The sequence below is a fragment of the Balaenoptera borealis genome (assembly GCF_965194805.1).
Source record: "Balaenoptera borealis genome assembly, chromosome: 3".
NCBI classification, from domain to species: Eukaryota; Metazoa; Chordata; class Mammalia; order Artiodactyla; family Balaenopteridae; genus Balaenoptera; species Balaenoptera borealis.
The window spans coordinates 56523971-56596059 of NC_138866.1; the positions used below are offsets into that span (position 1 = coordinate 56523971).

The window sequence follows — 72089 nt, forward strand, 5'->3', positions numbered from 1 at the left end:
AATTTGACTATTTTAGATACCTCACATATGTGGAATCATACAGTGTTTGTTCTTCTGTGACTAGCTTATTTTGCTTAGCATAATATCTTCCTTGTCCACCCATATTGTCACATATTGCAGGATTTCCTTTTTTAAGGGTGAAAAATATTTTAGTATATGCATGTGTGTGTATATAATTTTAAATTTTCCTTATCCATTTATCCACTGATGGAAGCATAGGCTGTTTCCACAACTTGGCTATTTTGAGTAGTGCTGCAATGAACATGGGGCTGTTAATATCTCTGAGAGATCCTGATTAATTCCTTTAGAACCTGAATTGGGATTGCTGTTTCATATGGTAGTTTTATTTTTAATTTTTTAGAGAACCTACATAGTGTTTTTCACAGTGGCTGTATCATTTTGTATTCCCATTAAAGCTTTACAAGTGTTCTAATATCTCCAATTCCTCACCAACTCTTATTATCTTTTTTTTTTTGACAACATTCATCCTAACAGATGAACAGATGAAGTGGTATCACATTGTGGTTCTGACTGCATTTCCCTGAGTAATAGTTGTATTGACCACCTATTGGCCTTTTGTAGGTCTTCTTTGGAAAAATGTCTTTTCAGTTCCTTTGCCCATTTTTAAAATTGGGTTATTAGATTTTTTTCTGCTATTGAGTTGTACAAGTACCTCATATATTTTGCAAATTAACCATTTATTAGATATATGTTTTGCAAATATTTTCTCCCTTTGCTTTGTATTCTGATTTTTTTTCTGTGCAGAAACATTTTTATGTTTGATACAATCACACATATTTTGCTTCAGTTGCCTGCAATTTTGGTGTCATAGACATGAAATTGCCAAGAGCAATGCCATGAAATATTTCCCTTATGTTTTCTTCTAGGAGTTTTACTGTTTCAGGCCTTATGTTTAAGAATTTAATCTATTGTGTTGATTTTGTGTATGGTGTAAGATGAGGGTCCAAAAAAATTTTTTTGCACATGAATATCCAGTTTTCCAACACACTCTGTTGATGAGAATATTCTTTCCCCATTGTGCATTCTTTAGCTAGATTAACTAAGAAAAAAAAAAAAAGAGAGAAGACTCAAAATAAATGATTTTTTTAAAACTGATGTCATAGAAATAGAAGGGATTATAGAAGACTACTCTGAACAACTATGCCAACAAACTGGATAATCTCCTAGAATAAACAAATTCTTAGAAACATGCAACCTACCAAGATTAAATCATGAATAACTAGAAAATTTGAAAGACTTACAACTAGTAAGTAATCCAAAATCTTCCAACAAAGAATATTCCAGGATCTAATGGCTTCGTGGGTAAATTCTGTCAAACATTTAAAAAGGAAATAATGACTATCTTTCTTAAAGTCTTCCAAAAATTTTAAAAGAGCACTTCCAAACTCATTTCATGAGGCCAACATGACCCTGATATCAAAGCCATATAAAGACACCACAGGAAATAAAAACTATAGGTCAATATTCTGAATGAATATAGATCAAAAATTCCTCAACAAAATACCAGTAAACTAAATTCAACAGCACGTTAAAAGGGTCATATACCTTTTAAGTAGAATTTATCCCTGAGATGCAATGTTGATTCAACATACACAAATCAATTTTGTAATATATTAATAGAAAACAGGATAAAAATCACATAATCAACTCAATAGATGCAGAAAAAGCATTTGAAAAAAATATAACAACATTTCATGATAAAAACTCTCAACAACTCGGAATAAAGGGATACTCTCTTGAGATAATAAAAGCCATATATGAAAAGCCTAAAACTAACATCATGCTCAGCAATGTAAAGCTGAAAGCTTTTCCTCCAGTTCTAAGAACATAAGAAAGATAACCACTCCCATCACTTCTATTCAACATAGTACGGGAAATACCAGCCAGAGCAATTAGGCAAGAAAAAGATATAAAAGGCATCCAAATCAGAAAGGAAAGTATAAAACTGTCCTTGTTTGTAGGTGACTTGATCTTATATATAGAAACCCTAAATACTCCCCAACACCCCCCCCAAAAAAAAAACTGTTAGAACTAATAAACAAATTCAGTAATGTAGCAGGATAAAAAAAATTAACATACAAAAATTTGTTGCATTTCTATACACTAACAATGAGCTATCTGAAAAAGAAATTGGGAAAATAATCCCATTTACGGTAGCAACAAAAAGAATAAAATAGGAATAAACTTTATTAAGGAAGTGAAAGACTTGTACACTGAAAACTACAAAATATAGATGAAAGAATTTAAAGAAGATACAAAAAAATGGAAAGACATCCTAGAGTTCCAGTCCAAGATGGTAACATTGGAGAATTCTGAACTCACCTTGTCCCATGTACACACCAAATATACAGCCACACATGGATAAACAACCTCTAAAAGAAATCCAGAAACTACCTGAGCAACTGCTATGCATCAGATAAACAAGAAATACCCACATCCAGTTGGGTAGGAAGGGCGAGACACATTCTTCCAATGAACCCCACCCCTAACCTAGTTGTGAGGGAACTCAAAACTCCAAGCTTCTCCCTGAGGAGCATAGGTTTTAGACCCATAATCTAGTACCACAGCTTTTAAGATTTCCACCTGAGAGATTGGCCCCTAGAACACCTAGCTCTGACAACCAAAGGGGCTTGTGTCCAAGAGGCCCACAAAGCTATAGAAAACAGTGAAATACTTCTTAACAGGCTATCAGGGACTTACTGTAGTTATCAACCCAGGGCTCAGCACAGAGGGAGAAGACAAAAACTCCCACCTGGGCTTCCCTTGTGGCACAGTGGTTAAGAATCCACCTGCCAATGCAGGGGACACGGGTTCAAGCCCTGGTCTGGGAAGATCCCACATGCTGCGGAGCAACTAAGCCCATGTTCCACAACTACTGAGCCTGAGCTCTAGAGCCCGTGAGCCACAACTACTGAGCCCGAGTGCCACAACTACTGAAGCCCGCACACTGAGAGCCCGTGCTCTGCAACAAGAGAAGCCACTGCAATGAGAAGCCCACGTACCACAACAAAGTGTAGCCCCCGCACGCCGCAACTAGAGAAAAGCCTGCACATCAACAAAGACCCAAGGCAGCCAAAAATAAAAATAAATAAATTAATTAAAAAAACAAAAACCATAAAAAAAACTCCCATCTTTCAGTCTTCCCCTAAAAGTGGTCTATCTCTATACTTTAAAAGCTATTACCTGAAGGTGTGGCATCTTATTTTGTACAAATTTAGGGGATGACTACAATCCTCCTCAGAGACTGGAAAGGCCTATGGATGTACTTTTCACATTCTTCCTCTGGCCTGCTCCAGGTGCTTATATCACCCTGGAAGGAGACTGTCCACATCAAGTCTGGCACCCTGACATTTGTGGCTCCTGCCTATAGGATGCACCCCTTAATCATCTGGCTCTAGTGGACAATAGGGCTTGCATTTGCTGGTCCCATGGGACTGTGGCAACAAAGAAAGTTCTAAACCAGCTATCACCTTAGGGTTCAGTGCAGAGGCAGCAGTCAAAATGTTCACCTCCTGGTCTTTTCCTCCTAAAAGAGGCCTCCTTGCATACATTAAAAGCAGCTGCCTGAGGGACAGGCTTCCAATTTTGCGCACACCTAGGTTCTGACTGCCTTCCTCTCCAGAGATGGGAAGCTGGTGCTGTCTCCATGTTCTCCCTCTGGTCTGCTAAATGTTATCAGTGTCCCCATGGAAGAAATCTGTGCACACTTTTGGCACCCCAGCTTTTGTGACTGCCATCTAGAGAATGCACTCCTCAATCACCTGGCTTTGCTGGCCAGAGGGGCTTATGTTCACTGGTACAAGTCTGTAAATACAAACAGTTCTTAACTAGCTATTCCCCCATGGTTCAGCACAGAAGGAACAGACAGAAACTTCCATCTTCCAGTCTTTTCCTGAAAAAGACCTATTTGCATACTTTGAATCCTGTTGCCTGAGGGCCTGGCTTCTAATTTAGTACACATCTAGGGACTGACTATGATTTTCCTTGGTTGCCCGGGAAGCAAGCAGACACTCTCTCCACACTCACCTTGTAGCCTTCTTCAAATCACCTACATTTCCACAGGAGTTTGTGTACGCATCTGTTGCTTATCATTTGCAGCTGCTACCCAAGGGAAATACCCCTGGCTGTAATGGCAGTGAGACTGCATTAGCTGGTCTAACAAGACTTTAGCAAACAAATAAAGAAAAATTCTGAGCAAGCAAAGGCTCATTACAAAAGGGACAGAAACACCCATCTCCCAGTCTTCCCTTGAAAGATTTCTTTGTATACTTTAAAAGCTGCTGCTTAAGGGTCTGGCTTCCAATGTAACTGCAACAAGGGGCTGATGAGAAACTCCCCTTTGGGACACTGACAGGTCTCAGCACACCCTCAACTTCTCAGAGTCACTAAAAACAAAGCAGTGACTTGGACAATCACATAGATTTGAGAGACAACCAAGAGATCAGGCCAGGCTGAACAGTAAGGTATATCTCCTACAAAAAGCCACTCTGTTAAAAAAAGGAGAGTTGCTGTTTTATCTAATGAGCAGAAACCAATACAGAGAATCAAGGAAAATGACGAAATAGAGAACGATGATCCTAACAGATAAGATTAAACTCTAGAAAAAGACCTCACTGAAACAGAAATAAGTAATTTACCTGATAAAGAATTCAAAATAATGGTCATAAAGATGCTCACTGAAATCAGGAGAACACTGCATGAACAAAGTGAGATTTCAACAAAGAAGTAGAAAATAGCAGAAAGTATCTTAATAGTTGAAGAATACAATAACTAAAAAATTCAATAAAGGGGTCCAACATACTAAATTAAGTGGAAGAAAAGATCACCAAACAGACAGGGCAGTGGACTTTATCTGCTCAGAAAAGAAAAACAAATGAATGAAAAAGAGTAAAGATAAAGTAAGGGACTTTGAGATATCAACAAACAGGCCAATACATGCATTACAGATAAAAGAGAAGAAGAGAGATAAAAGGGGGCAAAGATTACTCAAATAAGTAATGGCTGAAAACTTCCCTAGCCTGGAGAAAGAGATATCCAGATCGAGGATAACCAGAGAGTTACAATTAAGATGAATCTAAAGGTACACACACCAAGACACATTACAATGATATTGTCAAAATATAAAGACAAGGAGAGAATCTTAAAAGCAGCAAGAGAAAAACCACTTGTTACATACAAGGGAACCCCACTAAGACTATCCGCAAATTTTTCAACAGAAACTTTGCAGGCCAGAGGGAGTGTCATGATATATTTAAAGGACTGAAATGCAAACAACCAACCAACCAAACAAACAAAATATACCACTGCCAAGCAAGAATACTTTTCCTAGCAAACCTATCTTTCAGCATTAAAACATAGGTAAAGAATTTTCCCAATCACAGTTGAAGGACTTTATCACCATGATGCCAGCCTTACAAGAAATGTTAAAGAGAGGTATTCAAGCTGAAATAAAAGACATGGATTAGTAGCAAGAAAACATATGAAAGTGTAAATCTCACTAATAAAGTAAATACATAGTGAAATTCAGAATACCTCAATTCTGTAATGGTGGTGGGTAAAACACTTATAACTCAACTCTGAAGGTTATAACTCAAAGTATTAAAATAACTATAATTACAACAATTTGTTAATGGATACACAAGGTAAAAATGTAAATTGTGACATTAAAAAAATAAAACATGGGGGAGGATAGTAAAACTGTAGAGTTTTAGTATGTGTTCAAAGCTAAGTCACTAACAGTTAAAAACAGACCATTATAAATATAAGATGTTTTATGTAAGCCCAGTATAATTTAAAACAAAAACCTATAGTAGTTACACAAAAGATAAAGAAATCTAAGCATACTACTACAGAAAATCAAATCAAAAACAGAAAGAACAGAGATGAAGAGATAAGTAACTGCAAAAAAAAACCCAGAAAACAATTACAAAATGGTAAGAGTAAGTCCATATCGATCAATAACTATATGCAAATAGATGAAATTCTCCAATCAAAATACATAGAGTGGAGAGGACCTTCAAGATGGTGGAGGAATAAGATGGGGAGATCACCTTCCTCCCCACAAATAAATAAAACATACACCTACATGTGGAACAACTCTTACAGAACACCTACTGAACGCTGGCAGAAGACCTCAGACTTCCCAAAAGGCAAGAAACTCCCCACGTACCTGGGTAGGAAAAAAGAAAAAAGAAAAAACAGAGACAAAAGAATAGGGATAGGACCTGCACCTCTGGGAGGGAGCTGTGAAGGAGGAAAACTTTCCACACACTAGGAAGCACCTTCACTGGTGGAAACGAGGGGTGGGCGGGGGTGAAGCCTCGGAGCCATGGAGGAGAACATAGCAACAGGGGTGCAGAGGGCAAAGTGGAGAGATTCCCACAGAGAGGATTGGTGCCGACCAGCACTCACCAGCCTGAGAGGCTTGTCTGCCCACCCGCCAGGGTGGTTGGGGGCTGTGAGCTGAGGCTCTGGCTTCAGAGGTCGGATCCCAGGGAGAGGACTGGGGTTGGCTGCATGAACACAGCCTGAAGGGGGCTAGTGCACCACAGCTAACTTGGAGGGAGTCCAGGAAAAAGTCTGGAACTGCCTAAGAGTCAACAGACCATTGTTTCAGGGTGCGCAAGGAGAGGAGATTCAGAGCACTGCCTAAACGAGCTCCAGAGATAAGTGTGAGCCGGGGCTATAAGCATGGACACCAGAGACGGGCATGAAATGCTAAGGCTGCTGTTGCAGCCACCAAGAAGCCTGTGTGCAAGCACAGGTAACTATCAACACCTCCCTTCCCGGGAGCCTGTGCAGTCTGCCACTGCCAGGGTCCCGTGATTCAGAGACAACTTCCCCGGGAGAACACATGACATGCCTCAGGCTGTGGCAAAGTCACGCTGGCCTCTGCCACTGCAGGAGCTCCCTGCAGTCCATACCCCTCCCTCCCCCCAGCCTGAGTGAGCCAGAGACTCCTAATCAGCTATTCCTTTAACCCGCTCCTGTCTGGGCGAAGAACAGATGCCAGAGGGCGACCTACATGCTGAGGCCAGGCCAAATCTAAAGAAAGCTGAACCCCAGGAGCTGTGCAAACAAAGAAGAGAAAGGAAAATTTCTCCATGCAGCTTCAGGAGAAGTGGAGTAAATCTCCACAATCAACTTGATGTACCCTGCACCTGTGGAATACCTGAATAGACAAAGAATCATCCCAAAATTGAGGCAGTGGACGTTGGGAGCAACTGTAGACTTGGGGTTTGCTGTATACGACTGATTAGTTTCTGATTTTTATGTTTATATTAGTATAGTTTTAGCCCTTGTTATCATTGGTGGATTTGGTTATTGGTTTTGTAGCTCTCTTCTTTTTTTTTTATTACTTTTTTATTTTAATAAATTTTTATTTTAATTATTTTATTTTATTTTATTAATTTATTTATTTTTTTCTTTTCATTCTTCTTTTCTACCTTTTCTTCTGAGCTGTGTGACAGACAGGGTCTTGGTGCTCCAACCAGGTGTCAGGCCCGAGACTCTGAGGTGGGAAAGCTGAGTTCAGGACACTGGACCACCAGAGGCGTCCCAGCCCCATGTAATATCAATCGGCGAGAGCTCTCCAAGAGATCTCCATATCAACACTAAGACCCAGCTCAACTCAACAACCGGAAGGCTACAGTGCTGGACACCCCATGCCAAACAACTAGCAAGATAGCAACACAACCCCACCCATTAGCAGAGAGGCTGCCTAAAATCATAATCAGTTCACAGACACCTCAAAACAAACCACCAGACGCAGTACTGCTCACCAGAAAGACAAGATCCACAAGAACACAGGCACTAGTCCCCTCCACCAGGAAGCCTACACAACCCACTAAACCAAACTTACCCACTGGGTGCAGACACCAAAGACAACGGACACTATGAACCTGCAGCCTGCAAAAAGGAGACCCCAAACACAGTAAGTTAAGCAAAATGAGAAGACAGAGAAATACACAGCAGATGAATGAGCAAGGTTAAAAACACACCAGACCAAACAAATGAAGAGGAAGTAGGCAGTCTACCTGAAAAAGAATTCAGAGTAATGATAGTAAAGATGATCCAAATCTTGGAAATAGAATGGAGAAAATACAAGAAACATTTAACAAGGACCTAGAAGAACTAAAGAGCAAAGAAACAATGATGAACAACACAATAAATGAAATTAAAATTTCTCTAGAAGGAATCAATAGCAGAATAACTGAGGCAGAAGAATGGATAAGTGACCTGGAAGATAAAATAATGGAAATAACTACCACAGAGCAGAATAAAGAAAAAAGAATGAAAAAAATGAGGACAGTCTAAGAGACCTCTGGGACAACATTAAACACACCAACATTTGAATTACAGTGGTCCCAGAAAACGAAGAGAAAAAGAAAGGGACTGAGAAAATATTTGAAGAGATTATAGTTGAAATCTTCCCTAATAAGGAAAGGAAAGAGTCAATCAAGTCCAGGAAGCACAGAGAGTCCCATATACTGGATAAATCCAAGGAGAAACACTTGCCAAGACACATATTAATCAAACTATCAAAAATTAAATAAAAAGAAAATTATTAAAAGCAGCAAGGGAAAAGCAACAAGTAATATACAAGGGAATCCCCATAAGGTTAACAGTTGATATTTCAGCATAAATTCTGCAAGCCAGAAGGGAGTGGCAGGACATATTTAAAGTGATGAAAGGGAAAAACCTACAACCAAGATTACTGTACCCAGCAAGGATCTCATTCAAATTCAATGGAGAAATTAAAACCTTTACAGACAAGTGAAAACTAAAAGAATTCAGCACCACCAAACCAGCTTTACAACAAATGCTAAAGGAACTTCTCTAGGCAGGAAACACAAGAGAAGAAAAGACCTACAATAACAAACCCAAAACAATTAAGAAAATGGTAATAGGAACATATATATCAATAATTACCTTAAATGTAAATGGATTAAATGCTCCAACCAAAAGATATAGACAGGCTCAATGGATACAAAAACAAGACCCATATATATGCTGTCTACAAGAGACCCATTTCAGACCTAGGGACACATACAGACTGAAAGTGAGGGGATGGAAAAAGATATTCCATGCAAATGGAAAACAAAAGAAAGCTGAGGTAGCAATTATCATATCAGACAAAATAGACTTTAAAATAAAGACTATTACAAGAGACAAAGAAGGACACTACATAATGATCTATGGATCAATCAAAGAAGAAGATATAACAATTGTAAATATTTATGCGCCCAACATAGGAGCACTTCACCTCAATATATAAGGCAAATGCTAACAGCCATAAAACGGGAAACTGACAGTAACACAAAAATGATAGGAGACTTTAACACCCCACATTCACCAATGGACAAATCATCCAAAATGAAAATAAATAAGGAAACACCAGTTTTAAATGACACGTTAAACAAGATGGACTTAACTGATATTTATAGGACAATCCATCCAAAAACAACAGAATACACTTTCTTCTCAAGTACTCATGGAACATTCTCCAGGATAGATCATGTCTTTGGTCACAAAGCAAGCCTTGGTAAATTTAAGAAAATGGAAGTTGTAACAAGTATCTTTTCCGACCATGACACTATGAGACTAGTATCAATTACAGGGAAATATCTATAAAAAATACAAACACATGGAGGCTAAACAATACACTACTAAATAACCAAGAGATCATTGAGGAAAGCAAAGAGGAAATCAAAAAATACCTAGAAAAAAATGATGATGAAAACACGACGACCCAAAACCTATGGGATGCAGCAAAAACAGTTCGCAGAGGGAAGTTTATAGCAATAAAATCCTACCCCAAGAAAAAAAAAATCTCAAAGAAACAACCTAACCTTACACCTAAAGCAATTAGAGAAAAAACAAAACAAAACAAAAAACCCCAAAGTTAGCAGAAGGAAAGAAATCATAAAGATCTAATCAGAAATAAATGAAAAAGAAATGAAGGAAACAATAGCAAAGATCAATAAAACTAAAAGCTGGTTCTTTGAGAAGATAAACAAAATTGATAAACCATTAGCCAGACTCATCAAGAAAAAAAGGGAGAAGACTCAAATCAACAGAATTAGAAATGAAAAAGGAGAAGTAACAACTGACATTGCAGAAATACAAAGGATCATGAGATTCCTACAAGCACCTATATGCCAATAAAATGGACAACCTGGAAGAAATGGACAAATTCATAGACAAGCTCAACCTTCCGAGTCTGAACCAGGAAGAAATAGAAAATATAAACAGACAAATCACAAGCACTGAAATTGAAACTGTGATGAAAAATCTTACAATGAACAAAAGCCCCAGACCAGATGGCTTCACAGTTGAATTCTATCAAACATTTAGAGAAGAGTTAACACCTATCCATCTCAAACTCTTCCAAAATATAGCAGAGGGGGGAACACTCCCCAATTCATTCTATGAGGCCACTAACACCGTGATACCAAAACCAGACAAAGATATCACAAAAAAAGAAAACTACAGGCCAACATCACTGATGAACATACATGCAAAATCTTCAACAAAATACTAGCAAACAGAATCCAACAGCACAGTAAAGAATCATACACCATGATCAAGTGGGGGTATCCCAGGAATGAAACAGTCTTCAATATATGCAAATCAATCAATGTGATACACCATATTAACAAACTGAAGGGTGAAAACTATGTGATCATCTCAATAGATGCAGAGAAAGTTTTGAACAAAATTCAACACCATTTATGATAAAAACTCTCCAGAAAGTAGGCATAGAGGGAACTTACCTCAACATAATACAGGCCATATATGACAAACCCACAGCCACCATCGTGCTCAATGGTAAAAAACTGAAACCATTTCCTCAAAGATCAGGAAGAAGAAAAGTTTACCCACTCTCAGCACTATTATTCAACATAGTTTTGGAAGTTTTAGCCACAACAATCAGAGAAAAAAAGAAATAAAAGGAATACAAATTGGAAAAGAAGAAGTAAAGCTTCATCTGTTTGCAGATGACATGATACTATACATAGAGAATCCCAAAGATGCTAGAAGAAAACTACTAGAGCTAATCATTAAATCTGGTAAAGTAGCAGGATACAAAGTTAATGCACAGAAATCTCTTGCATTCCTATACACTAATGATGAAAAATCTGGAAGAGAAATTAAGGAAACACTCCCATTTACTATTGCAACAAAAAGAATAAAATACCTAGGAATAAACCTACCTAAGGAGACAAAATACCTGTATACAGAAAACTATAAGACACTGATGAAAGAAATAAAGATGATACAAACAGATGGAGAGACATACCATGTTCTTGGATGGGCAGAATCAACACTGTGAAAATGACTATACTACCCAAAGCAATCTACAGATTCAATGCAATCCCTATGAAACTACTAATGTCATTTTTCACAGAACTAGAACAAAAAATTTCACAATTTGTATGGAAAGACAAAAGCCCTCGAATAGCCAAAGCTATCTTGAGAAAGAAAAACGGAGCTGAAGGAATCAGGCTCCCTGACTTCAGACTACACTACAAAGCTACAGTAATCAAGAGAGTATAGTACTGGCACAAAAACAGAAATACAGAAAAACAGAAATTTAGTTACAACTAAATCTTTAAAAGTATTTTTAAAATATTATAATAAGCTTTGTGAATCACTAATAAAAAAAGGAACAAATGGCCACGTGATGAGTTAAAAAAAGGGATATCACTCTAGAGTCCAAAGAAATTACATTGATAAGAAGAATATCTTTTAAACAATTTTATGCTGATTTAACAACTTTGGTAAAACTCTACTTGCCAAACTGACATGAGACAAATTTAAAACCTGAAGGGCCATTTATGTAATAAAAGTGTGTAGAAAAGTATGGGTTTTATTATGACTTATTATGTGAATCATAATATACTAGTGAATTCTTCAAAGAAGAGAATAGAAAATGAAAGAACACTCCCAGTTAATTTATTAAATCGGTATAAATTTGATCTTAAATGCTGAAAATGGCAATTGGAAAACAATATAACAAAGACTGTAACAAGTTTCTCTATCTCCTGATCATAAATAAAAATAAAAAGCATCCTAAGCCCAATATAAGCAAACTGAATCCAGCAATACATCAAATGCATAACACATCTTGATTCAGTTACATTTTATCTAGGAAGGCTCAATTTATTTAATATTTTAAATTTTGGAAAATTATAATCTCAAATTTGTGCCTACCAGGAAAGTTTCCTAGGTAGAATTTTCCAAATGGAAAATTTACACTTTTTTTAAATTCTTTTTATTCTTATGGCTGTATTTCATACTTAACTCCATGTTTATTTTTTTGGATATACTCAATATTTGTATAGAGTTAGGGAAGCAGTGCATGTAGTCTGACAGACGTACTGAAGAAGTTTGATATGTCAGTCAGTAGTCTGTAGGCTTTGGTTCAGACACTACTGCAGCCATCTTAAACAGAGGAGTAAAAACTGTATTATTTTGTCAAGTCTCAAAGCAATACATTCAAATATCATTAGCACTGGTTACAACAACTACCTGGCATATATTCCCTCGACTCTCGAGAAAAGGCATTCACAACTCAGGTTAGGCATTTAATCTTTTTATAGCAGCTCCAGAGACAGGGAACACTAAAGTGTGTTGCAATATTTTCTAAACCTCAGCCGCAAAAGCTATCAAACCAGCATCCCTATGAGGATTCAGTTTACAGATAATCCTAACATGAATGGCAGATGCGTAGCCTCCCTTTGTGTCTCACTCGTTTAGTCGGGAACAACAGACCACCAATGTGAAAAATCATGAAAGAAAAATTCAAACTCTTATTTTGAACCAATAGATACAGAAAGGTACAATTACTTGAAACTGAAAAATGGGCAGATTTAGATTATGAAAGACAGATTGCTGATCCCTGAGAGAGAGATAAACAAAGGAATGAAGTTCTTAAAGAAGAGAGAGGACAGTGGGGAGAACCAGCGGAACTGGCCTTTGTTAGCAGAAGAGAGATTTCAATAACTAGAGTAAAGAAGCAGATTATAAGAACAGATATATTTAAGACTGTGGAATTAATGGTGCGAAGATAATTTTCCATCTAGTTGCTTTTCTTTCCTCAATGATTTGTGAGGCTGAGAGTAAGACAGATTGATAAAGTACCACAGTGTACAGACTGTTTGCTTCCCCCCCTTCCCACTTCAGTCACTTCTTAATGTATCTCAGAGTAGAGCTGTAACTCTAAGGTTGCAGGATAAAAATGATGGGTGATATTCATATTAGGGTTGTGGGTAGGCTGTGCAGTGGAAAAGGCTTTATACCGCAAAAATCAATACATCAGTAAGTAATAAAAATCAATACATTTTATTCTGTACATTTCACCTAAAAATGCAGAAGAACATTTTAAGACTACAAGTGTTGAGGTAAACTAAAGGCAGGTGGCTTAGGGGTTCTGAAAATTATAGCACAAACTATTGAAAAAACTGAAAGTTTATTTTTACGGGAATTTAGATCAAAAGAGAGTTCAAGAACACTTTCATGAACGAGTATCTTTGTTCTAGCTGCCCTCATAGAGGTAACATTATCAGCCAGTGATGTGCGTTCAGTTGTATCAATTCACTGTTTGTATTGACATATATCTTCTTAAAAGTAGACAGAAATAAAATAACAACTATATTCAACATAAATAATTCATAAGCTTAAATCCAAATTTTTTCACCTAATCATTGGTTTAATCATTGGATTTTAGTTCAGCAAGTGACAGAGGAAATTTAGTCTACCTTCTCATTAAAGAGACAAAGAAACAAGCGTCGAGATGAGTGAATTTTACAGGTGCACAAAAGTAAAAGATGAATTCTGAGGTCTAAGGTTTTTTGAGCCTCACACTCATGTTCATTCCCAAACTACAATATTTAATTCTAAAATGGAAAGAGAGGAAATGTATAGAGTTAAGGCATTTTTATTCAACCTTCACCAGGAATCAAAAGGTCTCGTCTGGTTCTTACTTGTTCTGCTCTAGTTTTGTACGTCTTACAGAAGAGGAGAAACTATTTTTTAAAGTAGTTTTATTGAGGTATACTTGATATACAAAGAAGTACAGCATATATTTAATGTGTACAATTTGATGAGTTTAGATATATGCAAACTCCTGCGATATCATCATCACAATCAAGGTAACACGTAGCAATCATTTCCAAAATTTCCCTGTGTCTCTTTTATATTGTATATGGTAAGAACCCTCTTAATAGATCTTTAAGAACATAATACAGTATTGTTAAATACATGCAAAAGGTTGTACAGCAGATCTCTAGAATTTATTCATCACGATAACTGAAACTGAAACTTTACACCCATTGAACCATGACTCCCTGTTTTCTCCTACCCCAACCCCTTAGTTCAACCCCTCTGCTTCTGAGTCTGACTACTTTAGATACCTCATATAAATGGAATTATGAAATATTTGTCCGTCTGTAACTTGCTTATTTCACTTAGCATAAAGTCCTCCAGGTTCATAATTTGTCCTACTTACTTAACTCTGCTCTTTCAAGTTCAATATAACATATTGTACAAATACGGGTTACATTACACAACTAAATATTTGGATATCTTACATAAGAATAACTGAAAAACTTCTTTAAAATATCCACATTTGTTTTACATCAGAATTGAAGTGTTTCAGATGATAGTATTTCATTTTTGGAAAACGCAATTTAATTTGAATTCTTATATCAATATTTCTAGCTTTTGCATTACATCCAAATACACTTTCAAAAAAATTCCCTAACTTCACGAATTGATACTCTGTACCCTTTTAATATGTTTCTCTTTGCAAGTTTGTACTTATTATTTAGCTTATAAAAGTGAATCAATCATAGAATAAAGACATAAACTATCACACTATTGAGATTTTGGGAAACTTAAATGCTTCACAAACAAGAAGTAATGAACTAAATTTCACAAGAAGTAGCCTCTGCTGGAATTTCATTATCTTTTTGAAAAATACTTTTCCATCTTCAGGGAGGAAAAAAGCATATTAGAAAAAAAGCATTATGCTAAGTGAAATAAGTCAGGTAGACAGACAAATACCTTATGATCTCCCTTATAGTTGGAATCTAAATTTTAAAAAAAGGTCATAGATACAGATTGGTGGATGCGAGAGGGGGGGTGGGGAGTGGGAGGTGGGAGAAATCAGCAAACTGGGTTTTTGGTTATTGTTTATCTCAAATGAATAAAATTTTAAAATATATGTTATTAGTAAGCAGTGTCATAAGAATGACAAGATCAATTATAGAAATGGCAAGTATGGAACGAATTCCAGAACTTCCATTACTTCCAACAAATATTTATTCCCAGCACCTTCAATGTGCCAGGCACTCTATCAGGTTTTGGGGACACAACAGTGAATAAAACAGAAGAAGTTCTTTTTCCATAGTGATTATTATATAGAGGAGGAAGAGAGACAATAATCAAAAATTAACTAAAATATATGGCTCCCCCAAACATATTAAGCATAATAAATTATTTCTTTACTCAATGGACACAGTGCATAGTATTTAATCAGGTAGCATTTGTGGTTAAATCATTGTAACACAATAAAATGCTTGAACCTAGGTAACCTGCAGTTCTGACAAACATAGTTCTGCAGGTTTTCAGCATCCTTCAAATATATCTGGGTCCCGGCTATAGTGTTACATCATCAGGTGGCAATTGTCCACTGCAGTTTAAATACTGATTGGGAAGACTCTGAGTGAGGTTACCTTATAATGTATTCTTAAAGCATGAAAAATTTTTATAATGAAAGGATGAAAAGCGGTACTATTAATAATTTTTTACCAAGACAACTAACATAATCCAGGACTCTATACAAATCTACACTCACTCTAATTTTTTCCTGAGATTGACTAGTATATCTAGAATAGCTGGTGTGATTCCAGAAATCTCTAAATCTCTTCAAGATGGGGAACCTATTTTGAAAGCCCTATCCTAGGAGATTAGGACAGAGGAGTTTGAGGGCTATGGGGACTCAACAGATTTCCAAGGAAAGGTTGCCTGTCATTTTCCAGGTGGGTCTGGTTATCCTATTCATCAGTCCTCTACTTTGAAAATGGGGCTTCCCTGGTGGCACAGTGGTTAAGAATCCGCCTGCCAATGCAGGGGACATGGGTTTGAGCCCTGGTCTGGGAAGATTCCACATGCCGTGGAGCAACTAAGCCTGTGCGCCACGACTACTGAAGCCTGTGCACCTAGAGCCCATGCTCCGCAACAAAGAGAAGCCACTGCAATGAGAAGCCCGCTCACCGCAACCGAGTAGCCCCCGCTCGCTGCAACTAGAGAAAGCCCGCACGCAGCAGCGAAGACCCAATGCAGCCAAAAATAAATAAATAAATAAAAATTTTAAAAACTAAAAAAAACAGAAAACAGACAAAAGTCAGTTGTCAAACTCTAGTCACGCTACTTGAATTCACATTATTATAACATATTATAGTATTATTAAATGTAATGGGAAAATACAGAAAAAGAAATCAATAAAGGAGATAGAGAGTTGTGTGGTCTAATATCAAATATTTTCGCCACACAAGAACTGCAGGAGGTGAGCAGTCCAGTCAGGTATCTGGAGAAGTGTTTTCCAAGAAGATTGAGTAGTATAGGTGTGTGCAAGAAACAGAAAGGAGATTAATGTGCCTGGAGTGGAGGAAATTGGGGGAGAGAGGCAGAAGATAAGGGAAAAGACTTGAGGAAAGCGAGGAATTGGGATTAGACCATGTAGAACACCAGGAGACAGTGTAAGATCTTTTATTTCTACTCTTAATACAATGCAAAGGATTTTCAATAGAAGGGAACTATTTGGCTTTCTATTTAAAAATCATCATTCTAACTGCCATGTTGAAAAGAAACTCTATGGAGGCAAGAGAAGGTGGGAGATCAGTCAGCAGGCTAGAACTCATTAGAGTTTGGATGTATACATGTACTTCAGATTTTAATTATGCATACATATATACTACATTCACAAAACATAATTTTTATTATGTAAATTTTGAAAAATACAAAAGAGTATGGACAATAGAATGATGAACTCCCATGAGCCCATCACTCAGCTTCAATCATTAACAACGTACGGTTTTATTTCTGCCTCTTCAATTCCACATCCCTAGCCTCCATGGGATGATTTTAAAGCAAAGTACATCATATCATGCATCCATAAATACTTCAAAATATACTTCTAAATTTTAACATATCATTATCGCATCTAATTAATACTTATCAATGTCAGTAAATATTGTCAGCACTCAAAGTTTTCTAAAAATCTCATGAGTGTGTTTCTTTTTTTGTACCGGTTTGTTTAAATCCAGATCCAAATAATAAAATTCTGAATGTATTTTTAAGTGCAGTGGTCTAAGAGGCCAGTCAGGTGGTAAAACCATACCTGAAGCCCTTAATCAGAGAAAATTTAGTATGAATAACTCCTAGCTAGACACTGAAAAACCAGAAGGAAAAAAAATGGTTTCTATGGTATCACAGAAATGACACATGATGAGGCAGCTGCCACATATAGACCTGAGGCTACAAAAGGAAGCAGGTTGAAATTATTAAAATTTAGCATGCTGGGGGAAGAGCCTTGTATTAGTCTGTCTGGGCTATGGGCTACCATAACAAAATGCCACAGACTGCATGGCTTAAACACCAGAAATTTGTTTTCTTCTAGTTCTAGAAGCTAAAAGTCTGAGATCAGGGTGCCTACCTAATTGGTTCTGATGAGAGTTTCCCCTTGTCTTGCAGATGTCTGCCTTCTATAGTATGTTCACATTGCCTTTCCATGGAATATGTTCTTGGAAAAAAAGAGAGGGACTGATCTCCCTGGTGTCTCTTCTTACGAGGACTCTAATTCTATCAGATCATGGACCCCCTCCCCTTTATCATCTCATTTATCCTTCATTACTTCTTTAGAGGCTCCAGCTCCCAGTACAGCCACACTGGGGGTTAGGGATTCAACATATGACTTTTGAGGAGACACATAACAAGCCCCATGGAACTGGAATCCAGACATCTGAGAAAGTGCTGCTCCACAATGGTTGCTTGTGTCTTTGAGCGTGAAAGAGGGGTCCCTCTGTACTAAGATCCAGACTTTGAAGGAGAGTGTACTAATCAGTTTGTGCTAGTGTCTCAGGGGGAGTAGGATGAATATAGTTCTGCATGTGTTAGAAAAACTGCAAACTGAAACTAACTACAGTTACTCCAGTGACCTGCCACTGCTGGAGTGAAGTATTACTGACAGAAACAGGAAAGGAACAAGAGCACTCTTCAGAATAGAGGGAACAAATCCCTTCTTTTTCCTTTAGCTTTCCTGTCTCCCTCTAGTTCTTACTATTAACAGAGACTAACAGGGAACAAGTTGGCAAATCAGAAATGTGATTTTCAGAGTTTTAGGCCAGCACCAGAAAGCAGAATATGGAAAATTCTTTAGAGTTTAAGTCAGTATGGATTCAAGTTTCCTTGTGGCTATGTTTCCTAACGTGAGTAACCATATAGCTACTTTGTCAGGGACAGTCCACTTTACACTTGTTGTTAGACTTCACATGCGGTTTGTGTTTCTGTTCACCATGAAACATACCCAAGTTTGAATAAAAGGCTATAAGATCATGCAACCAAACTGACACATGTGACTTCAGGCAATGATTTAATTTACTTCTTCAACACTACTAGCCCAAAAGCAATTACTCAGAAAGAGTCCAAAAATAAAGTGTAATTTCTTTTGTTACATGTCTGCATACAAGTGAATGATGTAATATTTAAGTTGTAGGTTTTGTTTTGTAGTATTAGAAAAATTACAAATTTTACTCAAGTTTCACTTTAAGTAACAAAAATCTTCTAGGTTGCTGTAAGCTACTTCCCCTTCTCCCTTCCTTTTGTATTGTCCTTGAAGTCTATACAATAAGATTTACCTTAAAAAAAATCACAGACCATGATTTATAAGTATGGTTGATGAAAATATCTTCAGACTTATAAAAGGGAGGGACAATTTTCCTTCATGGAAAACTGGGTGAAGGGGAGGTATCACTAAAAGTTTATTTCAAAAACTTGCCACAGACCTTCTGGAGTGTGAGGAAGAGAGGAAATTGTATCCACCTTAAATTAGAAGCCAAATGCCTAAAGCTTGCTGAAGCTGCCTACATGCACTAACAGAAGAGAGAGAGGGCTGTATTGGGAAGGAGTTGCACTTTTCCCTACAATAGGTGAGGATGTTGGTTGTGGTTTACTTAAAAAGGGATTTCTGAGGAGTAACATCAGAAATAAAGGTAAAAACAAGATAAAAACATAGGTTGTTCCTGACTTCCTCCCCATCACAAGAACAACTAACAACTATTCAAGAACAAGGAAACACTGAGAACATTCTAGAACACAGGGATGAGTCTGATGCAACCCCCAGCACCTCAGAGACCAAGACAGAGTGCATTAGAAGGGTAAGAGATATGGCTTCTAATTGACTGAATTGCCCCTCCCTCAGGCAAGCACAGTATCACAGAGAGAGGTCTCCCCTGAGCCTCCAGTTTCTAATGGGAAAAGAGAACCTAGGGGGACAACCAGCCCCTTAACCCAGCATTGTGAATGGCTTTGTGGGACTCCCTACTCTGATCTGGCACTGCAGGGATTGCAGGGGAATCTGTGGGACTCAAGCACTGGGAATATGACTGTGAGAAAGCAGAGGGGAGTGGCTTGTAACAACCAGCACCCAGATCTTGGCGTATTGAGTTCATATCTGCAGTGCCCAAGTAGTAATCTCAACCAGCAGCTTTGCTCATCTGCAGAACCACATTGGGGTGCACTCCAACCAGGGAACTCAGCAGGGTGCAGATCTGCCTGACATAGATCCTCAAGCAAAGAATTTTACGAACCCTAGAGCCCAGTTTGCCTATGTCTTATCAAAGAGCTGAATCACAGCCCCACCCACTGTGGATAGTGTCTTCCAGTCTCATCTGACCAGAGGACTGGAGATAACTCCTAGAAAATGTTCCATTGGCACTCAAGCTGAGAGGAGGGCAAGCAAAGCTGAAGACCCCCAGAGCAAAGTCATTACACTTCCTGATTTCTAGCTACACTATAAAGGTAGAGTCATCAAAACAGTATGGTACTGGCATGAAAATAGAAAAATAGACAAATGGAACAGAATCAAGGGTCCAGAAATAAACCCATGTGTATACAGTCAACTCATATTTGACAAGGGAGCCAAAAATACTCAATGGAGAAAACACAGTCTTTTCAATAAATGGGGTTGGGATAATGGATATTCACATGTAAAAGAATGAAACTGACCCATAACTTATATCACTCACAAAGTTGAACTCAAAATGTATTAAAGACTTAAATGTAAGACCTGAAATCATGAAACTCCTAGAAGAAAAACGTGGGAATAAACTCCTTGACATGGGCCTTAATAGTGATTGTTTTGGGGGTATGACACCTAAAGCACAAGCAACTAAATCAAAAACAAACAAGTGGGACTACAAACTAAAAAGTTTCTGAACAGAAAAGAAACCATCAACAAAATGAAAAATACAACGTTTGGAGTGGGAAAAAATATTTCCGACCATATATCTGAAAAGGGGTTAATTACTCAAAATATATTTATATATACTTTATATTTATACTATTTATTTATATATACCTATTAAAATATTTTATATTATTATATACTTATATATGTATACATATTTTATATGTATATATACTTTAGTATACCTTCATCTCAATAGCAAAGAAACCAGTAACCCAATTAAAAAAAACTTGGGCAAAGGACCTGAATAGACATTTCTCCAAAGAAGAATACCCAAAAACTTAACAGGTATCTGAAAAGATGTTCAATCACTAATCATTAGGGAAATGCAAATTAAAACCACAATGAGATATCATTCATACCCATTAAAATGGCCATCATTAAAAAGACAAGAGATTGCAAATGCTGGTGTGGATGTGGAAAGAAAGAACCCTTGTACACTGTTGGTAAAATTGTAAATTGGTACAGCCACTATGGAAAACAGCATGGAGTAGCCTCAAAAAATTAAATATAGAACTACTTACTATATGATGCAGCAATTTTATTTCTGGGAATATATTCAAAAGAAATGAAAACACTATCTCAAAATGATACATGTACCCCCATATTCATAGCAGCATTATTTATAATAGCCAAAACATAGAAACAATCTAAGTGTCCACCTATGGATTACTGGATAAAAAATTGTGACATATAAAATTCAGCCATACAAAAGAAATGAGGCAATCCTACCAACTGTGACAACATGAAAAACCCTGTAGTCATTATGCTAAGTGAAATAGGTCAGAGAAAGACAAATAATGTGGTATGATCTCACTTATATGTGGAATCTAAAAAAAAAAAAAAAAAAGAGCTCATAGAACAGAAGACAGATTAGTTGTTGCCAGCAGTGGGGGATAGGGGATGGAAAAAATGGGTAAAGTGGTCAAAAGGTACAAACTTCCAATTATAAAATAAGTAAGTCTTGGGGATGTAATGCACAGCATGGAAAGTATAACTAATCATCCTGTATTGCATATCTGAAAGTTGCTAGGAAAGTAGATCTTAAAAGTTCTTATTACAAGAAAAAAAATGTAGCTATGTATTGTGATGGATGAACTAGACTTATTGTGATGATTATTTTTGCAATATATACAAATATCAAATCATGTTGTACACCTGAAACTAATGTAATGTTATATGACAATTATACCTCATTTTTAAAAAGTGAAGGAAAAATAAAGGCTTTCTCAAAAATTGAGAGAATGTGTTGCCACTAGACCTGCCTTGCAAGAAATGTTAAAAGACATTCTTAAAACAGAAGGAGAATAATATAGGTCAGAAAATCCGATCTAAGTAAAGAAAGGAAGAGCATGCATGAAGGAAAAAGAGAAGGTGAAATAAAACCTCTTCTTTTTCTTAATTGATATAAGTTTGTTCACCAAAATAACAGCAGTAACACATTCAAATACATATATGTGTGTGTGTGTGTGTGTGTGTGTATGCTCATATATGCTTATATATAAGTGAAATAAATGTCAGAAATTATACAAGGGGCAGAAGGCAGAAACTAGGATTATTTGGTTGTTATAAGGTATTCATACTACCTGTGAAGGGATTTAGGGATTTAGTATTATTAGAGACTTGGATTAGCTATAAATGTATATTGCAAATTCTAGGGCAAACATTTAAAAAAGTAAAAAAAAAAAAAAAAAAAAGCGTAACTAATATGCCAAGAAAGGGGAGAAAATAAAATAATATAAAATGCCCAATTTAAACCATAAAAAAACAAAAAGAGTGGAAGACAAAAATAGAAACAAAGATCACAGGCAAAAATAATGCATAGAGTAGATATCAATCTAACTACATCAATACTCACTTTGAATGTCAATAGTCTAAATTAAGTCTAAATTAAAAACAGATTCTTAGAGTGGGTCAAAAAACATGCCCCAACTATAAGTTGAAATGCACTTTATATATAAAGACATGTGTGTATATATATATGTATAAAGACAATGTAAGTGGATGGAGAAAAATATACTATGCTAACAATAATCAAAACAAAGAAGAATGTTAATTATGTTAATTTCAGACAGACCAGACTTTAAAGTAAGAAAAATTATCTGGGATAAAAAAGGGCATTACATAATGACAAAGGGACCAGTTCTCCAAGAAGACATTTCTTGATGTGTGTGCACTTAACAACAGATTATCAAACTACCTGAGGCAAAAACTGATAGAAATGCAAGGAGTAATATATTAATCTACTATACATGAGGCTGAAATCAATAAGGACATAGTTGAACTCAACAACACTTTCAGCCAACTGGACATAATTGACTTCTATAAACCTCTTTATCCAACAAAAGCAAAACTAACATTTTTGTCAGACTCACATGGAGCGTTCACCACAATAGGTCACATTCATGAAACACATCTTAACAAATCTGAAAGAATAGAAATCGTGGAATTTCAATTAGAGCACGATAGAATTAAATTAGACATCAATAACAAGAAAGACATCTGGAAAATCTCCAAATATGTAGAGATTAAACACCACACTTCTATGTAACATATGGGACAAAAAGAAATCTCAAAAGAAATTTTAAAATATTTTGAAATGAATAAAAATAAAAAAATACAACTAATTAAAACTTGTGGGATGCAGTGAAAGCAATGCTTAGAGTGAAATGTATAACATTGAATGCATATATTAGAAAAGAAGATCCATCTTAATAATTTAAGTTTCCACCTTAGGAAACTAGCAAAAAAAAAAAACCATATTAACTCCAAAGTAAGCAAAGAGAATGTCTGGTGTGTGACAGTGGACGCACAACATCACTGGAGGAGGAGAGTGAAGCTGATGATGGAGATGATCTAGCAGGCAGTGCAGTACACCAAAGCCATGCAGAGCCATAAGCTGGACCTCCAGGAGTATAAAATTCCTGTCATTGAAAGTCTAGGTGCTACCTTAGACCAATTTGATGCTATTGATTTTTCTGGCAATGTAATCAGGAAACTAGGTGGTTTTTCTTTAGTCAGAAGACTGAAAAAATTATTAGTGAACAACAATAGAATATGCCATATAGGTGATGGACTTGGTCAGGCTCTGCCCTGTCTGACAGAACTTATTCTCACCAGCAATAATCTTGTGGAACTGGATGATCTGGACTCTTTGACATCTCTCAAATACCTGACTTCTCTAAGTACTCTAAGAAATCTTCTAACCAAGAAGTAGTATAACAGACTGTATGTAATTTATAAAGTTCCACAAGTCAGAGTATTGGATTTCCAGAAGGTGGGACTTAAAGAGTGCCAGGAAGCAGAGAAAACGTTCAAGGGCAGACAAAGGGCACAACTTGCAAAGGATATTTCCATGAGAAGCAAAACTTTCAATCCAGGTTATGGTTTGCCAAGTGACAAAAAGAACGGCGGGCCACTTGCAGGGGATGTAGAAGCAGTCAAGAATGCTAATGCATCAACCCTCGCTGCAGTGGAGCGCCTGAAGGGTTTTCTATTGTCTGTCTGATACCTGGCAGAGAATGCAGATCAATCAGGCCCCACTGATGATTGATGGTGAAGAGGAAAGGGAAGAAGACATAGTCACACATGAGTCCTGAGCAATGTGGCCTCTGAGTATCTACAGGATATATAATATGTCCACCTGGAACAAGTCCTGCTTTTTGAATATGGAATAATAGCCTTGCTATGTCAACAAAATGGAGTTCAAAAGCATTGTTGAAATGTCTAAAACTGCTGCTGGTAACTTTGCAATAAAATTTTGAAATCTAAATGCCAGTTTTCTACAAATAGTAAAAATAAGGGACATTCACTGTGCTGTCAAAAAGAATATAAAAAGAGTAAGCAGAAGAAAATATATAATAACACAGCAGAAATCATCAAACTGGTAAGAGTAAATCAGCAGAAAAAAAAAAATCAGTGAAACCAACAGCTGGTTCGTTCTTTGTAAAGATCAATAGAAACAATAAACATCTAGCTAAGCTAATTAAAAAAAAAAAGAAGGAGGATGAAAAATGTTAGTATCAGAAATGAAAAAGAGAATATCACTACAGATCCCATGGAATTTAAAAAGCTAATAAAGGAATACTATGAAAAACTCCATGCCTATAATTTGATAACAGAGATAAAATGGACCAATTCTTTGGAAGATATGATATGAAAAAATTAACACAAAAAGAAATAGATGATCTGAATAGGCCTGTATCTTTTAACAAATTGAATTAATTATTTTCCAAAACAGAAAGCACAAAGTCCAAATGGGTTCACTGGTGAATTCAACTAAACATTTAAGGAGGAAATGGTACCAATTCTCTATAGTCTGTTTCAAAGTATAGAAGCAGAGGGAAAACTTTTTAATTCATTCTATGAGGTCAGCATTACCATAGTACCAAAAACAGTTACAAGAAAAGCAAACTACAGACCAATATATCTCATGAACATAGGTGCAAAAATATGAAACAAAATATTAGCAATTCAAATCCAAAAATGTATAAATATAGTTGTACACCAAAATCAAATGGGATTTATTACAGGACTGCAAGGCTGATTCAATATTTGAAAATCAATTTATGTAATCCATCACATCAACAGGGTGAAAAAGAAAAATCACATGATCATATCAGTAGATGACAAAAAAGTATTTGACAAGATACAATATCGATTCATGACACAAACTTTTAGTAAACTAGGAATAGAGAGGAACTTTCTCCACATGTTAAATGCTAACTACAAAAGGCCTACAACTAACATTATACTCAAAGGTGAGACATTCAAAGCTTTTCCACTAAGATCAGGTACAAGACAAGAACGTACCCTCTGATCACTCCTATTCAACATTGTGCTACAAGTCCCTGCTAATGCAATAAAGCTGGAAAAGAAAATAAAAGGTAAACAGATTGTAAAGGGGAACCTGAAGCTGTTTTTGTTCTCAGATGATATGACAGTCTATAAAGAAAATCTGAAAGAATCAACAAAAAGTTCCTGGAACTAAAAAGTAATTATAGCAGATTGCAGGATGTAAGTTTAATATACAAAAATCAGTTGCTTTCCTGTGTACCAGCAATGAAAGAGTGGAATTTGAAAGTAAACACACAATACCATTTATATTATTATGTTATAATAATATAAATTATTATGTTATATTATTATTATATTATACTCCAAATAAAATACTTAGGTATAACAAAATATTATAAGCTCTAGATGAATAAAACTATAAAAGTGTGATGAATAAAATCAAAGAAGAACTAATAAATGGAGATACATTCATGTTCATGGACAGAAAGACAATATTGTCAAGATGTCAGTTCTTCCCAAATTGATGTATAGATTTAATACAATCCTGATCAAAATCCATCAAGTCACTTTATGAATACTGAAAGAGTGATTCTAAAGTTTATATGGAGAGGAAAAAGACCTCTAATAACCAACACAGTGTTGAAAATGAATAACAAAGTTGAAGGACTGATCCTATTTAACTTCAAGACTTATTATAAAGCTATAGTAATCAAGAGTGTGCTTTAGCAAAAGAACTGACACATAGATCAATGGAGCAGAATAGAGAGTCCTGAAATAGACCTAAAATATGTAGTCAACTGACCTATGATGAAGCAGCAAAGGCTATACAATGAGGCAAAGACAGTTTCTTCAACAAATGGTGCTAGCACAACTGGGCATCCACATGCCAAAAAAATTAATCTAGACACAGACCTCACACTCTTCACATAAGTTAACTTAAAATGGACCTTAAGCCTAAATGTAAAATGCAAAACTATAAAACTCCTAGAAGATAAAATAGGAGAAGATCTAGATGACTTTGGATATAGGGATGACTTTTTAGGTACAACAGTAAAGACACAATACATGAAAGAAATAATTGATAAGCTGGAGTTGATTAAAATTAAAAATTTGTGTTCTGCAAAAGATAATATTAAGGGTATTAGAAGACAAGTCACAGATTTGAAGAAAATATTTGCAAGACACTTCTGATAAAACACTATTATCCAGAATATACAAAGAACACTTAAAACTCAACAATAAAAAAAAAAACCTGAATTAAAAATGGGCCAAACACCTTAACAGACATTTCACCAAAGAAGATTACAGATAATAAATTAAGGCATGAAAAGATGCTCCAAATCATATGTTATCAGGGAAATGCAAATTAAAACCATGAGATACCACTACACACCTATTTAATGTCCAAAATCCAGAATGCTGACAGCACCAAATGATGAAGATGTAGGGCAAGAAGAACTCTCATACACTGTGGGTAGAAATGCAAAATAGTACAGTCACTTTGGAAAACAGTTTGATGGTTCATACAAGACTAAACATATTCTCACCATGTGATCCAGTGATCACACTCCTTGGTATTACCCAGAGGAGCTGAAAACTTATTTCTACACAAAAACTTGTACATAGATGTTTATAGTAACTTTAGTCATAATTGCCAAAACTTGGAAGTAACCAAGATGTCTTTCAGTAAGTAAATGGATAAATAAACTATGGTATATCCAGACAACAGAATAGCACTGAGTACTAAAAAGAAATGAACTATCAAGCCATGAAAAGACATGGAGGAACTTTAAATGCATATTACTAAATGGATGAAGCCAATCTGAGAAGGCTACATACTATATGACTCCAAAGATAGGACATTCTGGAAAAGGCAAAACTGTCAAGATATTAAAAAGTCAGTAGTTTCTAGGTATGGGAGGGATGAGTAGGCAGAGAACAGAGGATATCTAGGGCATTGAAAATACTCTGTATGACATTATAATGATGGATATATGCCATTATACATTTGTTCAAACCCATAAAATGTACAATACCAAGAGTGAACGCTAATGTAAACCATGGACTTTGGGTGATTATAACGTGTCAATGTAGGTTCATCCTGGTAAAAATTGTACCACTTTGGTGATTAACGTTCATAGTGAATGAGGCTATGTACACAAGGGGAAAAGGGGTATATGGGAAATCTCTGTACCTTCCTCTCAATTTTCTGTAAACCTAAAATTGCTCTAAAATATTAAAATCTTAAAAAAAAAAAGAAAGGGATTCCTAGTAACAATGAATTAATGCAACCAAACGGAGACCTGACAAATTCCAAGAGATAAATGAGGGAGTGGAAAGCAACCAATAATATGAGCCTTTAAAAGAGAACTATGGTATGTTGATTCTATATCCTAAAACTTTACTGAATTCACTTATTAGTTCTAATGGTATTTTTGTGGAGTCTTTGAAATATGAGTAGACATATGATATAAACATATCTTCAAAAAGAGATAATTTTACTTTTTCCTTTTTGATTTTGATGTGTTTTGTCTCCTTTTCTTTTTGATGCCTAAATGATCTGCCTAGGACTTCCAGTACTCTACTGAATAGAATTGGTGAAAATGAGCATACCTGCCTATTTTCTGATCTTAAAGGAAAATCTTTTAGTTTTCACCATTGAGTATGATATGAGTTGTGGGATTTTCACATATGGCCTTTATTATATTGAGACAAATTTCTTCTGCACCGATTTGTTGATAGTTTCTGCCGTGGACATGTGTGGAATTTTATCAAATGCTTTACATTGATGTACTGATATGAATGTGTGATTTTTATCCTCTATTCTGCTAATGTGGTATATAATATTTATTGAGTTACATATGGTGGACCATTCTTTCAATATAATAACAATAGATTATCTAAAAAATAATCAAGAAAACAAATTCCATTTACAATAGCAACGAATAATTAAATACTTAAGAATAAACTTAACCAAATGGATGAAGAACTGATACACTGATAACCACATAAAACATTCATGAAAGAAATTTAACAAGACACAAGTAAATGGAAAGACATCCCATATTCCTAGTTTGGAAGAATTAATATTTTTTAAATGCTCATAGTACCCATAGCAGTCTACAGATTCGATGCAATCCTATCAAAATCATAGTAGCATTTTTACACAGTAAAACAATCCTAAAATTCATATAGAACCACTAAATTAAATACTCTAAATAGTCACAGCAATTTTGAGTAAGAAGAACAAAGCTAGAGTCATCACACTTTCACATTTCAAAACATATTACAACCTGCAATAATCAAAACTGTTTGGTACTAGCATAAAAATAGACATATAGACCAATGCAAGAGAATAGAGAGCCCAGAAATAAATCTATGCATACACAGTCAACTGATATTTAACAAGTGGCCAAGAATACACAATGGGGAAAGGATAGTTTCCTCAAATGGTGTTGAAAAAACTAGATATCCACATGCAAAAGAATGAAATTGAGCCCTTTTCTTACACTATACACAAAATTCAATTCAAAATGGATTAAAAACTTGAATATAAGACCTGAAACTCTAAAACTCCAAGAAGAAGAAAACATAGGAAAAAATTTTTCTTGACCTTGACCTTGGTGATGATTTTTTGGATGTAACACCAAAAGCACCAGCAAACAAAATCACAAATAGATGTGTGAAATTACATCAAACTGAAAAGCTTCTGCATAGTGCAATAAACAGTCAACAGAATGAAAAGGTAACCTATGGTTTGGGAGAAAATATTTGAAAACCATAACTAATAAAGAGTTAATATCCAAAATTTATAATTAATTCATACAACTCAATAGCAAAAAATCAAATAACCCTGTCAAAAATGAGCAAAGGACCTCAGAAAATTTTTCCAAGGAGGGTACACAAATGGCCAAGAGTTACAAGAAAATGTTTCAACATTACTAGTCAACAGGTAAATGCAAATTAAAACCACAATGAGTTATCACCTCACACCTCTCAGGATGACTGTTATAAAAAACAAAAGATAACAAGTGCTGGTGAGGATATGGAAGAAAAAGAAAACTTGTACAGTCTTGGTGGAATATAATTTGGTGTAGCCACTATGGAAAACAATATGGAGATTCCTCAAAAAATGAAAAATAGACCTACCATATGATCCAGCAATCCCACTTTTTGGGTATTTATCCAAAGGGACTGAAATCAGAGTCTCAAAGATACACCTGCATTCTTGTGTTCATTTCAGTATTATTCACAATAGCTAAGACATGGAAGCAATGTAAACATTCAAGGAACAATGCATGACGAAAGAAAATGGGTAAAGAAAATACATACAACGGAATATTATTCAGCCATAAAAAAAGGAAATTCTGCCATATGAGACAACATGGATGAACCTGAAAGACATTATGCTAAGTAAAATTAGCCAGACACAGAACAACTACTACATAATCCTACTTATATGAGGAATATAAAATAATCAAACTTATGGATTCAAAGTAGAATGGTGCTTAGCAAGGGGAAGGGGAAAACAGGTAGGTATTACTCAAAGGATACAAAGTTTCAGTTAGGCAAGATGAATACGTTTCAGAGATCTACTGTCTACCATAATATTTATAGTTAAACAATACTATGCTGTTTACTTAGGCATTTGCTAAGAGTGTAGATTTTACATTAACTCTACTTATCACAGAAAAAAATAAAGGCCCGAGGAACCTTTTGGAAGTGATGGATATGTTTATTAGCATTGATCATGATGATTGTTTCTTAGGTGTATATTGTTTCTTAGGTGTATATTTATTTCCAAATTTATCAAGTTGGATTCATTAAATGTACACAGCTTTTGTCTGTCAATCATATCTCAGTGTGGCTTAAAAAAGGGGAACATAAACATATAAATGTTTTAAAAATTAAAGAGAGCTGCATATGACGTCTTCAAGGAGAGAGCAGAGAGTCTCTGAGGAAGGGTGTATCTCAGGAGAGAATGACCAGTAATTGTACGTCTACTATAACCATAGACCTCAATGTAGGATCATTACTGAACCAACCAAGTAAAAGTTCCTCACCATTCCTTCCACTTCTAGAGGCCAGAAATTCAGCTAATATGTGAAGATATCAATATGGAGAGCTAGGAAATCATGAAAAAACCAATCTCTTGCTCCTCCTTCTCCTGAGAAAACTGCTATGTGTGTTACTCCTGCATCAGGAGAAGTGAAAGGCTTTTAAGGTGCTTTGAGTTTTATATTTTAGTGAGATGGTGCTTTTTGATTATAAAAATTATGCTCCTCTTATTAAAATTAAAATTTATGGAGTAATTTTATTAAACCCTTACATACATTTTCTTAATTAATCTTTGCAGTAACCTAGTAGGTTGATTCTATTATGAACTTTGTCTCGTAAATAAACAAACTGAGCCTTTTTCAAGGCTTCATATGAATGGCAGAGTCAGAAACTGAATATTTGTCAAATTTTATACTCTTAATATTTTCCTGATTCCATATTTGTATTCATTTAATTTCTTAAGAAGACAACAGTAACAAATATCTGCATTATCTAATGAATAATTCTATGTATCAAGTTAGTAATATTCTATAATGAAGTACTTGTATCTTATAAAATAATTCCTTGTCTAACAAGAACTCACATCCTGTTTTGTTGCTCTGAATATATTTTTCATATACTGGGGAAAAATGGTTTCAGGTGTTCACATTAGAGACAAACATAAACAAATGTGCTTACTCTTCCTGCAATATTTCCAAAAGAATTCAAAATAAAACTGGTTTGTGAGAAAACATGAAAATGTCTTTATTAATACTTAAAATATATTGGAAATACAAATTATTATATCTCATTCACATAATTTTGATCCAGTAACTCTTATTAAATATGCATTTTTGTAGGACACAATCTTAACCTGGAAGCAATTTTAGAAGATATCTTGACCAGTCTCCCACCCATTGCATGAACTCATTCCTCAAGTTTGATGGATAGGAGGATAATGAAATAATGAATTACCTTTTGTCTAATATTTATGTGTTATAAAAATATTTTTTTACTGATAAAATATTCAATTTCCTTTTAATTCCATCCATTTTTACTGAACCCTGTCCTTGGAACCATACATTCCTTTACTCATCTGATAAATAATTATTGAGCTCATCATCCAGGCAACAAGTTTGATGAAGAGAATACAATGATGACCAAAACCAGAAATACTCCATGCTTAGGTGGAACTCAGAGGCTAGAGGTAAGGCAGATAATCAAATATGATTGCAGTAATGAATGTGGAGTTACAATTTTTAGAATGTACTGCAAAGTACATGATGCTATGAGATTAACTATTATGAGGTTTTCCTGAAAAAGTGAAATTCTTGCAAGTATTGAAAAGAAGCATTACATCTCTGTAGTATTTTCTTCAAATAGTCTGTATCTGCATGATACTGAAATAAATAACTTCAATCTGAATAAAGGGGATTAAGGAGTTTATGAATATGTGTGTATGTGTAATTACATTTGTGGGTATCATTTTGCCAATCAAGGTAGCTTACCCTTTAATTCTCCTTGTCTATGCATAATAGAGAATATGTGGGGAGGGGTGTTGCTAGACAGAATTTACCGGTGAAATAATTTTCATAGCGTACTGAGAAATAAGAATTCATAAAAGTATAAAAGTGACTATTTTATGTACCACAGTTGCAATCGGTTCTTAGTTTAGATCATGTTGTTAAAGTTTCCTGCCTCAGTAATTTGATGTTTATTTCATTTATGCTAGTCTTCTTGCTTTTCGTTATTTTGCTGGAATTTCAAGATTAAAAATCCACATAGTTTCTTTTTGTACTAAGAAATTTGAAAATAACTGAATAGCAGGACGATAAAAAACAATTGAGGAGGCAGAGCATACATATTTCAGTGAAGAGCACAACTACAAGTAAATAAATTACAGTGACCTTAAAAATGGAAAGAATGATGACTTATGTATAGCAAAGGCAATACCAATTATTTTATTTTGTTGTGTGTTAATCTACACATAAGAGATCAACAGAACATAAATGTTAAGAAGTAGCTACTTGAAGCAAAATTGAGAAGTGAAGCACCTGTTACCCTAATTCAGCAAAGTAATATACTATTTTCAAAGAAACTTGCAGATGATTGAGACCACTCTGTACTGAATTATCAGTATATGTACATAAAAATGCATTTAAAAGGATGCTATTTTACCATTGTCTGACAAATTTGATAAATGCAGGACAAAGCTGAACAAATTAGGCATAAAAATAAATTAAAGCAGCAGAATTTTAGATTAAACGAGGCTCTAGAGATCACCTCATCCAACTCCCTTATTTTACAGATGAGGAAGCTGAGCCCAGAAATTTTAGTCTACAGCTTTTGCAATGTTATGGAATTGGAAAAGAGCAAGATGAGAGAAGAAACCAAGTTTTCCCAGCACAGTGTTAGTTCTAGAAATCTAAACAAGTGAATTTGTTTAATTTAAAGGGATTAAGTTATCCAAAGTTATAATCTGCAAAAGCAAAACAGAGTACAAAATAGCACACAAACACACCCATTTGCCACTTGCAGTGTTAAACTGGTTATCAACAATTTTAGGGCTTACAATAAAAGCCAATAAATATTGGCTTTACAAAGTCTTACCATGTCAAGAAATTGCCCAGATGTGGAATCATGCTCTAAAAACTAGATTTCTATAATCTTGTGATATGTCTATTTTTACATGTTGAAAAGAACTAAAGCAAGTTATGGAATATTTAATCAGTAAATATCTGCCCTAATTATCCTAGTAGTAGAGGATATGCATTTTTATGAGCATGATCAATTTATCACCATGATAAATTACATTAAACATTACTTCAGTTATCTCACTTCTTTTTCCATTGAATGTGCTCTGCTATAAAATATGTTTTTAGCAAACTCAGAATATTATATAATGTGGACATTATCAATGTAGACCTAAATGATATGAATCTTTTAATGTAAACTATTTTGATTAAATATCCTTAAGGAATAAACTTGTCAGAGAGGAAGAAATTTTCCTCTACCCTCCTAGGTTCTTCTGGTTAGTCTAAGAATTAAATTGCCATGAGGCAGATTAACAGGGGAAAAACAAACAAAAGTTTAATAACATGTATACACAGGAGAGACCCATGAAAACTGAGTAACTTGCCAGAATGGCTGGAACCCTCACCTTAAAAATCATCTTCAGCTGAAGACAAAAGAGAATGTTGCCATAGTGGTTTGGGACATCAAAGGGGAGGTAGGCAATTGACATGGAAATAGAAAAGCAAATGTTTGGTAAACGAGTGTTTGCTGAGGCATGCAGAGACAATGGGACACAGAGAGGAAGTTTAACAAACAGGCTTTGCTAGGTTCCTCCCTGTCTGCCACACCTAGTTCATTCTGTAGTTATCCAGGGTGGTAGCCCCCTTCCAGGAACAGGTCCTCCGTCTACATTCTTTTAGGCAGTTAGGGATAAGGTCAAAGGTTCCTCTTGAGTCTTTAGGACCTTGATTGTTTTCAGAGCAAAATAATCTGCATGCCAAAGAGAAATTTTGGGGAGGCAAGTTTTGCTCCCCTACAAACTTAACTCCAGCACAGATTCTCTAATACTAGGGACACGGTCAGTTACAACCAGGCCATTGCTTTGTCTACTTGTGTTTCACATTGGTCAAGGAGACCACAATGTTATCTCCATGTTGCTAATGCATATTCTTCCTATAAAGGGACAGCTTTAAACTTTAGTCTTAATTTCCTCTCTTCTCCTCAGAGTGAAAGCAGCTCTTTTGTCCCTTCCCTGTTTGCTTATTTCTGTCCCCCTCTAACCTTTAAAACCTAATTATAGGGATGAGATCACTAGGCGATTTAACCTAACTCCTAATTTATGCTTTCCTGAATGCACACCATGCCTTATCTAACCTGTTGATTCTTTTCCTCGATAAAAGGAAGTAAGAATGATGAATTTAGTAGTTAAAGAACTCTACCCTCAACAGCCCCCTAAGGAATCCTGCAGGCAGATCACGCAGGCAAGATAACATCTGAAGAGAGAGTCAGCCTGTCTGCCTGCAATGGAGAATGATGCGGAACCCAACTTCCTGCCTCGATGATTCACTGTGTTGACTAAAAAAAAAATTCACAACCAAAAAGTTGAGAGTTTTCTTTTATTCAACAGAAATTTTTAGGACTTCAAGCCCGGGAGGGAGCATCTCAAGTAACCCTGAGAGAACTGCTTCGAGGAGGCAAGGTGGGAAACCAGGATATATAGGAGTTTTGCAACAAAGGGCAGGTAGTAGGAAAAAAAGATTACTGTTAATAAAAGAAAACTAGATGACTCAAGTTAAGGAATTTAGCACTTTTCTATATATGGGAAGGTGCAAGGGTCTGGGCTCCCTGAAATCATTCCTTTGATATGCACCTCAGCTATCTGGGGCCAGTATCCTGTGTTCTCACATCCTGATTTTCCTCAAGGCTCAGGTCAGGACTGGCTGCAGTCTGAAGGCTGCTAGATGGCAGGTATTCTTTTTCTTCCTGAGTTCTCTCAAGGCTCACCAGCTCAACATAGGCTAGTGGCTGTAATCACTGATGACTGTGACATCCTTTGTTTACTGATATGGCAGGCGGTATTCCATTTCGCAAATGAAATTCTTCCCCCTCCATTTTTCCCTTTAAAAATTGTTATGGCTGAGCAGAATCTTCAGAGTTGGTCTACCCTCTCTCCAGATTGCCAGCTTTTCTGATTAAAACACCTGTCCTTTCTACTGACATTTGCCTCTCGAATTATTGGCTTTTGAGCAGTGAGCAGCCAAATCTGAGCTCAGTAAAAAGAGCATTTACAACTTGAAACAACATGATTCATGGCATACACCATATTCAAAACATATTCAAATACCAAATAAGAAAGCTATAATTGCCTGTAGTAGTCAGGATTCTCCAGAGAAACAGAAACACTAGGAGATACATAGAGCTATATCTCACTCTATGTATTTTGTATATCTGTGAGAGAGAGAGAGGAAAAGGGAGGGAGAGAGACCTTTATTATAGTCCAAATTTGAAGGCAATCAGGCAGAAGTATTCTCTCATACTCAATGGAGGGAGGGTTTTATTCTTCAGGCCTTCAACTGATTGGATGAGGCCCACCCACATAAAGGACAGCAATCAGTATTGCTCAATCTAGCAATTTAAATGCTAATCTTATCCAAAAAAAAAACACCCATAGAAAATCTAAAAATAATTTTGACCAAAGGTCTGTGTATCCCATGACCCAGACAAGTTGACACATAAAATTAACCATCATGCTGCTTAAAAGCCAAAGGTGGAAAAGGAAGACATGATACTGGAATTCCAACAGACCATAGATACAGGAGACCTTTCCAACATGAGAACTCACCAATGGATTTACACTAAGAAATTATATATGTTCTGAAAAATTATATTATCTATGTAGTGAAGAAAGTCTGAAACATATTTAGGATACATCCTCTTTGAAGGCTCAGGCACAAACACTTTTGCTGACTCTCATTTCCCACCAGGCCTTACCATCCCCAAGCAGACTGAGTTAGATTCACTTTGTATGGGCTTGTAGAACCCTTTGTAATTATCTTTAGTGTAGTATTTAATCACAGTTTTCAATTGTTTTTTTTTGTTCATCTCACCAAGGCAGTGAAAATACTGAGGGATGGAGGTGTGTTTTTCACCTTATATATTCCCAGTACCTAGTACATATAAGCACTCAAATATGGACTCAAGAATGAAACATTAGTAAATGTATGTAAGGCACCATGCTATACTTAAATTATTTAATGATACTTTATTTGACCTAATAGGACTCATAAAAATTAAAAATAGCTCTAAATGCAGCAAGTTTTTGTGGATCAACAATAATTTTGCTGTTCAAAATTTAAATCAGAATTCTGAATATGATCTGGGTGTGAACGAAATCTCCTAAGATAGCTCTAAACTGTCAAAGACCTTACTCCTGTTCTTATCTTTGTAACTCACAATTTCAAGACAGAGTTTGACTTTTATTGTAAACAGCCAAATAGTAACTAATTTAAGCTTTGTGGGCCATACCATGTCTGGTTGTCACAAGTATTAAACTCTGCCATTGTCGTGTGAAAGCAGCTATAGATAATAAATAAACAGAGGCATGTGGCTATGTTGCAGTAAAATTCTGTTTACAAAAACAGGTGGCAGTGGACAATATCTGGCCTATGGGCTGTAGAAACACGACTTATGCTTTAAGTAATCCAAAAGCAACCGAGCATGAAGAAAATTTTACAGTGTCCTTCTGTTTTACAAATTAGAAACTATATTATTAAAAATATCCCAATAGCAAGAATGAGATCACTTTCATTTCTGCAGAAAGTAAACTTTTAGAAACACTGTCACATCACATCCTTTCTTTAACCAGAAAAATTAGTTGCCACCAATCTTGCTCTCATAGCACTTTGCGCAGGCATTTGCAGAAGGTTGATGATGCGGAAAAGGTGACTGAAAGTAATTCGAAACTAAAGATTCTGTCTCAAAGCTAAATTTACTGGTTTAGGGACTTCCTTGGTGGTCCAGTGGTAAAGAATCTGCCTTCCAATGTACCGGACTCAGGTTCAATCCCTGGCCGGGGAACTAAGATCCCACATGCCGCAGGGCAACTAAGCCCGCGCGCCACAACTACTGAGCTCACGCACCTCAACTAGAGAGCCCGTGTGCTGCAAACTAGAGAGCCCAAGCACTCTGGAGCCCGCGCACCACAACTAGAGAAGAGAAAACCTGCACGCCACAACTAGAGAGAAGCCTGTGTGCTGCAACGAAAGATCCCACATGCCACAATGAAGATCCCGTGTGCTGCAACTAAGACCCAAAGCAGCCAAAAAATAAATTAATAAATTAAAATAAATAAATAAATAAATTTACTGGTCTAGTCGTGGTTAATATAAATTTCTTTCCATGAGAGTAAATTAAGATCTTTCTGTAAATTTGTGGCTAAATAGTTCAAAAACACCTAAATGCCAGTTAAACTGTAATCTCAAGGAAGCATGACTATGACAATTACATTTAGTGAGTAAAATGCCAATGAATTGAAATGTACCAGGTTTGGAGACCTAAATGCTAGCAGACAGGGGATCGTTAGTGAGCATACTGGGCAACATTTTCCTGCATCAGGTAAGGGAGAAAATGTTTAGATGCTGTGATTTTTTTTTTTTTTCTATTCAACTGTAAAATCCCCTGTTGATTCATAAAGAAAACATCTTTCTACAACTTCAATTTCCTGTATCATGAAAAAATAAAAACTGATATCTCTAGCAATGGGCATAGCACATAAACAATATTCAATTAATGTTAATGATTAATAGCTTTTATAAATAGAAGAATGAAAAAAGGAAATAACATTTGCTTTTTAGCCTCTAAAATTCTGATATCTAAGATTATTTGAAAAGATTAAAAATGAAATGAAAGCTCCTGTTAAGTTTTAACTTTTCCACGTTAGAATTTACAAAGGAGATTCACAATAAATTATGTGGAGCCACATGAAATCACTGATATTTGTGATCTTAAAAAATGGCAGTACCGTGTGATTCAAGTTATAATCGTTAGAAATTCTCGAGATAACCTTACACGATGGGTACTGATCCCACTTGATAGACAAAGAAATTGATGCTGAATAGAAGGTGACTTGCCTAAGCCTACAGAGAAAGCTAGTGAGAGTACTGAAAAAACCAATATTTTATTACGTTATATGTAACAGATACTGTAAGCTTAGTGTATGCCAGGCACTTTTCTGAGTAGGAGTATATAGGAATAGATAAATTTAGCTCACCACCCTCCCTTATGTGAGATGAGACCATCAACTTGCACATTTTAGGACTTTTTAAATCCCCCATTCCAATCTAGCTCTGAAGAAAGTTTTTTCTAAATTTGTTACATTTGTATCTAAAGATTATCTGATGGAGACATTCTTATCCTTGCCAAACTTCAGTGCCTACACCTTTCAAATGTGAAGGGACATATTTAAAATTTGATTGCAGGATTTATGGTAAAGCAGTCCTTATTCACCTTTTATCACTGACCTACAGTGTACAAAAGTATCAACTTAAGGACTGGCCAAGGAGACGGAAATTAAATCCAAAAATCATTAACATTTTCAACATGAGAAATGTGTTCTTTGTTGTAAGAGTGTATTTGTAAGGTAAGGTAAGAGGTATTTCTTACCTTACCTTACCTTACCTCTAAGGTATTTCTTTGTAAGGTAAGAGTGTATGCCTATAAACTTCTATGGGGATATTTTAGCTCATCTCACCATCCTTCCCCTCCCTGCTGTGTGTCTCAGGAGGCTGACCTCTATAGACTATTTGCCAGTAGACTCTGGCCTGTAGGAGGCTTTAGCAGAAGATGGAGAGAGAGAGAGGTTTTGGTATTTATTGCCTCAGAAACCTCCGCCACAGCCAACAATCATTGGACAGGTGGTTGTCTTACCTGTATCAAACACCACAGCTCTTTTTAGATGTCCCCATGATTTCAGTACCCTCTGAGGTTGCTGTAACAGCTGCCTCCTCTTGCTTTGTCAGGATAGTGGTGGTAATAGCTTTACTCTTGCTAAATCCTGGGAGCATCATCAAAACTTATTAGCTCTCTTAACTCCACCAACACCTCATCACTTCTTAAAATTCTCTTTAATTACTCCTCTGACTATAACATAACGTTTGTTTCTTGTCAGAATCCTATTAAGGAAAAACTTTTATACACACACACGCACGCACACACGCATGTATATAATAGTGAGTTCCCAAATTGACTTAATTTATGGTACTAATTCATCAAACTCAAAAGAAACTGAAATGTATAACCAGAATGAGTGTTTACTAATTTACAGAGGAGGACATTTTCACTTACTGTCAAAAGAATGAGTGGTTATATTTAGGAATTCAACTTTGTCAACATCCAATTTGAAACTCTGATAACTATTGCCAATTCAATCAGCACATGGTTTTCTTTTCAATCTTAAAAAAAATAATCTTCTCTTAAGTTTTTTTCTTTTTTTTAACTTTTTTCATCTGTTTAGTTTTGGTAGGAGTAGGTGCTCAATAATTTGAGAAAGAAAGATAGGGACAAATGAAAATAGGAAATAGTTAAAATGTTGCTCATAGAATTAAGCGAAAAATAAGTGCTTTCATTTCTTGGAGAAGAGCATTTATATTCTTAAATTTTTAAGTGAATATTTTTCTCACATAGATTATTCTGTTCACAGCTATTAAGTAACTTTCTTCTTTATATAGAGACAAAATGATTTCCTAACAGTAATGAACCCAAATGATTGACCTATATCACAGTCATAGCCTCATAAAGAAAAGTCAAGTACTCTGCAAAGAGATACGATTACTTCTGCAACTGGAAGTAGGAATCCTTGCACAAAATTAATCTTGCTGTATAATCACCTAAAACCTGAGAGGATGAGCAAGTACTTCATGTAAAAGAACAGGGAAAAGCAGAAAAGAGATATACAATTATCATTTACCTTGTAGAACTAAAAGGAAGACGAAAAAGGCTATATGTTTAACAAGCACTACTTCATCAAGGTAACATTTTAAAAATAGCGATGAGTATCCACACACCAATATAGTTGGTGTTTGTGCTTGAACTTATTGAAGAGAAAGATTAAAGTGTAGAGTAGTAAAACAGAGATCTTTGTAACTTTCAATGACACACAGGGGCTTTTGAAGTTTCTTATATCTCTGATTTTCGAGATGAAGCTCAAAAGTAGCACAGAAAAATTGAAGGGATACATGAAGAAGATTGTGGTGTTATTTAATTTATTCACCCAAAAGATATTTACTGATCATGTATTGTCAGGCACTACACAAGCACTCACGATACAAAGATTAGTGATATTGCCCTCTTCATGAAGGAAACAAATGTGTAAAGAAGAATTATAATTCAAAATTATAAATACTATCATAAGAAAATGGTCAAAGACTATTAAATTATGGAGAAGGTGACATTAGAGCTGGGACAAAGAGTTTGAGAATTTTCTGAACAATCATAGAAGATGTGTAATTTTGAAGAAATAAAATGGGAGAAGTTTACATTCAGGGTAATGGACGTTTGGGAGCAACAAATGAAAAGAAAGAGGTAGATTAGGTAAGATTATAAAACACCTGAAGGCCATGTTTTTGTTTATATTTTTAAAGCAATTTTTCTTTTTCTGCAGGTCATAGCAATGAAATATTGAAAACAAATAGATGTTATAAACAATGTTCTGATATAGCCTTAAAAGATTCCACCCCCGTATATTTATGAATTTATAAAATATCAAATAGCTGAAAGAGGTCACTGTATTATATATGAGTCAAATCCAAAGTATAAAATACAAGTGCTCCCAGTTATTTTACAGTTTCACTATAACTTAATTTTCATATCTCAAACTCTTCCTGTTTTCTCTCCACTTCTCTAGAAAAAAACATCCTTTCAATGAAATGTATCTTTCTGTAATGGAAACAAACCCATCCTAGTAATTCTTTTAAAGTTTTCCATTTCACATTTCTTATGTGTTTCCCCTTTATCTTCCTGCATAAATATTTTTTCCTCTTCTTATTCCTCTATATTTAGTAATAAATCTTAGATGGTCATTTTAATTATTCATTGGGTAATAAGAATGCATGAAAGATTTTCAGAAGCAAATTAGTTAAGAGTGGGAGAAATGTACTAAGAGCTTCCAGGAATATTATTTTTTTATACATTGAATTACTATTGCACATTCTAAATGCTATGGAAAAAATCAAGTTGACAGTTATTAGTTCTTTTCCTTACATTTTCCTATGTGAACAAACAGAGAAGGGAAAAACTAATAATGTGTATAGATTTCGAAAGAACCAGAAAACTTCCTATGGGAATATCTTGGGAATAACAAGAATGGTTTTGAGTGGACTTCATATATTTTATATATATATATATATATATATATACACACATATATATATATACACACACACACAAACATATATATATATATATACACACACACACACACACACACACACACACACACACACACACATACATACAGCATGTTTAAATCATTTGCTTGATCACATTAGCTTTAGCTGATCTGGCTAGATGATTTTAAGACTGAATTTCCTTAACAATCAATTTAAATATGAGGATTGGGATGGCCTAGAATATACTAGGAATCAGACTTCAAGTAGTATGCCTAAGAGAAAATAGTTAAGAATGCAGCTACATTCTACCTGTTACTTAAATCATTGAAGGTTCTCATTAAGTTATTAGTTTCCCAAATGTTGTTAGTGGATTTTAAATGAGATAAATGTTTTCCACCAACCAACATTCCACCACAGTGAGAGACATGCTAAAAAAAATTAAAAATCCAGAGCTACTACTGAAAATGCACCAAATTATATCTCAGATAAAATATAAATTTTAAATATTTTCTATTTTTACATAGATAAGTATTTAAGTATATTTCTTGACATTTGCTTTCACCCAATCTCACTCATACTCTCAAATCTTGGTAATAACTCAGCAAGTAAACTAAAGAGTTAAAAACATCTTATCATGAATGTTTCATGTGATCTTTTATACAACTTTAGGACAAAGAAAAAGTAGCTAGGAGTTTTCATTGGTAATTCAGTTTTCTGAAGTTGCTATTCATTTTCAGAAGGGATGAAAAGAATAATACTCTTCTCCTACATTCTTTAATCGGTACCTCATCTCCACTATCAATAAGTGATATAAAAATAAACAACAAAAACTAGAACTGGGGAGAACAACCATTTTAATAATCTACAATATTGGCTTCCTGTTGATGATCCTGAAAATTCTAACAGCTATTTTCCCTCCTTGAGATCCAGTAACAGTTGAAATTTTGTTTTGAGTATTATAAATACAAGATACATTAGATTTCCATAATCTCTAAGTATTTGCAGGCAGGGAACAATCAAATTACCTTTGGGAGTCAATATATTTTCAAACAAATGCTTTGCCTATAGTAAGTACAAGCTTCATACTACTTTCCATCACTACTACCAGAAATTTTCCTGTTAACATCTAGGCATGCCGACCTCCTTATGAATCTCCACCCTCCTTTCCCACCTTACTTCATCTCCAACATATTGGCAATCTCATTTTTAGTACCTATGTGTTGTTTTCTTAAATGTCCTTATTATTTAAGTTAATATTCTTTAAAAACATTTTCACATGATGGAAATTAGGTTCCTAGAGCCTCACCTAAATCTTAATGCAATAACATTGCGTAGTTATAAGGTTGATAATTATTCTTATAACTGCATTTCAGTTTCCTCTCATTTACAGATTCGTATTTTTCAAGTACTTAAAATGAAATATTCTTCAACCTCAATGTATTGTTTTATCCCTAATTATATTCTAGACTGAGAAATAATATGTTGAAGATAATCTAATAATAGTTCAATTCTTTTCTCTCCAAATGCCATTTCAGAAAATTGTACAATGTAAAAGTATTCTATTTTCTAACTGCATAAATATTTTTGGTGTAGACATTAACAACAGGTTACAAAAAACTAACTAAAATTGCCAAAGTAATTCATAATGGTATGCAAATTTCTCTAGTACTAAGAGCTTTTCCCTTTATTTTTCATACCAATGTCAGATATTGACATATTTCATGACAATGATGACACAGATTTGAAAGAATAATCAATAATCATAAAATTTAGTTCTAGCAAACATAAAACAAATAACATAAAATATGCTAATACTTTGCACTTTCTTCTGTCAATCAAATATTCTGACATTTTAACCATAGATTATACACATATTTACAACCCCTAACCTTGGGTAAATGACTCTCTCTGCTTTGTTCCTAAAGAGCTGTTAGAGATACTAAAACATCAATGCTGATTTACTGAAAATTAAATCTATATAAATTCATTTCTTTTATGTATTTCTAATCCTAAGGCCACAGGGTACCTCAAAAGTGGGTGTCTTAAAACAGTAGAAATTTATTGTCTCACAGTTCTAGAGGACAGATGTCCAAAATCAAGATGGGAGCTGGCAGGTTAGTTTCTTCTAAGGGCTTTGAGGGATAACATATTCTATGCCTCTCTTATATGGTAGTTCTAAGCATTCTTTGGCTTATAGATGCATCACACCAATCCTTCACCTTTGCATGATGTTCTCCCTGGATCTCTGTCTTCACATGAACATCTTCTTATAAGGACACCAGTTACATTGGATTAGGGGCTCACTCTAATATGACCTCATCTTAAGTAATTATATCAGCAATGACCCTATTTCCAAGTAAATCACATTCTGAAGTACTGGAATTTAGAAGTTCAACATTTTTTAAGGGACAAAATCCAATCCATAAAACTGATTTACTGAATTTTAAATCTATCTTAATTCACTTCTTTTATATGTTTTACTAGAATTCTTATACTCTCGTCAAGTACCAAATCCAACTTGTCTATTCCTGGTTTTTAACAGGAAAATTTACTTGGTTTTATAAAATAGTTAAATGCCATTTATTGCAAATCTCCTAAATTTCTCTATAGCCTACACCTCATTTTCTTCATAGTTAAACAATTGCCACATTGTCGTTCAGAGGAAGAAAACTACTCTTCCCTTCCAGGGATACTTTTTTCACCTGGACATGACTCTATTCTTTCATAAACTCTCCAGGAGTTTAAGTCATCAATGATTTTTCCATATCTTCACCCTTTCTCTCTAAACTTCTACTTAGGCAAAAATCTCAGCTCTCCCAAAGTAATACCCCTTCAATATTTCTATTCTTTTGTAAATTTTAACAGAAAAATTCTACTAAAAAGAATCTGTAACCACTACTCAGCTTCCTCACTCACCAGACTTTGCTCAACAACTTAAAATGCCCACTGACCCCATTACTCTACTTACTGAGAGTTTTCTTTAAAGCATCACCATTCCTTGAAATGAAAAATGCAAAGGTTTTTTCCATATACTTCATCTTCCTGAAAATCTCCCTAGAAATTGTTGTTGAATAGTCCCTTTTCTAGAAGATCTCTTTATCTTGGGCATTATCATTATTCCTTTCTTATTGTTTCTTCTATATCCTTAGTTGACCCCTTTCACCTACCAAATGTTGCTTTTGTTTTTTTTTTTAAGTTTTATCCTTGACCTTTTTCCTTATGTCACTAAACTCACTGCTTTTTTTAAATCATTTTATTTAAGAACTCTACTGTATGTCAAAAAATGTCAAGTTTCTCAAGTTTGGAAACTTGAGACTGACTTCCTCTTTACCAAGATAACACTTCATGTTTTCTCTATTAATCTTCTATTTGCTTGTTTATCTTCACTTATTTTTTCTGTACAGGTCTGCTTCTCTACAAGAATGTAATCTTTTAAGATCTGGGTCTTCATATTATTCTTGTCTATGTACATTTCCAACAAAGAGTTTTACACAGAGTGGATACTTAAAAATATGTGTCCTGAAATCTCTTGATAAAATTGTGTATACTAATCACTGGTCCTAATCCTAACTTCACTTTAATAACATAGTAAAAAGCAAAATGGGATAAATTATATCTAGAACCAGCATATTAATTTTAATATTCTGCTTTTCAGTGAAGAGCCTTCTTTCACTAAGCTGGATAACACTAAAATAGCCTTATCGAAAGGCTATTTTTGAAATTTTAAAACATAGGGTACTGCTCATAAAGTAAATATATGGCATGTAATTTATTTTTCAGCATATTATTATAAACACACAGGAAAATATATTTAACAAATTGTTTTCCATAAATGACAAGTTAATTCAAACCTCATTATGCATTTTTGTATATTTTTAAACATTTTTTTGTTAAATATGTAAGGAAAATATTGTATCTTATTTATACATTTTGAATAATTAAAATAAACCTTATAATTTAAGTTCTGATAAGTTTTTCAGTAAGGGGATGTTTGAAAATTTCTTTTACCCAGCATTTTTTAAATGCCTTTAAACCATGAAATACTATTTTAACTGGTCATCTCATTTATCACAGAAATAATATTTGCTGAAAGATATTGGATATGTTACTTCATATAAAAATCATAATACAATGTGTATTCAACAAAATGGCTATTTCATATATACTGCAATGAATATTCCAGAAATTTATTATATGTTATATACTTACAGCAATATGAATAAACTAATTCTTACAGGGCCAGTGAATTAATTCAATGTATAAGATTCCTTTGAACAACTGTTTTTTTGCCTGGATATATTATCTAATATTTTAAAGTATACTTCATTTCAGAAAAGCATGAGGATTATATTTATGCCTTTATTCTTAGTATACTTTCTGTCAGTTCCTACCTCAATTGTTACCACTTTTTATCCTGGTAACACTCACTCTCACACCCTATATCCAGGCATGATAAATAGTATCCTTAAGGCATATTAAGAGCATGTAGTAGTAACCCTTAAATGGGGCAAGCTCATTCCTTAAGAATTTATATTTAAGGTGGATCTGTAATAAAACTGAGAAATCAGGTCATTTGGAAATGAAGAATATCGCCATAGGAAGTCTTCCCCAAAGTACATTATGCCACATTTTTTATGTTAATGCCACGTTTTTTATGAAGCAAAAATCTTTAATATTCTTGATATGGTTAAAGATGTCAATTAGTCCCCCACACTTCTTTCTTTTCTCTCCCCACCGCCATAGGTATCAATTTGCAAAGAATTCCTAGGCACAGTCCACTAAGTAAAATAAAAGCAAACTTTTGACAAATCCATTTATGTAACAGTGTTACATGACTGAAATCATCCAGGTAACGCATTCAAAAGAAAATGAATCCAGAAGAGTGAACGCTAATGATTGCAAATTAATTCCTTCGATTAAAAACAAACACACTGTAGGAACACAGTAAAATAAATATTAAATCATTTTACAATCTAATTAAATCTCAACAAGATTTGCTGAGGCTATTGATGGTGTTATTAAATTGTCTCTGAAACTCTTATGCAAATTAGAGCTGAACCTGAACACAATATACTAATTCTGAACTGTATCCACATGAAACAGTTGTAATACTCTAATAAAACAGAATTGTACTTTTGTAAGGTCTCTGTTAGGCAAGAGCACCATACTATATAAAATGCATTTGAAAAGATAAAAACTGTTCAGTGTGTGTGTGTGTGTGTGTGTGTGTGTGTGAATAAAAGCTTCTTAAGCACAGAGGCATTCATAAGCATTACATACTCCCATTCATCTCAAATTCTGCTTAAGTAATCCAACAATTAAACATAGAAGTACTATGTCTACTTTGATATAATCCCACTACCATTCTAAATGTAAGAGATTCCAATTATTTGTTAGAATAAAATCAACACACATGGGCTTCCCTGGTGGCGCAGGGGTTGAGAGTCTGCCTGCCAATGCAGGGGACGCGGGTTCGAGCCCTGGTCTGGGAAGATCCCACGTGACGCGGAGCAATTAGGCCCGTGAGCCACAACTACTGAGCTTGCGCGTCTGGAGCCTATGCTCCGCAACAAGAGAGGCCAAGATAATGAGAGGCCCGCGCACCGCGATGAAGAGTGGCCCCCACTTACCACAACTAGAGAAAGCCCTCGCACAGAAACGAAGACCCAACACAGCCATAAATAAATAAATAAATAAAGTCAAAAGTTAAAAAAAAAAAAAAAAAAATCAACACACATACACACACACATACCCTAGTCAATGGTTCATTAATATCATTTAAAATTTTAGTTTTCTAATGGCCTTAAAATTTTATAGTCTTTCCTTACAAAGTCTCTAAGAGAATGACTGGATCATTACCCATTCTGTATGGGCCAGAGAACAAAAAGACAAAGAATAAGTGATTTTCTTTGATTCTTTAAGCAAGGAAAGCAAACTGGGAAATTGTTCATCACTCAGACCTTCATGCCGTTTACCTTTTAATTGGCTGGCACTTCAGGAGATATTCATTTCAAAGCTTACAGTCAATGATTTGGGACTCAAAGCTTAATTTCCAAAGAACTGATTAGTAATCTAATATATTTCTTTTGCTTTTGGCTGATGATTGAGCATTATTTTCTTTCTTTCCTTTTTTTTTTAGGAAACTACAGAAGTAAATCTGACTTAAAATGATTCAACTAACTTATAAAACATGTAGGTACAGTTTATGTGTTTGTAGACAGAAGATTTAGCCTCAAATTTAAAACAATATTAAGTGTTGGGTTTTTTAAAATACTTGTTTTGTTTTTTTAAAGCATTCATCTCCATTAGACCAGAAATATAAAATTGCTTAAATAAGTTTTGGGGCTGAAGCAAAGTATTATCTGCTTGTACCCCAGACTGGCAAGAAAAATAGAGAACCAAGAGGATTATATATAAAAGCATTTAAAATTGTATCTTATCATTTGTTTAAAATCATTTGACTGTGCAAAGTAAAAACAATATATTATGTGTTTATAAGATATGTAAAATATGGAACAACAACAATCTCACAAAGAGTGTGTGGGGTAAAGGAATTACACTTGTTTCTTACATTGTTCATAAAGGAATATAATATTTGCAGATTGATCAGGACAAATTAAATATGCATAATGTATTCTCCACAGACTAAAAATTCCAGGAAAGAGGAAAATGAGTTATTTGTACACATATGTTTTCATATATATAATATAAAAGTGAGGCATATATTTGTGTATATATAATGAATCCATCTAATGTATATACACACATATATACATCGTGTATATATATATATATACACACACATTTATATAAATAAATAAAAATATATACAAATGGAAATGTATACATGCACACATATTTCCACATTAGGATGTAGAAACCTTTAGGGGGGCATTATTTTGCCTACCACACACACATACACATATATACAAATACATAGATATACATATGTACACAGGCAAACATACACGCATAATTGGAGAGAGAAAGATTTGAAAGATACACATCATAACATTAGTAGTAGGTGAATTTTTTATTTTGACGAAAAACCCATAGAAACACCAGGCATCAGGTAGAAATGTAGAAACTGACAAGCTCACCATAGATATTTATGGAAATGTGGTAGACAAGAATGGCTAAAACAATCTTAAAGACTTTAAGAATGTAGGAGGATTTATAATATCATATTTACCAATCTTAAGGCTATAATGTTCAAGATTGTATCATAGTGGCATGGGATAGACAAATAGAGCAATGGAACAGAATTGTATGCTATTTACACGTTAAGTCCAATGTCAAGGACATCAGTTGTTACCTCTCCTGATACAGGAAATTCAAGCTGTAGAACAAAATTGTAAACCTAATACCATAAATAGTAGATTGGCAAGATAAACTGTATTGTGTACATTACATCAGATTTTATATAAAACTTTAAGGATGAAGCACATCTATAATCACAAATACAGAAAATGGCTTGTGGTATAGTATTGCAGAAGCAAAAGTATATTTCAAGATAGTAATCAGTACTGTAATAATGATACAGTACTATGTGTGAACCTGTCATGTGTACGAACCCATCGTGTTTAAAAGGTTGCTTATCAAAGTGTTAAAAGAGGTCAATTTAATTTTGAGTGATGAGCTATCTGAGGCAGTTTTGTTCCTATTGATAGTTTTGGTTTTGCTTGAACATTTTAAGTACGGATTATTTTTTAATCAGAAAGAAATTAAGAAGGCCTTCATTCTGGGTAAAAGCTTAGAGTTTTAATCATATTCTTTTAAAATAAGAAAGATTTTTTTATTGATATAAGTATCATAGGTTGTTATAAATCAGTCAGAAGCTATTTGCACCATTTGTGACAGCACGGAACCAGTTTGGTCAGAATGTATTTGAAAAAGATAGAACTAGGTCAGGCTGCACCTGAGCTGACTAGAATCAGCTGCACCAGAGTTCACTTGCAAAGCACATAAAAGAAACACCAGGTAATAGTTAAAATTATCACAGAAGTTGTCTAAGATCTGTGTATGTTGTAAAGCAGAGGAAAATATTCCACTCAGGAGAAGGAACAATGACTTAAAGGAGGACGTTTTAGAGAAGCTTTTAGTAAAACGTTATATTTCAGTTTATATCATGTATGAAACCTCTAGTAGATTTTTTTTTAAACCTGCAGTTTTCATTAATGAAACAAAAGAGTCAAGCTTACTAAGCATAAAAGCTAAATTCTGATTACAAACTTGGGTGCTTTTTTGTGAAGAGTGTTCACTATCTTATTCCTATAACTGATATTGTAGACCTTATTTGAGCATAACTGTTGAATATTTATATAACAAGTCAATATGTTTATTTAGAGGAAGAATATGCAAATACTAGTCTCTGTCAATTCTATAATGTTTCTTACAGGGAAAAAAAAGTAGCAAACTTGCTTTGGTAGAAGTCTGGAGGAAAGTGATTTTACCAGTGATAAACACTCCAAAAGCAATCTCAGGACATTCTGATAAGCCAGAACTTTATTTAAAAGATTGTGAAGGGTCATTTTAGGTTGTAGATAACAAGAAACAGTACAGAGATAGCATGAAAGTGATTCCAATTTCTGTTAATTTGAAACAGAAACATGATCTAATTTTTAGTAACAAATTCAATGAAATATTCAGGTTGAATAAATAAATCTTTTGTGGTCTGAGTAAATGAAAAAAGTGCATTCTCATCTTTCCCTTAATTTAACTAGTCATTTTTATTCTGAGAAATAGAATTTGCACAAATGGAGTAAAAGTACTATACCCAACATCTGTTCAGGAACAGGTAATTCCACAGACAGAAGACTCTGAGTAGCTATACAAAATATGGAAATATCTAAATAATTAAGAATATCAATTTAGTAAAAATTACGTCTAAAATTCAAGTCCAAAAATCACATTATTCTCCATATTGTATATCTGCTTTACCTGCAAAAATAAAAATAATTTCACAATGTCCTTCTTTATGCATACATAACACATTTAAACCTCTCAAATGTAACACTTTATGTGAAGCTTTCTGGCTAAGCCAGAAAATAGATGAAACTTTTCAAATATAGTTTTATGCAAAAAAAAAAAAGGATCCTTATGTTCTCAGATTTCTTTATAGAGACAAATGATAACTGACATTACCATACTGCTGGGAAAATCTAAAACTGTAAGGGGTAAGAAATCTTGTTTGAATTAAAGATGATAAGTTACAAAATTTTTATTAAGCTCATATTTCATCTATAGTCAGAAAACAAGATTAATGTAAGATCACTGCTCTTGAATGAAGCTGTCCTAATTAAGTGCAAAACAAGATTAAAATGGATAATAAATAACATTTACTCTGGCCTTTCCTCGTCTATGGTGCCAGAAGTATCTGTTTGATTTATTTCTACCTTAATTCACTCAAATAAAAGTTATGTTAATACGTTTGAATTGAAAGGCAGTTCTTGCTAACACTCTTTCATTCATCATTGGACTAAAATCATGCAACCAATGGCACTGTGAGAAAAATAGTAAAATATATGCGTTGAAAAACAGAAGATACAATGAAATGGTATTTTTAAATATAAGAATGAATGGTAAATTTTATCATTAAACCCCAGAGAAGAATGAGAATTAGCCTTTATTCTTATATCCATGATTATTTGTTGTTTCTAAATCTCAAGGCATTATAAGCCTCATTAATTTTTTCTTCAAGAGGATATGTGTTTTACTCAAACCAAAATATAATTTATATACTGCAAAGCATTTTCGTACACTCTATCAATAAATTCACTTTGGCAACCTCTACCTGTGTTGAAAAGCCACTTAAAGAAGTGAAAAATATTTCTGGTATGGCTAATGTTACATCATCCCTGATGTAGCCACTATGGAGGGTTTCACTCCAGCTTTCTTTTGGCTCACTCAGAGGCCAGTGTCATGGTTTTCTCTGGGTGGCAGAGACACTCTGGATATGGGGGGGGGGGGGTCCTTCTTCATGACTGTCTTGCAAATGTCTAAAATGGCCTTGCTACTTTCCCCATTTAACAGTTACTATTTCCTGAACTCCTGTCGCTTGATGATTTTGCTAAATAAAAGTACTAAATTATGGGAATCCCTGAATGTTAATACATATTTAGATGCAAGCCTTTTGATTATATTCCCAAATATTCTTTCAACAAATCAGTCATAATTATATATGGTAGTCTGTGTATACAGTTTTCAGACAGAACTCCAGGGAATTTTGGACAAAATAGAAATAACTAAGATTTATGGATGAGGAACCAGAAATATTCATTTATACATAGTTCTTTCAAATTTTAAGAAACAGATTCATTTAGGCAGTATATTTCATTTGTGAAAAACAGTAAATATAAGGAATCCAGAGAAGCCTATCACTCCCTTCTGCAATAGATGCAGCTCATAAATGTATTGAATACCTTCCCATTATGTGCTCATTACAAGAGGTCCAGTCACATGCCTAATCTCCAAAAGACTTCTCACCTATTTTCCATTCTTGCTCCCATTTTACCTTTCACACAAAATAAATAGTAGTATCATCTGCAATTCTTCTCAATGGGAGAATTTCACTTTACCACAGTTTTTCAGGGCCACTGATGAGTGGTGCCATAGTGAAGTAGCTACACAGTTCCACTTATAGGTGGCATATGGAATAGATCCCTCTTTAAACTAGGGTTGTTATTTTCCTTCTCCATTAACTGATCAGACGCCATGAGTCTAGTTGACAGAGATATAGTAAAGCACTAGAACTAGATAACATGTAAGTGAACTACGAATTTGTGCCTTCAGAGCCAGTTATAGCCTTCTATTTATGTATCTTTTCCCTTTTATAATGAAATGTAATTACATACATCTAATTTTAGGTTTGATAAATTATATAAATCCCGCTCATGTTGGCAGTTGGGGTTGCATAGTCCCTTAATAGCCATGGTCAGCCATTCAGATTTACTAGGGCCAAGGGGTGTTTTTCACAGAGAAATTGGTAATAGACAACAGAGGACTTGGCCTTATTCCAAAATTGAAAGGTCTGAACAGTATTTCTCTATTGAGGTTGTAGAGGCTTCACAGATCACCTTGGTCTGTCCCAGACACTTCTACTATCATTGCAGCTGATAGAAAAAGAGGTTCAATTTATTGGGCAACAGGTACCACAGATCTGGGCTTCTTTAAAATGGGTAGTCTTACAAGTTGCCAGATAAATAATTGAAGTAGCTTGCCCTAATATGTTATCTGTAGCCAAAAATATTCAGAGGTCCAGCAACATGTCTTACTTTAGAAGATACATCCCAACATATCTCAGACCTTAAAAACTTCATTGATGATTTTGGCCAAACCTCCTTGAGGCATATCTTTTACATTCTGGCACACGTCTTAATAAGGCAGATAGAATATTTGCAACTTCTTTCTTTCCAGGTCCAGTTAGCATATGTAATGGGTCAGCTTGGTATTGTGCAGTACATGAAGCTGACCAAGGAGTCCGGATTATGTTATGACAGGGAGTAAAGTTACCCTGTGGTCACATCAAGCATAAATAAACTTCTGATTTTATATCACTTTCTTTACTGATTGAGGATGGAAATATAAAATCATTTTCCAGGTCAAAAGCTTTATACCAGTCCTACAGACTGGAGGTCAACCATTAAATATATAAATCTGGAATCACAGCTGTAATTAGCATCAGCATCTCATTAAGTTTAGGATAACCTACTGTCATTTTCTATGATTACATTGGTTGCTACCCCAGGTAAACAGGTGAGGTAATATGGGCTGCGGTAGCAATCACCACACCTGAATCTTTCAAGACTTGATGGTAGCACTAAATCTCTGCAATACACCCAAATGTGTAGAATTGCTTTTGGTTTACATATTGGAAGAATGGGAGAGTTCCAGTGGCTCCTATTTGCCCTTTCAAAAAGATTTGTAAAATCTCTTCTACAGGTCAGGGAATCATGTGGGGATTCTCTTTGGTACCAAGTATTTCTCTTCACACTGTATTTTGATGCTGGTCAAAGAACCAAAAATTCAGCTGTAGTCTCACCAGAACAATATGAGACCTAGAGGTTTCTGAGAGGCTGGATACTATAAAACTCTTAGAGGAAAACATAGGCAGAAAACTCTCTGACATAAATAGTAACAAGATCTTTTTGACCCACCTCCTAGAGTAATGAAAATAAAAACAAAAATAAACAAATGGGACCTAATTAAACTTAAAAGTTTTTGCACAGCAAAGGAAGCCATAAACAAAACAAAAGGAAAACCCTCAGAATGGGGAAAATATTTGCAAATGAAGTGACCAACAAGGGATTAATCTCCACAATATACAAGGGATTAATCTCCATGATATACAAACAACTCAGGCAGCTCAATGTAAAAAAAAAAAAAAAAAAAAAAAATCAAAAACTGGGTGGGAGATCTAAATAGACATTTCTCCAAAGAAGACATACAGATGGACAAAAAGCACATGAAAAGATGCTCAACATAACTAATTATTAGAGAAATACAAATCAAAACTACAGTGAGGTATCACCTCACACCAGTCAGAATGGCCATCATCAAAAAATCTACAAATAATAAATGCTGGAGAGAGTGTGGAGAAAAAGGAACCCTCTCACACTGTTGGTAGGAATGTAAACTGGTACAACCATTATGGAGAACAGTATGGACGTTCCTTAAAAAACTACAAATAGAGCTACCATATGACCCAGGAATCCCACTCCTGATCATATATCCAGACGAAACCATAATTTGAAAAGATACATGCACCCCAATGTTCATTGCAGCATTATTTACAATAGCCAGGACATGGAAGCAACCTACATGTCCATTGACAGATGAGTAGATAAAGATGTGGTACATATATATATAATGGAATATTACTCAGCCATGAAAAAGAATGAAATAATGCCATTTACAGCAGCATGAATGGACTTAAAGATTGTCATACTGAGTGAAGTAAGTCAGACAAAGACAAATATCATATAATATCACTTATATGTGGAATCTAAAAACATGGTACAAATGAACTTATTTACAAAAGAGAAATACAGTTACAGATGTATAAAATAAACCTATGGTTACCACGGAGGACAGGGAGGGGGAGGGACAAATTGGGAGACTGGGATTGACATACACGCATTACTATATATTAAATGGATAACTAACAAGGACCTACAGTATAGTACAGGGAACTCTACTCAGTACTCTGTAATGACCTAGATGGGAAGAGAATCTAAAAAAAAGTAAGTGGATATGTGTATATATAACTGATTCACTTTGCTGTACACCTGAAACTAACACAACATTGTAAATCAACTATATTCTACTTAAAAAAAAAAGAGCAATATGAGATCAACTAGATTTAAGAATCCATTGCCTAAACTCCTTTAAGCTTCATTTTGAAGTGGAACCACAATGGTGAATTATGTCTCTAAGGATTATTATCGATTAAGAGCCAAAATCAATTACCCATAAAAAGTCAGAATTTTTCTTTCCTAAGGGCACATTCATCCTAACAAGTGGCTGCAGATTACGGGAAGATTTACATGCACATACTTGTGGATTAATGGCAGTGTTGTATTTCAAAGAGGTAGATGCCCCACAGCCCCATCCCCCATTATTGAAGGGCACAGTGCCTGTCAACTGTCCTGGGTTGACCACTGTGAATTTCCACTACAGTGTATTACCTCAGGATAGGTTTCTTCTATCAGAACTGGAATATGTTGCTTATAAATGTCAAATAAACACCTTTACAGGGTAATCCAGCTATTCCATCTCTAATCAAGTGAATACCACCACAGATTTTTGCATATAAAAACTCTGATCATCACTATTGTGGTAACTGTGCCCATCCTATCTCTGAATATAAACTGTGTCTACCTGGCTTCTACTGTTCCCTTATTCCATTCTCAGGGAGATAAGGAAATCCAACTCCACTGCAGCATTTCTGTCATTTTGACCCTACACAGGACTTTCACTTTAGATATTTTCAAGAAGGCTGGTGACACACTCACCAGTTTCTTAAGGAAAGGATGGCTTGACAAATCTACATTGGACTGTAGACTTTGGGTCAAACAACCTGTGCTTTCAGTAGTCAGCTACACTAGCTTAATTAGAATTATCACTTATCATTCACTGCTTGGTTAAAAATAATTTTATCATTACAAAAGCATGAATGCACTCAGGCCAATAAACAGTGACATGATGGTGTATGTGAGAGTAGCAGGAGTTCAGAACATGGATTCTCATTCACTTGAGAATACAGACTGACTCAACAGAATCATGATTCTATTTTCTAGGGTCTCAGACTGGTGGTTGAAGTTATATGCATCACTGACCTTGCTCAAGGATGTCCTGACATAATCACACTGGCCACAAATGAATAATACTGTATATGTCATAAGATCAATTCTTAATTGAGAAACACATTAGTTTGGACAAATTTTGTAAACAAGGTTTTCACTTGTAAAATTGTTCCATATAACTAGAGATTAATTTCTTGAACAATATATATTTTGATGGAAGTTTTTCTTAAAAGCATTACAAGTTTCCTTGTTTTCTTACATAGAGCATGCTGAACATAATTTAAATATTTCTTCACGGCTACAAATACTAATGAATAAAAGCTGTAACTTCTACAATTTTAACACAGCAGTGGTTCTCAAGTGTGGTCCTCAGACCAGCAGAATCAGCAACTGGGAAATTTTTGAAAAGCTAAATCTTAGGCCCCACTTCAGATCTACTGACTAGAAAGCTCCCAGTGATTCTGACGCCCACGAAAGCAGGACACAGCTCTATAGAACTGTTGATGCCTTTGCTAGAGCACAGGCTTTAGGGTCAGGCACACTTAGGTTTAAATGTGGATCCTGCTGATTCTTAACCATGTGATCTTGGGAAATTTATCTAACCTACCCAAAGCCCAAATTCCTCTTATGTAAACTAAGCTTTACAGAATTGTGAGGATAACACGAGCAATTAAATGTAAATGTGTTAGTATAGTGCTTCACACAGTAACAGTTTAATGAATGACTGCAATTTTTAAAAAAATTATAACATACAGCTATTTTAACAATTCTATTCTCTGATAGTCATTTTATACAGATTTGTCCTCACTTTTTAATGTACATTTTAACACATACTTATCAAAGTTCTACAATTTTATTTTTTTTAAATTTTAATATGTAGTTTCTATAAATGAAGAGCTAGACTGGAAAAATTTTAGTACTGTAAGATTTTGAGCTTACTCCTAGATAACTGAGATAGCCAGAAATCTTAACTCTTACCTAATTTTATATATAAAAAAAAGTCTTGGGGCTTCCCTGGTGGCGCAGTGGTTGATAGTCTGCCTGCCAATGCAGGGGACACGGGTTCGAGCCCTGGTCTGGGAGGATCCCACATGCCGCAGAGCGGCTGGGCCCGTGAGCCACAACTACTGAGCCTGAGCGTCTGGAGCCTCTGCTCCGCAACAGGAGAGGCCGCGATAGTGAGAGGCCCGCGCACCGCGATGAGGAGTGGCCCCCACTCGCCGCAACTGGAGAAAGCCCTCACACAGAAACGAAGACCCAACACAGCCAAAAATAAACATAAAAAAAAAAAAAAAAAAAGTCTTCATATAGAATATTCCATTTTATAGTTTGGTATGGTCCCAATTAGGCACATAGGAAAAACATCTTAAGAGAAACTTGATTTCTAAGTGTATGACAATAAAGAAGGATGGAATTCAATCTAAAACAAATTGCAGAATTATAATTGTTCTTTTACTACATTCTTCCATGTTCAAACACCTGGGAAACTTACAAGGTTAAACAGAGAGAAATTATTTTGTAACAGCCAACACTTTTAATTAGGTTTCTCTGAGGCTTGCAGAGTTAAAGAACTTAGCAAGCAAGTATAAAACTGATTCTTTTTCAGTAGGTGGGAATAGAAAGATGTATTAGGTCTCAATGGTGAGAAGAAATTGAACTTCTTTGAAATAAAAACTAAGCAGATACTATTGCTTTGGTTGTTTTCTATCACTGAATGTCAGAAGAAAAGCCTTCCATCAGCAATTCTAAACTTTTAAATGGATTTTGTATCAGCTGTCCAACAAATACAGAAAGCAATACCTTCTGTAACCTTTCATAATTCCAGAGCTGGGAATTAATAGTCATTATTCCTTTTCATTCATGAATTAAAAGTCAACATAATAAATGTGAAGTATCAATATTTCCAAAGATATCTTTTAACAATCCTTGTATTATATTGAACACTTAATAGGTCCTTTAAAGAAAAGGATATATGGTATCACAAATTCATTCCATCAAACATATTATTTCAACTTATATTGAATTGATGTTACTTGAAGAAAGTTGTATGTGGAAACCAAGTATGTGATACCATGTTTACTCTTATTTCTTCTCTGGTCAATGTTGTTCTTATCTTCTATTTGGGAAAAAGATCAAGAAGAGACAGAGCAGGAAGGTGAAAACCATAAACATGGTTATATCACCATTCTCATCTTTGGCTCCATGAAAATATCAAGATTAGACTCCTTTGCCATTACATAATTGGCACAAGCCAGTCTTTAAAAATCTATTTATAAAATTAGATTATTCTACAACTGAAGGCAAATCACTCTTCTCTTTTGCCTCATACCCTTTTTCAACTCTCTAGGGATTTTGTCCCATTACAGAATATTTTTTCTCTGGTATACTTAGTATAAAACAAAACTCACCCATATTTAAGTAGCCTTTGCTTGGCCTACTTACAGTCCCATTCAATTTATTTTCTTTTCCTTATAGCCATGCTTCTAAAAAAAGGAAAAAAGATTTTATCCTACCAATATTTTCTTAGCTTCCCACTCACTTAACCACTGCAATCAATCAATCATCAATCAACAGAAATCCACTAGAATTCCTTATCTGATAGTCAGCATAGGCTAACATTATGTTGCAGTAACAAATAATCACAAATAACTCATTAGATTAAATTAACAATAGTTTAATTCTCACACAAAGCTGGTAGTGTCCCAGGTTGATGGAAGCTTCACCCATTTGTAAAAGTAACTTCTCAACACAAACTTTTACAATGAAAATGTAAGAGCATGGAGAGTCTTACTGGATTTTTTTAAGTGCATCAATCTAAAACTGAGACTCGTATTTACCTTTTGTGGACAAAGCAAGAGGTGCCTTATTAAGAGGAAAGTGATACATTGAAGGGAAAAAAAAGTTTAAGCAAAAAATAAAAAGTGATGATTTTGAAAATTCAACCTACCCACGTGACAAAATACACTAATATTAAGAAATTCACTGTCAAAAAACATGTTCTAGAAAAAAGTCAAGGATGTGGCTGTACTACCTTTTGCAAGTACTTCAGAAAGATCAAAAGTACAGAGTATATAGTTATTTCAAAGGCTTGTTGGGAAGTTTAGTTTGAGGCTTTCCTGTTTCCTCAATCTAAGCAGGAATCTTAGGAAACTTGGGTCATTATCCCTCCATCACCTCAGTAAAAGCCAAAATAGAGATAATATGACCTAGGAAAGATTTTTTTGTTTCATGTCATGCATCCCCATCACATACCAGGAGATGCACAAAGTTATTGAGAATTATAAAGCAACAGAAACACTGCCGGCTTGGACTGAAAGGGACAGAGACAGCACAAAATGAAAGGTCTTTGGACTCCAGAAATTCTCCTTGAAGGAAATAGGATGATAAAACTATTCTGCTACAAAACCCCTCTATCTTTCATGAAAAAGGAAGGATGACTCAGAAAATGGAGCAGAGTACTCTGAGGGTGGAACCAAGAACCACAGAGGATTATTCCCAGGCCTCACAACCTAATAGGGTTTTCAAGACTGGATTTCAAAATGCTTGACAACAGTGACTCCATTTTTCCTTCAATTTTCTCCCTTTTTGAGCCAGAACGTCTATAACTGTTTTCACATGCTTGCTCTGCCACTGCATTTTGGAAACACATAATCTGTTTCTTTAGTTTCACAGGTCCAAAGATAGAATGGAATTATAATCAGAATGGATTATATCCAGAGCTTCACTCATATCTGCTTTAGAGGATTAGATGATAAAGCTTGAGAATTTAAAACTGGTCATACTTAGTTAAGATTTCGGACTTTGAGTTGATGCTGTAATAGAGTAAGACTTTTGGGGCCTCTGGGTTGGGGCGAATATATTTTTCATGTGCTGTAAATATGAATATTTGGGGGCCAGAGGGTGAACTGCAATAGGCAGGATAATGATCCCACAAAATGGCTCTACACCCTAACCCCTGGAGTCAGTGGATACGTTACCTGACATGGCAAAAGGGACTTCGCAGATATAATCATGATTTTAATTTTAAATAGAGAGATTATCCTGGATTATCAGGTAAACTCGATATACTCACTTGGCCTCTAAGAAATGGAAGAACAGAAGTCAGAAAATATGTGAATACAGAACAAGTAGCAGGAAACAAAGTGGGAGAGGAACTAGAACCACCTCTCACGTTGAAGATGGAGGAAAGAAATCATGAGCCAAGGAATGTGAGTGGTCTCGAAAGCTGAGCACAGGCCTCACACTGACAGCCAGCAAGGAAATAGGACCTCAGTCCCGCAATCACATAGCACTGACTTCTGCTAACAACTTGAACTGCAAGGAAACAGATTCTCCCCTAGAGACTCCAGACAGGAAGGCAGCCCAGCCAACACCTAGGTTTTAGACTTTTGAAAATTATACAAGATTTGTAGAAATGTGAGGTAATAAATTTGTGCAGTTTTAAGTGGTTAAGTTTGTGGTAATTTTTAAATGGCAGTAATAGAAAACTAATGCAAATATATACACACACACTCATTTTTGTGTATATTATATATGCTTATACCTTCACATGTTCTTGTATATAGTAAATGTTTTCAGAACACTTTTAGTAAATGTTTCATTAGTAGTATATGATGAATAGCATTTGTACTATATCTGTTGTGAAAATATCTGTAGACTCTGAGGGTAGTAACTGTGGAAGTGTCAGACAACTTTATTAGAAACATTGGAAGAAGTAGCCTCCTCAGATGCAGAGCATTGATCATATTTAGGGTTATAGATAAGCTATCATTAATTCTCCAACACTTGTCCTCATCTCATTTCTTTCCTGTCTACCTCATAGAAAGTGTTACTCTAGCATTTGAACTTCTTACTTTCAATTAACTAATAATTTCACATTTTTGCATTTTAGAAAGGAATATGAGTAAGAGGAAAATTAAAATGATGGTAGGAGGCAGAAGAGTTTCTGAGTTCATCATAAATATCACGAGAAACTGTATCAGTATATAAACTGGTGACAATTTTTAAAATAACTCTTTATTTTAAACCATGTTAAATAATTGTCTTTTGTCTTTATAATTTATTTGAAGATTTTTGAAGTCCATTTGCACCAATTTACTTTACTAAACATGAAACTAAGTGGTATTATTTTACTCAGAAATAAAGGTGCAAGATTATAAACTGTCATCTTACTGTACACTCGTCAATGTGACTCTTTTAGAGGTATTTTCTTTTTATTATAACAGAGAATTGAAAGACAAAAGGCCAGTGGCAATCCATCACTAGTGTGAGAAAAATCCAGTAATAAGAAAACTGTAATAAAGTAAGCAAGAAAGCCTGAGAGCCTGGCTGTATAGTAATAAAGATAAAATAAATGGGCTTGAGAAAGATAAGAGTTATCTACTTTAGTAAGCAAGAAATGGTCACAATTGACAAGAGAAGATAAGAGTCTACATGGAGAATTAACCTCAAGTTTAATAAACAAGTAGAGGATTGAAAAAGTTTACACAAATGGAGTAGAAATTACAAAGCCTATCTTCATTCTGTGTCAAAAGAAGAATAGTAATTGGCCTGGGATGCTTTGCCTAAGAATATATATTTTCAAATCAAAAGTGACAACTGAACAGCAGACATGCAGATACAATCTAATCAACCCTTTATTTAAAAACACATTAATTTTGTTGCAACACATTCATCTTTTCCTAAATAATCATTTGTAGACACTTTTGCTATATATATGATTCTCTCTTTCATATTTCTTTGAACAACTGGTTTTGAAATAAACAGGTTTAAAAAAAGTGTTTTTATCCAGATGTGGCCAAACTTACAATCCGATACACAACTATTAAATTTGCCAGTTTTAGCCACTCTGCCTTAAAAATAATGGGAAAATGTCAACGTATTTTAAAAAAAAATTATCATGTATCCTTTATGTCAAAGAGATAAATTTTTATGTTTTACCAAATTTTTTCAAGGGATATTTTATAAAGCAAAAATAAAACTTTTCTTCCTGATAACAAACATATTTCACCTGTTGATGAAATAAACCTCTCCAGATGAAAAGTGGAAAAATAGCATAAAAAAAGTGAAACCAGTTTTCTGTCCTCATGATTAATATATTTCATTGTTGATGAGAGAATTATTTCCTGTAATAAAAACTGTATTGTTCTAGGTTTTATGGATAATCGAAATGTACTTTGGATAATCTATTGTTCTGTACATATTAGACCACACAACAGAAAAATGATAGATCTGTCTGCCAACAGACTACAGACAAGTTGGCTATTATATTCTCAGGAAATTGTCATCCAAGGGTGCTACCAATCTTTTAGGAGATTTTATTATCCTGTATTTAATGGTAAAAGGTAATTTTGACTGGGGAAACAGAATCTTCCCAGGTATTCATAGTGGACTGGCAAGAACTACTTTATTATTAACTATGAAAACTTATAGATATCATTTGATCAATTCTGGAGTACTGGAAATTATTAATTTTTATATAGCAAATCATTGTTCTTCAAAATGATGGTTGTTGTTGTTATTATTATTCCAAGCATGAAGTCAAGTGAGTGATCCATTTACATAACCACATCTCCATTCATTGCTCTTCTAAGCTCTCATTCTGGCTCTTACATACCTGCTAAACCTGTACATCTGGTCATAATGTTTGCCAGTTCATAGTTTGGTGATATGGTATATATCATTTGAAAAGGATTTTCTATATATTCCTTCAATGCAGATCCATAACCTCCTTCAAGAATTTGGTAAAAAATTCACTTTCTCTTTGCGACCTTATTTCCATAACTCTCTTTAATCATTCTCTATTCTGTAGCAGTAGACATTAATTAATATTTATTTCTGATGCCACTTGATACATTATTTTGGAAATCTTCCCTGTCGTTTCCACTAGTCATATTCCTTACTTTAGCCCTATTTTCAACTAACAATAAGCTCAAAATTATAATTACATTTCACTAATTATGATGACCTGTTTCCAAGTCCTCCATTTTTTTCTATTGATGTTAGATGGATGCTTTCAAAATATTGCTGGAACTGGGCATATCAGTATGTTACACTATCTTCCAAGATCTTATGCAACACTTTAAACATTTTACTCAGTCTATTAAATAATATTCTACTTAGTTAGATAACACTATCAGAAGGTATGTTCAACCTTTCATGTTTGTCAGAGTCACTGCTAGAATGAAATGCCCATAGTATTAAATACAGAAATGGAGGTCATATTCCTAAAAGCTAACAAAAAACAAAAATTTATTTTGTTTAATGTTACTCTAATATAGTTTTATAGTGTTCTCTGGGAGACAAATACTTACATTTCTAGTTTATGATGACTTAAACTCAATTTTCTGAATGTTACAACTAGAATTAAACTTTTATCCCAGTATATATATAATAGAAAAAATAAACAATATTTTGGAGGGTATCCAACAAGTAAAAATGTTCATGAAATAAGATGTCTATTTCTTTTTTATGAAATCCTGCATCCTAGTATATGTTATAAAGGTGACCATTTTTTATGTATTTATTTTAAGCTTAGTATTGGGCCATTACAATTTTTAAGTAGTTCAGTAATTAAGACTTTCTATTACCAAGATTTTCAATTTGGAATTCTAATATGGTAGTGTGAATTGTAAAGCATTATTAACATGTATCAAGCTCAAAATAAATGTGTGTAACTTATAGCTCAAAATAAATGTGTTATATTATTCACAGATATTGCAAAAATTAAATTTGTAATATATCAAAACTCTGCTTTTTCATGTTTACTACAATGGTTTCTAAACCTCAGCCAGGCCAACCCACTTATCAACTGTTCCACATATTTTTTAGAACATGTTGACATACTGTTTTGTAACTGTTGCTTTTATTTAATATATGTAAAAGATAGTCTTATATCCAAGTGTCAGGAAAAAGAAAAAATACCAATTCAGCTGTCTTTCAGAAAATGTAGAACTTTAACCAATTTGGCATTTGCTGGGCTATTTCCACTGTAGATTAGAAAATTGCAGTAAACACAAAATATTCTGAGAAACTTACATTTACAGAGTTTACCAAAAAATGAGTGTCAAATGACAAGAGTGACAACACAGAATGATTTATACTTTCCATTTCAACTTGAATGAAATTGAGCAGAGACTTCTTGGAAGAAAAATTTAGTTTCATTATAGTTGTACATACTAATAATCATTGAGAATTTAGCTATTACATATATTACAGGGCACTTATTCAGTGTAAGTGGAAGTAAGGTAGCTATGTAACTCCAGGAACCAGATTGTCCAAAAGTGAATCCATGACATATAATCAACAAAATCTGGCTTGTGATTTTAGACAGTAAACACATGTAATATATCAGGAACTAAGTATTTCACAAAAGAATTCAAAATTGAGAATTATTATGGAATTACATAAAAAATTAGAAAAAGCTTTTGGGACCATTGATAGAATAACAGCAAATTTGTATTTTAAGAGTTAGTACTGGTAATGTTGCTATTGTTTAGTATCATTTAGACTTATGCATATACCAAAATACATGACAGAATCATATATTTAAGTGAAGAAAAAGGAAAAGGTGTAATTACTAAAATCAGAGAGGCCTGGGTTCAAATCTCAACTCTGGTATATAAATTTGGGAACTTGGGCAAATTGTTTCTCTTTTATTAGTCTCAATTTTCTATTCTTAAAATAAGAGTTATAGCAACTACCTCACATTTATGAACATGAAAATTAATGCACTGTATATGGAGTCTATTATATAGTGCACACAATCAGAAATTTAAAAATACTGTCACTTTCCTTATTTAACAATTAATCTCCTGAACACTCTCTCACCTCTAGGCAATTTCTCATTTCTTTTTCCATGATCCAGTTCACATCAAGCAGTTGGTAAGTTTCACAGTATGTTTCCTTGTCCCTTGGTCTCTACACAAGCTCTTGCCTTTGTGAAAGACTGGAGAGGGAGCAGTTTGGGGTGCAGGTGCTGGAAATTTGTCTCTGAATTCAAATTCTGGCTGTACAATTATTGACAAATAATTAATCCCTGTGGACCATAGTTTATCATATGCTTGCCACATTAGTTGAGTGTGGATTAAACAAGATAATTATATATAAATTATATGTAGACTGCTAATAGTAGCAGTCTACATATAATTTATATATATAATTTATATGTATACTTGATAAGTGGGCAATAAAGGTAACTTTTAGTATTTTTAATAAATGCTGGTGTTTTATTTGCATGACACTTGAGATCCTAATGTGCTCTTTAAGATACATATATGTTTATAAAGTTGGGTATTATAAAGTGAATTTTAACTTCAACAGTTCCACTTCTGCTTCTACTCATTCGGTGCCCATTTTTTACCATGGCTCTTTTTCTCTCTTCACTATGCTTAACTTTTTCCTCTCTAATGGGTCCTTGTTCCTTGCTTTTTTAAAAATTTAATTTATTTTAATTGAGTAACATTGATTTATAACATATGTTTCATTTTATTTGTACTTTTGTATACCTTACAAAGTGCCATCACCATACAGTTGATCCCTTTACCCATTTCACCTTCCCCCTTGCCTCTTCCCCTCTGGTAACCATTAATCTGTTCTCTGTATCTAAGTGTGTGTCTGGTTTGTTCATTTTTTTAAATAGTTTTTTAATATTCCACATATGAGGGAATTCATATGGTATCTGTCTTTCTCTGTCTATATCACTTAGCCTAATGCCACCAAGGTTCACCCATGTTGTTGCAACTGCGAAGGTTTCATCTTTTTCATGGCTGAGTAGCATTCCATTATATAATTTTATATATATATATATACACCACATCTTCTTTGTTCATTCATCAGTTTATGGGCACTTAGGTTGTTTCCATATCTTGGCTATTGTAAATAATGCTGTAATGAACATGGGGGTGTGAATATCTTTTCAGATTAGTGTTTTCATATTCTTTGGATAAATACCCAGAAGTGGAATAGTTGGATCATATGGTAGTTCTACTCTTAATTTTTTGAGGAATCTTTATACTGTCTTCCACAGTGGCTGCACCAATTTACATTCCCAGCAACAGTGTATAAGTGTTCCTTTCCTCCACATCCTCACCAACATTTGTTCTTGCCTTTTTGATAATACTGCTCTAACAGGTAGGAGGTGATATTGTGGTTTTGATTTGTATTTCCCTAATAACTAGTGATGTCGAACATCTTTGCATGTGCCTATTGGCCATCTGTATTTCTTCTTTGGAAAAAATGCTTATTCAGCTCCTCTTCCCATTTTTTAATCAGGTTGATTTTTTGTTGTTTTTGAGTTGTGTGAGTTCTATATATATTTCGGATATTAATCCCTTATTGGATAAGATATCAAATATATTCTCCCATTCAGTAGGTTGTCTTTTCATTTTATTGATGTTTCCTTTGCTGGGTAGAAGAATTTAGTTTGATGTAATCCCATTTGTTTATTTTTGCTTTTGTTTCCTTTGCCTGAGGAGACATATCTATAAAGATATTGCTAAGACTGGGGTGAAAGAGCATACTGCCTATGTTATCTTCTAGCAATTTTATGATTTCAGGTCTTACAATCAAGTCTTTAATCCAGTTTGAGTTCATCTTTGTGTATGGTGTGAGACAGTGGTCTAGTTTCTTGTTTTGCATGTGACTGTCCAGTTTTCCCAGCACTATTTATTGAAGAGACTATCTTATCTCCATTGTATGTTCTTTTCTCCCTTGTCATAAATTAATTGTCATATATGTGTAGGTTTATTCTGGGCTCTCAGTTCTGTTCCATTGATCTATGTATCTGTTTTTCTGCTAGTTACAAGCTGTTTTGATTATTATGGTTTTGTAGGTATAGTTTAAAATCAGGGAGTGTCATACCTCCAGCTTTGTTCTCTTTTCTCAGGATTGCTTTGGCCATTGGAGGTCTTTAGTGGTTCCATATAAATTTTAGAATTTTTTGTTCTATTTCTGTGAAAAATGTTCTTGAGGGAATGATAGGATTGCATTGAATCTGTGGATTGCTTTAGGTAATAATGACATTTTAACTGTTAATTCTTTCAACTCATGAGCACATAATATCCTTTTATTTGTGTCTTCTTCAATTTCCTTCAACAGCATCTTATGGTTTTCAGCATACAGGTCTCCTACCTTCTTGGTTAAATTTATTCCTAGGTATTTTATTCTTGTTTTTGCAATGGTTAATGGGATTGTTTTCTTAATTTCTTTTTTCTGATAGTTTATTGCTAGCATATATAAACACAACAAATTTTTGTATATTGATTTTATAGCCTGCAACTTTACTTCATTCATTTATTATTTCTAAAAGTTTTTAGGTGGAGACTCTAGGGTTTTCTATGTATAGTATTATGTCATCTGCAAATAGTGACGCTTGTACTTCTTCCCTTCCAATTTGGATGCCTTTTATTTCTTTCTCTTGTCTGATTGCTGTGGTTAGGACTTCCAATACTATGTTAAACCAAAGTGGTTAAAGTGGGAATCTCTGTCTTGTTCCTGATTTTAGAGGGATATCTTTCTATTGTTCACCATTGACTATGATGTTAGCTGTAAGCTTGTCATACAGCTTTTATTATGTTGAGGTATATCCCTTCTATACATGCTTTATTGAGAGCTTCTTTCATAAATGGGTGTTGTCTTATCAAATGCTTTTTCTGCATTGACTGAAATGATCATATGGTTTTTATCCTTTATTTTAATAATATGGTATATCATGTTGATTGGTTTGTGGATGTTGAACCATCTTTGCATCCCTGGGAATTAATCCCACTTGATCATGGTGTATCTTTTAGATGTATTGTTGAATTCAGTTTGCTAATATTTTGTTGAGGATTTTTACATCTATGTTCATCAGGTATTGGCCTATAGTTTTCTTTTTTGTGTGCTGTCTTTGCATCATTTTGATATCCAGGTGATGTGGGCCTTGTAAAATGAGTTTGGAAGTATTCCCTTCTCTTCAATTTTTTGGGAGAGTTTGAGAAGGGTACGTATTAAATCATCTTTGAATGTTTGGTAGAATTTACCTGTGAAGCCATCTAGTACTGGACTTTTGTTCTGGAAGAGCTTTTTGATTACTGACTCAATCTCTGTACTAATGAACAGTCAATTTAGATTTTCTATTTCTTCCTGATTCAATCTTGGATGGTTGTATGATTCTAAGAATTGTCCATTTATTCTACATTGTCCAATTTGTTGGTGTATAGCTGTTCATAATATTCTCTTACAATCCTTTGTATTTCTGTGGTATCTGTTGTTATTCTTCCTCTTTTGTTTCTGATTTTATTTATCAGGTCCTTCTCTTAGTCTAGCTAATAGTTTGCCAATCTTGTTTATCTTTTCAAAGAACCAGCTCTGAGTTTCACTGATCTTTTCTACTGTCCTTTTAGTCTCTATGTTATTTATTTCTGCTCTGATCTCTATTATTTTCTTCCTTCTACTAATTTTGGACTATTTTTTGTAGTTCTTTTTCTAGTTCCTTTAGGTGTAACTTTAGATTGTTTGAGATTTTTCTTGTTTACTTAGGTAAGCCTATATTGCTATAAACTTCTGCTCTTATTACTGCTTTTGTTATATCCCATAGATTTTGGTGTATCATATTTTTATTTTCATTTTTCTTCAGGTAATTAGTGATTTCTCCTTTGATTTCTTCATTGACTCAATAGTTGTTCCATTGCATGTTGTTCAGTGTCCACATATTTGGGAGTTTTCTCACTCTCATCTTGTAGTTGATTTCTAGTTTCATTCCACTGTGATCAGAGAAAATGCTTGATATGATTTCAATCTTTGTAAATTTACTGAGACTTGTTTTGTGCCCCAACGTATGGTCTCTGAGAACGTTCCATGTGTACTTGAGAAGAAAGTGTGTTCTGCTGCATTTGAATGGAGTGTTCAGTACAAATCTATCAAATCCATCTGGTCTAATGTTTCATTTAAGACTGTTGTTTTTCTTGTTGACTCTGGATAATCTATCCATTGATGTAAGTGGGGTGTAAAAGTCTGCTATTATTGTTTTGCTTTCAATTTCTCCCTTTAGGTCTCTTGTTAATTGTTTTATATATTTTGTTGCTCCTATGTTAGGCGTATGAATTAGTCATGGTTATGTCTTCTTGATGAATTAACTGTCCTGTTTATTATTGTATACTGTCCATTTTTGTCTCTTTTTACCTGTGTAAGCTTGAAGTGTATTTTGTCTGATATGAGTATGGCTACACCCACTTTCTTCTGATTGCTATTTACTGTAGTGTCATCAACCATCCCTTCACTTTTAGTCTATGGTTGTCTTTTGAGCTAAGGTATGTCACCTGGAGGCAGTATATAGTTGGGTTTTGTTTTTTAATCCATCCAGCTACTCTGGGTCTTTTGATTGGTGAATTTAATCCATTAACATTTAGGGTGATTATTGATAGATGAGGACTTAGTACTGCCATTTTATCTTATGTTTTCTATATCTCCATTGGTTTTTTCCCTTGTGTTTCTGTCTGCCATTTTGGTTTGGTGGTTTTTCTATAATATTTTTCTCAGTATCCTCTTTTTTATGTTTCCTGTCTCTGCTTTATGTTTATGTTTTGTGGTTACCCTGGATTTGTATAAAATGTCTCATAGATAAAGTAGTCCTTTTTCTGCTGATAAAATCTTATCCTCATTTACCTATACAAGTTCTGCTCTTTTCCTCTTCCCCTTTTATGTTTTGTTGTCTTATATTATCACTCTTTATGCTGTGAATTTCTTACCAACCTGAGATAGCTATAGCTATTTTCCTGCTTTCTTTTTCCTACCTTTAACCTTTATAAAAGTGTTTTAAAAACCTATTCTGATAGAGTTCCAATTTTCTGGTTCTGTCTGTTTTTGACCTTGCTCAAAGTTTTGTGTATTTTGGCCATTTTGTTTCTGGTAGAAGGGTTCCTTTCAAATCTCTTGTAAATCAGGCCTAATGTTGATGAACTCCCTCAGCTTTTGTTTGTCTGGGAAAATCTTTATTTCTCCTTTGTATCTGAATAATAACTTTCTTAGATAGAGTATTCTTGGGTGACAGTGTACAGTTTTTATCTTTCAGTATTTTGAGAATATCATTCCAGTCCTTCCTGGTCTGTATGGTTTCAGCTGAGAAATATGCTTATAGACTAATGGGGGTTTCTTTGTAGGTTACCATCCTTTTTTTCTCTGGTTGCCTTTAAAATTCTTTGTCATTGCCTTTTGACAATTTTAATATCATGCATCTTAGAGAAGGACTTTTAAAATTAAGGTAATTAGGTATTCTCTTAGCTTCATGGAATTGTATATCTAGTTCCTTTCCTGAGTTTTGGAAGTTCTCAGTTATTATTTCTTTAAATAATTTCCCTGCTCCCTTTCCCTCTTTCCTTCTTCTAGGATACCTGTTTTACTAACATTGCCCTTCCTGAAAGAGTCAGATAACTCTCATATAATTTCCTCATTTTTTTTACATCTTATTTCTTTTTCCTCTTCTAATTTTATCATTTCTAGATTTCTGTCTTTGAGCTCATTAATTCTCTCTTCCATATGGTCTGCTCTATTTCCCATGCTTTCTAACATGTTCATGTTATTTATTGTTTTCTTCAGCTCAAAAATTTTTGTTTGGTTCTTTATTAGAGTTTCAATATCTTTGGTAAAGTATTCCTTATATTTATTAATTTTATTCCTGAGCTCATTAAACTGCCTTTTCTGAGTTTTTTTTTTTTTTTTTTTTTTTTAAATCTCAATGAGTTGCTTCATGGCAGCTAGTTTGAATTCTCTATCAGTTAGATTGCAATATCCCATGACTTCAAGTTTGGTTTCTGGAGAACTGTCATTATCCTTTTATAGTATACTATGGTTCTTTATGTGTTTGTGTATTTGTTCCTCTGCATGTGTATCTGATATTAAATGACAGGTTAGGAGTTAGATTCCTTTTATTGGTTTTCTGGTTGGTGGTGTTTTCACACAAGTTTTTGGTTTCTCTTACCTGAGTCACCTTTGTTTATGTTTGAAAGTTATATATCACCACCTTCTGGAATACAAAAAAAGGTTTCTAATAGTCATCCTAGTGAACTATAAGAACCAAAGAAAACATAAAAGCTTAGTTAAGGAGGTATCTGCTATTTCAAATGTGAAAGCAGAAGTACACACCTCAAAATATGAAAAATCAAGGAAATATGATATTGCAGAATAGATAATTCTCCAACAATCAAAAACAAAGTCATAGAATATTGCAATCTGACTGATAAAGAATTCAAAATCACTGCTATGAAGAAATTCACCAAGGTATAAGAAATCTCAGAAAGACAATTCAATAAAATCCAGAATAGAATTAGTGGACAGGAGTTATTTATCAAAGAGATAGAAATTATAAAAAAAAGAACCAAACAAGTTCTGGAGTTGAAAATTTTAATGAATGAGATGAAGAATGCAGTAGAGAGCACCTGTAACAGGGTAAACTAGATAGAAGAATGAATAAATGATTTCAAGAATAGGAATATAGGAAAACAGTTAGAAGAAAGGAAATAAGTTTTTTTAAAAAGTAAATAAAACCCATGAGTGCTGTTCAGAAAAGCAAATATTAGAATAAAGGGAGTTCCAAAGGAGAAGAGGGAGAAGGGAGTAGATAGTTTATTTAAAGAAATAGTAGCTGAGAACATTCCAAATCTGTGGAAGAACTTGCACATAAAAGTCCATGAGGCCCTAGGATTTCAATGCAAAAATACCTTCTCCACGACACATTATAAAAGAACTGTCAAGAATCCACAATAAAGAAAGAAACTTAAAGGCAGTCCAGGGAAAAAAGAAAATAACCAACAAGGGTACCCCATTAAGCTACCAGCAGATTTCTCAGCAGAAACTTTACTGGTCAGGAGAGGGTAGAATATATATATATATATATTCAAAGTATTAAAAGATATAAATGCCAGCCAAGAATAATTTATCAGGCAAAGTTATCATTCAGATAGAAAGGAGAAATAAAGGCTTTTCCTGCCAAACAAAAGCTGAGGAAGTTCACCATCACTAGACCTGCCTTGCAAGAAATACTTAAAGGAGTTCAACTGAAATAAAAAGATGCTAATTAGTGATATGCAAACATATGAAAGTGCACAACACACTGGCAAAGGTAAAGAATAGATATTCAGAATTAGAAAACTGTAACTCTGTATTAGAATGGTATGTTAACCACTTAACTATAGTATGAAGGTTAACAAAAAAAGAGTATTTAGAATGATTTAGCTACTATAATTTGTTAAAGGATACACAGCATAAAAACATGTAAATTGTGGTCAAAAATAAAAAAGAGGAGGAGTAAAGGGTGGAGCCTCATAGGAGAGCAAAGATAAGTTGTTATCACCACAAAACAGACTGTTTTATCTGTGAGATGTTTTATAAGCCCCATGGTAACCACAGAGTAAATATCTAGCCAACTTAAAAATGTAAGTATAAACAGAGGGAAAAAGCAACAACAGAAACACAAAACAACCAGAAAGGAATTAATAAGATGGCAGTTGTAAGTCTTTACCTATC

At 34.5% G+C, this 72089-nt stretch overlaps 1 long non-coding RNA gene and 1 pseudogene across 2 annotated transcripts; both read left to right on the top strand.

Moving 5' to 3' along the window:
* The first annotated feature begins 18464 nt into the window (after window positions 1–18464).
* Window positions 18465–33252, top strand: LOC309624974 (U2 small nuclear ribonucleoprotein A' pseudogene; annotated as a pseudogene). The gene has a single exon. The product of its transcript is annotated as a U2 small nuclear ribonucleoprotein A' pseudogene (transcript).
* Window positions 33253–51548: 18296 nt separating this feature from the next.
* LOC309624988 lies at window positions 51549–53557 on the top strand. The gene is made up of 2 exons (XR_014242283.1): window positions 51549–51624; window positions 51682–53557. It is a non-coding gene; the product is annotated as an uncharacterized lncRNA (long non-coding RNA).
* Window positions 53558–72089: the final 18532 nt, after the last annotated feature.